The sequence below is a fragment of the Hibiscus syriacus genome, unplaced genomic scaffold (assembly GCF_006381635.1).
Source record: "Hibiscus syriacus cultivar Baekdansim isolate YM2019G1 unplaced genomic scaffold, ASM638163v2 tig00110318_pilon, whole genome shotgun sequence".
NCBI classification, from domain to species: Eukaryota; Viridiplantae; Streptophyta; class Magnoliopsida; order Malvales; family Malvaceae; genus Hibiscus; species Hibiscus syriacus.
Window position 1 is genome coordinate 75,556 of NW_024062677.1, and position 63,299 is coordinate 138,854.

The window sequence follows — 63,299 nt, forward strand, 5'->3', positions numbered from 1 at the left end:
CTTTTAAATTATGTTTTCTTAAAAACTCTTTTAAAAGATTGTTTTTAGGTATTTGGCATACCTAACCCAAAAAGGTCGATGGTGACCAAAACATTTTTAAAATAAAAACCATTTATTTATTCATTTTACTTCTCCCGCTAAGTAAAAATTCGTACCCGGACAAAAAGCGGTTACGACAGCTTGGCGACTCTGCTGGGGACCCTGGTCAAACCTAAGTCGATTATTTATTGTCTCTATAAGTTAGAAAATTGAGAATTCAATTTTATTTAATTTATGATTCTTTTGATTTTTTTTTTCAATTTATTTTATACCCTTGTATATTTATGTTTGTATTCAATTGCTTTTTATATATTAATATTTGTGTGAAAATTTATCCTCACACACAAAACTTGCATTACATAAACATAAGCTCTATATTCGACCTCTTTTTCCTTTTAAGTGGAAGTGAAAGAGACGTCTTCGTGAGAATTTATTCTCCGTGTCAGACCTAGCAAGTAGCTTTCAGGGTTCATATGTTTTATGTCTTCATGAGAATTTATTCTCCATGTCAGGCATAGAGAAATGTGTCCCCTCGAATTGAACTCAATCCGCTTAAGTCTGTAATGGACTAGGATTGAGGTTTTGACAGCCCAAGGGGGCATCAACAAGGACAATTCGAGTACCTTTACTCATAGAACTGAATCCATGCATATAATAAATCCTAGAAATTCTCCCGATCTAAGACAACGCTAAAACCCTGTCCGTAGGTGTACACAAAGGAGAAATAAGCTATAGCTTTTAATTTATTTGATTTTTTTTCTTCTGAATAAATGAATGCGAACTAGTAATCATGCGGTTAGGTTAATTTTTCCAAACAAAGCATGGAACTAGAAAGCATGATGTTAGGATTTATATGTAGATATCATGATAGATAGAATCTTTTCTTTCTATTAATTGGTACTAACCATTTTATTTTATTTTCTTATTTTTATCTATTTATAGATACATTTTATTTTGCTTTAACTGATACATTTTATTTTGCTTTAACTTGTTTATATTGATTTCTGTTGTTTTCATTGCATGATCATGACATAATTAGAAGGTATTGATTTGAGAGTGGACATCAAATTGAAAAGTTTTCATAAATGGACAAAAAATTTTATGATCAAGCAGACCATGACGCAACTAGGAATGGCATCCTGAGGTAACTACGAAGATAAAGGAGAGCTATGCACAAAGATCATGTTAGATTGATACCTATAGCATTCTACGGTAAGAGTATTAGTCGAGGCATTCAAAATAAAGGAGGTTTTTATGAAGCTCAAGCATGTTATTTGAAGGATCAAAACAAGAAATTGAGCACAGAAATAGAAACCATGCATGAAGATTTCCAAAAGATCAGTCAATTCTTTCAAAATGTTGGCGTAGGAAATACCCCAGAAGAGTGGATAACAGGGGTCACCAAACTGAAAAAGAGCTGCAATATTCATGAAGATCTTGTTCAAGAACTCTGTAACAATGAAGATTCCCTCATAAGGGAGAATGGGCAACATTGCCTACAACTCCGAGAATTGACACAGAAGATGAAGGAAAAAGACAATGACGTGGAAGAAGCTGTTGTCCAAGCAAACAATATGGCTCATAAGTTGATAGACTTAGTTAATTTTACAAGGAATTGAAGCAGATTGAGAACTTAACTTTTGAGCAGGAAGGGGAATTAAGTCGACTTTGGAAAAGTTAGGAGTGAAAACTATCCCTATATGTAAAGTTTTGTTTGATGTACCAAACCTTTTATGTTCAATGAAATCTGTTTTAAGATGATCACTTTTGATTAATACCTTCGTTGCATTTGCATTTTCACTTTGCATTCATACTTTTACGTTTTCGTTTCATTTTCATTTTCACTTGCATTTGTATTCACATCTTTGCATTTTTATGTTTGTATTTGCATTTTCATTTTTGCATTTGCATCTTTGCATAGTTACATTTATAGTTTCAATATTATATCATGCATTCGCATTTTGTTAGCTTTAAACTATATTACATGCATTAAATACTTGAAAATATGGGAATAATTCGTGGAGGATTCAATGACAGAATTTTCGAAATCAAAGTGGAGCTAACTTGGTCTTCCTAAAGAAGGATAAGAGCCATGAATGAGATTTTAGCAAGGGTTGGTAAAATCGAGAAACTACAAGAGCAACTTATCAAGACTCAACAAGAGATGATTGATCAAGTAAAAAAGGTCCAGGCTGATTCAAAAGAACATATAACCAAATTAATGGACATGATGAATGATATGATCCATGTAGAGAAATCCTTAGAAGATCATGTTGTAACAGGTTTAGATGGAAGGATGAATGATAATAGTATATCTGACGCAATGAAAACAAATGACCTGGTCCAGTAGAACCCCCTCTATCGCAAAAGAGCATTTAGTCATTCAGAACGATCAAGGAAAGTGAAAATCTCTCGATCAAGGAAAGTGAAAATCTCTCGATCAAGAAAAACTCTTAAGGTGTTTCAAGAATCTATATCAGATTTGTACCCTCATTTTGTTAAAGGTTAATACATTACACCAAGATTGGTGAAAGTGTCACCAAAGCCTTATGCCCATTGCTATGATCAAAATAGCTTCTGTAATTTTCACTTGGGGGTATTGGGGCATTTAACAGGGAATTGTTGGTCACTGTTAAAAGAAATAGAGACGCTCGTTGACAAGGGAGTCTTGACACAAGAAATGATCAAGAAATGGGGGTCAAATAAGGATGAAAATCCTGGGCCAAGTACACGGCCAACATTCGAGGAATGATAGAGCAAGCTAAATAAACAAGTGGAAGTTGTTATCTACCACTGTAGTACTTTCTATTTTCAGCATCTTGTTTGAATATTTTTTTGTTCATTTCTCCGTCTCTTTATGATAAATAAATTTGTGTTGCTTTTATGGTTATAAGCAAGGAATCAAATTTTAATCTTGAAGTTTTTAAGTATCAAATAAAATAAATATTCTTTTAATTTTTCAAGAGTCATAGATCTTTGGCAAGTGGTTAAATTATACTTTCCATATCCCATCCAACGCCAATTACTTGATCCTTACAAAAACCAAATCCTGACACTACAATTATCTGAGACTCTGAAGTAATGTCTCTACCTGTTTTTGAGACACCAAATCTAGATGTTTACCTTTTTGGGTAGTGTTGATTTGTTTATAACATTACCTTCCTACACGACTTCAAAAGTCACAGATTTTTCCTTCCAGATACAAAACCATCATACTAGTAAAACCAAAAGACCTCAAAAGAACCAAACTTTCAATTATCCGTGAATCTTCATGCAAGAAGAGACGAGACGAGGCATCATGGACCAACTTATCGAAGATAATTTCGAGTGATTGGGGCATACTCAAAGCAATAAGAAAAAAAAGAGAGAGATTGATTTAGATAAATATATCATGCATTAATTATATTATTTTCATATAAATGAAGTTAATCCTGAATATTCATCCCCTGGGGAAACCTCTTTTTACAAAGAATTTTATGTATGAAATGATGAACGTCATTATTTCATTTGTCCCTTCGCAAAAGGAGAAAAATATATACTTTGGTGTCCCCATTTGAGTCTGAATTATGTTTTTCTGATTCAACCCTAACCAAGGATCACCTTTCACATTAGGGGGCAAGAAGAAGGATATCTGCTCACAAGAATAAAGATTGTCAATCTAGTTTTATTACGAGGGCAAATCTTCATGAAATAAAGAGAGTTTTGAACTACAAGGTAGGTCAAATACAAAGTGCATGAAGATCAAATCCAGACAAGACGAAAGAATTTTTGAAATACAAGAGGAAAAGGAGGTTCTCAAAGCAATTGAAGTCCTATACTCATTCATCATAAAAAAAGAAAAAAAGAGAAAAGGAAAATATAAAAAAATGAAAAAAAAGAAAAAAAAAAGAAAAAAATTGAATCAAGATGGGTGACTCATTGAGCCTCAAGCTACAAGGTTGATCAAATGCAATTAGTTCAAAGATTCATATTCAACAAGAAGAGCAAAAAATGATGAAGATATGAGAAAATGGAAATGAACCCAAAAATTGACAGTCTAGAGGGATCTAAAAGAAGAATGACAAATAAAAAAGCAGATCCAAGTCAAACAGAGAAAGATTGAAGGCATCAAAATGAATTGATCCTTAGTTTAATTACCCTTAAACACTTGTTTGAGCCTTTTTATCCCTTTCTTTCATAACCATGATCCCTGGCCTACGTTACGTACCTGAAAAGTCTATTCTAATTATACATGGATTTCTAATTAAAAGAGACTATCTTTAGATTTCATTCAGTTTCTCAGGATTGATTTTTATTTGTAAAAATTGATTTTTAAAATCTTTAATGCATGATATGAAAAATGATAAAAGGGGGTTCAAGATGCAAAATTTCTAAATAAGATCTTGAAACCAAAGAAGGATTCGAGTTGAAAACCTGAAAAGGCAGCTCGAATATTAAATGGTGCAACAACAACATAAGAGACTATCTTAAGCTCTTGATGAAGTACCACAAATCCCAAATATATTCATGAGATTCTGGAATCAAGAAATATTTCTATGAGATGAGTTCAACAACCATTTCTTCAAGTTAGAGAAAGCTCAATGATACATATATGCTGGACTTACCCGAGAGACCCTACCTTACCAGAATCAACCTACACCTTAAATCAGTCAATAATTTTGACACTTGCCATAGGACTATGACTTTTTTTATTTAAAAGTGTAGTTGATTTATTTGATATTCATTAAACTCATTGTTTATGATTTGATTCTATTGTGAACCTGTAAGAAGCAATACTTTTAAAAAAATTTCATTCTTTAATAAAGAAAGGAGAAAAAATATTTTCAAACAAGACAGTCTCAAATGAGGAAGGTATTTGAAGCAAGTTTTTCCTATTCTACCTCTATTTTAGAAAAAGAATAAATGAGGCCAGAATGATGAAGCATTTCACATTCTTGAAAGCAAGTAATCCAAGAAGCCAAAAAGTTTGGAGAATTGAACTTGTAACGATCTCTTGTGACATTATTAGCGATTCATTAAGAAAGATTATCTTATTTTAAAGGGGTATGTTGAAGGCTTATTTCAAACATAAATGATCCATGTGGGGCATTTTGAAGGTCCACATCAGTATGAATATTTGGGAATTGTTGAAAGCTCATAGTAGTATGGAACATTCTGAAGGCCCATTTCAGACAGAAATGATCCATGTGGGGCATTTTGAAGGCTCGCATCAATATGAATATTTGAGCATTTTTTAAGGCTCGCATCTACAAGAAGAAAATGTTGGGGCATGCTGAAGGCCCATATCATCTTATGGAAAGATCATTGATTTGAGCAAATATTTCCAATAAAACAGAAAGGTATAAAGAAAGAAAATGGTGAAGCAGTGACAGTCGAGCTGACTATACATAATTACTTTGTTCATCATACAGTTGCATTGTCTTGGTGATTTGATGATGAAAAGCCAAAACATTTCATTTGTATTCCCACTGAGTTTTATCTTTTGGTGTCCTTGTGACGTTCTACAAAAGCTTTGGACACTATGAAAGAGCTTCCCTGACCAAAAACCTGACCATAGATGAAACATTTCTTCTGAGACTTTAATGAAAAAAAAGAAGACACAAAGATACAAGTTGATCAAATGGTTCTTCAGAAATATAGCATAAGTTGTTACACTGATATCCGAAGGTAACCCTGGAAATAAATGATCAAGTGAAGGAAGACTGAGTTCAACACTTTGAAGTCAAATGAAGATTGCATCAACATTCATGCATTCATAAGAACATCATTTGCACAATAGACAATGCATTACATTGATACATTTGATTGCATTCAAAAATGAAGTTTTACACGTTTTCAAATGAAAAAAGAAGATTTATGATGAAAAATACCTTACAAGTGTAAGGTAGAATTCAAGCCTCAAGTAAAGGAATCATGCAAACATCTGAATAATAGATGGATGCAATCCACAAATGAAGCATTATTTTGAAGTTGGGGCATGTTACCCAACTAAAAAGTTATTTCAAAAAATGAGAAAATAATTTCCAAAGTTTCTCATTTAATCTTTTATGAAAATGAAATTGTTGAATAGTAAGAAAATGATTTCCAAAGTTTCTTTCTTAGTAAACTATTTCCCAAATTTGTAAGTCCTACGGGCCATCCATAAGACCTTCAGTGCAGGATGTTTTCAAATAGCAATTTATCTCACTTGAGATTGTTTTTCTTAAAACAAAATGTTTCTCGCTGGAGAAAGTTTCACTTGAAATAGCAATTTATCTCACTTGAGATTGTTTTTCTTAAAAAAAAATTTCTCGTTGGAGAAAGTTTCACTTGAAATAGCAATTTATCTCACTTGAGATTGTTTTTCTTAAAACAAAATGTTTCTCGCTGGAGAAAGTTTCACTTGAAATAGCAATTTATCACACTTGAGATTGTTTTTCTTAAAACAAAATGTTTCTCGCTAGAGAAAGTTTCACTTGAAATAGCAATTTATCTCACTTGAGATTATTTTTCTTAAAAAAAATGTTTCTCGCTGGAGAAAGTTTCACTTGAAATAGCAATTTATCTCACTTGAGATTGTTTTTCTTAAAACAAATTGTTTCTCGCTGGAGAAAGTTTCACTTGAAATAGCAATTTATCTCACTTGAGATTGTTTTTCTTAAACAAATTGTTTCTCGCTAGAGAAAGTTTCACTTGAAATAGCAATTTATCTCACTTGAGATTGTTTTTCTTTAAACAAACTATTTCTCGTTGGAGAAAGTTTCACTCGAAATAGCAATTTATCTCACTTGGGATTATTTTTCTTAAAACATTTCCAGAAGGAGTTCATAGTCTGAAGAACTCGTCTGAAGAGGAAGGAGTTCATAATCTGAAGAACTCGTCTGAAGAGGAAGAATGAGTTCATAATCTGAAGAACTCGTTTGAAGATAAAGAAGGAGTTCATAGTCTGAAGAACTCGTCTGAAGAGGAAGGAGTTCATAGTCTGAAGAACTCGTCTGAAGAGGAAGGAGTTCATAATCTGAAGAACTCGCCTAAAGACAAAGAAGGAGTTCATAGTCTGAAGAACTCGTCTGAAGAGGAAGAAGAAGTTCATAGTCTGAAGAACTCATATGAAGAAGAAGAATGAGTTCATAATCTGAAGAACTCATCTGAAGAGGAAGAAAAAATTCATAGTCTGAAGAACTTATTTAACCTTTTGCTTGACTCTATTGCAGAAGGAGATAGAACAATATCAACATTTCCTGAAGAAGTTCGTAATAAGAAGAACTCGTCTGAAGAGGAAGAAAAAGTTCATAATCTGAAGAACTTATTCAACCTTTTGCTTGATTCTATCGCAGAAGGAGATAGAACATCATCTGTATTTCCAGAAGAGTTCATAATGAGAAGAACTAATCTGAAGAGGAAGAAGAAGTTCATAATGAGAAGAACTTGTTCAACCTTAGATTGATTCAACATCTACGAAAATGAATAAAATAAGAACCTCACTTGAGGATCAACATTTTCAAAGGAAGTTCATAATGAGATGAACTTATCTGGAGAGGAAGAAGAATTTCATAATGAGAAGAACTTGTCTGAAGAGGAAGAAAAAGTTCATAATGAGAAGAACTTGTTTAACCTTGTCTTAATTCATCACATATGAAGTTGAATCAACAACATCTCTTTCGAGGATCAACATTTCCAGATAGAGTTCGTAATAAGAAGAACTCATCTGAAGAGGAAGAAGAAGTTCATAATCTGAAGAACTTATTCAACATTTTACTCGATTATATTGTATATGGAAATAGATCAACATCAACATTTCTAGAAGAAGTTCATAATGAGAAGAACTCATCTAAAGAAGAACTCGTCCGAAGTGAGCGAAAAGTTCATAATAAGAAGAACGTATAGCTCAAAAGTTTGAACAATTCAAGCTAAAAATGGTGCTTTATGTATTTGCTCCATTCCTGTTCCACAACAACGAGCAAAGAGGGGCAGCTGTAATCACCATTTTTACTTTGATCGAGCTGGTTCCCTGCTCCAATTAGCACCTGCAGCAGCCCCTCCAGGTTGCAAATTCCAGCTTCACAATCTAGCATCTTCTACCCACAAAAGCAGCCCCTCCACGTTTCAACAAGCAAAAGCAGCCCCTCTACACGTACCAACAACAACCACACGTGCAAGGAGCAAGGAAAAATTGTCTTTGATTCTTCTTTTGTAAACTGGGGTTATAAAAACCCCATAACAATATGTAAAATGGACAGAAAAAAATAAAGAGAAATAGAGGAGGAATCAAGAGCAAATACACAACAAATTGAAAAGAAAAAAAAAACACTACAAAGGTTGTGTTTACATTTGGTTTTATTTTTTTAGCTTTATATTTTACTTTTATTTATTTTCGAAAAAAAATTAAATAAATAAATAAAAAACAAAAAAAAGAAGAGTTTGAAGCTTTGGGGGTGTTCAGCGTGTGAGGAAGAGAGGAAGAAGATGGGTTTTAAGTTTATAAAATTTTTGGGTAAATAAGGCATGAGGTCCTTGGTTTTTGGGAGTATTATTTTATTCACTTAAAATAGGGGAAATCATGAAATAATCCCTCTAATTTATGTGTATATTTACACTTTAATTCCTAATTTCTCTATTTTTATTATTATTTCGAAATTAGGTGCTATATTTTCATTTTTTTTTATTTTTTAATCTCTATGTTTTACTTTATTATATATAATCCCTTAATTATTTTTTATTCACATGAATATATATATATATATATATAATTCATTATGATATTCCGATTAATTAATTATGGTTAAACCACATTATTAATACTTGTATTTTATGATATTTTGAATTATATTATCATATTCTTATTAATATTTATTTATTTTTAAATATTAAGAAAATGGTTGTCTTAAAGCAACTTGATGTCCTTTTCTGATATTTTTAAATAAAAAAATAAATATCATACTTTTATAAATTATATATATTAATTTAATTTTATTATTTTTTTTGGGAAATACTTTATTAATATTTATTTTTTTAATATTAAGAAAGGGGTTGTCTTAAAGCAACTAGATGTCATTTTCTAATATTTTTAAGTAAATAAATTTCTTATTTATAAAAATCTAAAAAATTATATATTTATTAAAAATATAAAAATTAATATATTTTCTTGAAATTATACTAATAAGTTTGAAATAAGAGGATTATGAATTAAATATATTTTTGAATTCTCAAATTTCGAATAATAGAGACAATTTATAATTAATGGGTACCAATTTTGGGCGTTATAGGGGTGCTAATCATTCCCTAAACGTAATCGACCACGAATCCCTTTTTATTACTAAATATTTATTGGTTATACGCAGACTAGTTTATCTTTTAAATTATGTTTTCTTAAAAACTCTTTTAAAAGATTGTTTTTAGGTATTTGACCTACCTAACCCAAAAAGATCGTTAGCGACTCTCAAAACATTTTTAAAATAAGAATCATTTATTTATTCATTTTACTTCTTCCACTAAGTAAAAATTCGTACCCGGACGAAAAGCGGTTACGACAGAAGGAACCGAGGAGTTCTTTTGTAGATCTACGGCGTTGGAGTCCCATTCAGGCCAAATAAAGCCCATATCCATACTCAGGGCTAAAAAAATACTTTGGGTAACGTGTTTTTCTCTCTCCTCCAACGACGGCGAACGACGGTGACCGTCGGTCAGCGAAGGTCGATGTGGTTGAGGACCACCGGTTTCTGGGAACTCACCAGAATGCTCTCTCTCTCTATCCCCTCGGTTTAAGAAAAGAAGAAAATAAAGGCTGATAATATTTTTGGGCATGAATTTGGTCTTATATATGAGACATCAAATGACATTATTTTGAGGGGAACGAGTTTTGCATTTTCATGCATGGGATAATATCAAATCCAATCCTTATGATTCTGTAATATGCCCTTTTGGCCATTAATATAAGTATGATATTATTTTGTTTTGGGTGCATATCTTTCAATGTTTACATTTCGACCATTTTATATGTTATTCCATTTTTGTTAATGTTTGATTCTGGTTGCAATATTTGTAATTATTTTATTTTAGTCACTGATTTTGTGTTTTGTGTATTTTGTGAATGTTCAAATTTGGCCATGATATTTTTGTATCTTTTATTTTGGTCACTGCCTTGCATATGGTTTAATTATTGTTTAGTCCTCCATAGTTATTTTATTTTAGTCTTTAATATTGTTTAGGGGTTATTTTATTTCTATTACCTATATTATTTATTATTTTCGATTTTGGGAACCTGATTTTTTTTAGTCCCTTAAGTTTATGTTTTTTCTATTTTAGTCCCTTAAATTTATTTTTTTGTAATTTTAGTCCCTTAAATGTCTATTTTTACTATTTTAGTCCTTTAAATTTCTGTTTATGCTATTTTAATCCCTTAAGTTTTGGTTTTTTTTGCTATTTAGTTCTTTCAATTTTTGTTTTTACTATTTTAGTCTTTTAAGTTTCTTTTTTTTTCTATTTTGGTCCTTTTAAATAGAATATGATTATTTATTGTTTTCATTATTTGTAATTTGATATGTAATATTTCTTTTTTATGATAGATTCTTTTTACATATGTATTTGTTTTACATATTTTGTAATTATATGTAAATGAGAAATTTCAATGCGAGGAAAATCTACGAAGATATCTCCCAATTAAAGGGAATTATCTTTTCAAGGATTTTTCGAATAAATGTTTGTTTTATATTTGATAATTTTCTTTGGTTCACGTTAGTTATTTGGAGTATTTTTCATCGCTTTTTTACTTTTATTTTGTTTTATTTTTTTATTTTATCTTTGCGAAAATTGCGAAATAACGTTTTTGTGAGGGGAATCTATGAGAAAGTCTCCTAATTGTAAAGGAATTGCTTTCTCGAAAATTGTTTACACAAAAGGGTATAAATTATCCGAAAATTGACATTTTTTTAATAAATTCGAATAAATAAAAGAATCATAATTTAAATATATTTTCGAGTTTGTAATTCCCAATATTTAAACAACATATAATCGTTTAGGTACCGAAATTTGGGCATTGTGGAGGTGCTAACCCTTCACCACATGTAACCAACTTCCGAACTCTTAAAAACGAATCTTTAGTAAAACGTAAACAATTTTTTATGTTTAAGGTTTCCAACATACCTAACTTAATGGTTGGTGGCGACTCCAAAATCAAATTGTTTTCCAAAATCATATTTCATCGCCTTTCCCAGAAACTAATTTTTTTAAGTCTAACGGATCCCCGGGGAGACGTTATGACAATCGTAATAAAAGTGAATTAAAAATTTAATGATTATAATACATAATTCATCGGATGCTTTTCATAGTTAACATTGTACCAATCGTACTCCTTGTATCATGCATTATTGTATTATGTTGGCAGTCTGCCATGACTACATATCGAGTGTTTTCATTTTCCTGCGGCACGATGCGGCCCAGGGCATGAGAGCATCGTTTGCCTGTCAGCCGGTCACCCTAACCTACAACTTACTTATATGTATTGAAAGGAGATAGTTATCTATCTCCTTTGAAAGTTAAAGAACTTGATGCCATAGGCAAAGACAAAGAAAAAGAGCAGACACCAACCGATGTGTGCAACCGCAACCACCGGAAGGAAGTCATACTCGAACCCGAACATTTTCTTTAGGTATAATTTAATCGGAACGTTGGGAAATCCAGGCACCTCGAGATCAGAGTTTTTGTCTCCCAGTTGAGATGTAATAAGGCCATTGAGTGTCCAAGACACTGGAGTCACCCAATAGTACCACCTCCACCATATTGGGATTTGCGGTCTCGGAATGAGAAAGCCCGAGAAGATGTTCCAGAAACTTAGGAAGAATGACATGACAATGGCTGCAATTTGAGGGCCTGGAGTGAGAGCAATAATCATCATCCCATACAATGTGAAGTAGATAAAACTTGCAGTTATGAAGTAGTAGAACCATAGGAACTTGTCGGCCTTCCATTCATAGCCTATCATTGAGTATAGAAGTCCAGTATAGATCACTGTCTGGATTGCAGTATAGATTATCTCTATTGCCACCTGAAAAAACAGAGGGAGGGATGTAAATGATTCTCTGTCCACCATTCGTGATTATCGAATTAGGTACCCATGGACATAGTCGAGATATTTTCACCTGAGCAAAAGCATAAGGAAGTGCAGAATACATCCCGGCAGCTCTTTCGCGATAAAAGACTGTTCTCTCTATAGCAACAACCCCTTGCACCGTTGCAGTATTCACGGCTCCAAGGAAAAACACCGCGCAATACATTGCTCCGAAGAAGTTCAACACATCTTGTTGTTTTTCTCTGTCGATGGTTAATATATAAAAATGTTTTGGTTAGCTTTACATCGTATAATGAATGTCAACAGTCTCTGTTTAATAGATACAAAGCACATTACTTACATTTGTTGTCCTTTGTTCCAGAAGATAAGGCCGAACAAGATGCCGACAACGATTGTTATGAAGAACCTGATGCCATTATACGAAGGGTTCCTCATGTAAGAGCGGTGTTGCTTCAGGAAACAAACCTTGCATTGAGAAAGGAATGGTAGAGAATATTTGGTTGGGAAGTGGAGATCCTGGGAGCCTGGAGCTGGAGTACTTAGGTCTTTAATAAGTTCTTGATTCCTCCTGTGAGTTTTTCCAACATAAAGAGGAAGCGAAAATCAAACTATTAGTACTAGACCACTTCAGATAAAACTAATTTGGCCTGAATTATGGTGTTGTACTGGAACATACTGATAAAGTGGGGATTTAGCATAAGTTTCTGCAAAGTCTACATTCAGTTGATTCTCAACTGCTGGAGAGCTGATTTCAAGCATCCATGTTGCCGGATTATTTCCGTCCTTAATCTTGGGAACTCCAGGTATAGCCTGCAATGCAAGTGGAGCACGCGTTTTAACAGTTTAATACAGATTTTCTCTCGTTGTTGGTCGATAGAAAAACAAATTCTCACCTCAAAATACTCTACAAGATGGTGAGAATTGCAACCAAGAGGTCCAGCATAGATGATTTGGCCTCCTCTTTTCATCAGCAGTAACTGAACAAGTAAAATAGTAAGTTGAAAATGAGTAATATGCATCTAATAATTAAGGGGGAAACGTTGGCAGCAAATTGAAAGTCTGAATACCTCATCAAAAGACTCAAAAATGGCTATGCTAGGTTGGTGAATCGTGCACACAACGGTTCTCCCTGTATCGACCGTGTTTCTCACGGTCCGCATGACAATTGCAGCAGCCCTGGCATCAAGTCCGGAAGTTGGTTCATCCATAAAGATGATAGAAGGATTCGCAACCAGTTCAACCGCGATTGTCAACCTCTTCCTTTGTTCTGTTGAAAGACCATCTACTCCTGGAAGGCCAACTAAAGCATCCCTTAGTGCCGTGAGCTCAACCAACTCCATGACCTCTTCAATGAACATCTGTGCATAGTCCAGAATCAAATTTAAAATTTTTTGTTGGGGTAATTACAACCGAAAAAGACGGATAATTTTTATAGAAATAGAATAACCTTTCTTTTCTTGGTGTCAACTTCCGAAGAAAGGCGAAGCCAGGCTGAGTACAGCAGAGATTCATAGACCGTGACATGAGGCGAGTGGATATCGTTTTGTTCGCAATAGCCACTGACACGAGCAAATGTAGCTTGATTTTTTGGATATCCAGAGATGCTTATGCTTCCCTCGATGTATCCCCCGGTTTTCCTTCCTGCTAATACATCCATCAGGGTAGTCTTACCGGCACCAGTGACACCCACCAATGCTGTCAATATCCCAGGTCTAAAAGCACCGCTAACATCTCGTAGCAACAGAAGATGACTCTCTTGAACACCTTGAGTCTTCATTTCCTAGAAAATGAAAAACAACATTTTGCCTTAGGCGTTTGCCTCATGGAATCAATATCATACGTTAACATGACAAGTGTCGACGAAACAATAACTTACAGAAGGCATATCTACAGAGTAGCTAACATGGTTGAATGCAAGTGAAAGGGGTTTGAAAGGCAACACCATTCCTCTTCTACATGGCCGGTCTGCAATGTCGGCAGTATCCAAAGAATTTCTCACAGGCAGATCAATACCTGCAATCAGTCACAAAAGTTCGGGCAAAGCATCATCTAGGAAGAATTGTTTTGCTCATTGAGATTTGAAGTGACCTTCTTTGTTTTCTCCAGAGGACGACTCTTTCTTGTTCTTATTTTCATTTTCATCGACAGCAATAACTTTGGAATCGCGCAGAGCTGAAAATTGATTCACAGAGGAACAACTATTACTTCGGATTTTGATTCATATAGCAACTGTTCGAAGTACTGAGATTGCATTAAAAATGAAACTAATAATGTAGCTTACGGTTCAAGTAAGTCAATGCTACGATGAATAAAACGTTGAAGAGAATAGAAAATCCGAATAGTGCTGCAACACAAACCCAAAACCAATGATCTTCTGTAAAGAATCCTCTACTCTTTAGAAGAAGTTTTCCGACTGTAGTTGCATGAAATCTGGAGTCATTAATTTTCTGCATATACAACATTTTGTAATACAATAAGGTCAAGAAAAATGTAGGTGCCTTACAAGTGTTTATACATGGATATGCATCCATACTAATATGTATGTATGACGAGATCTTACTGTATTCCATCTTTCATCAAGAAATTCATTCATGACGATGGCATTTTGTCCATACATCATTGGAGACAAATAGTAGCCCCATATCATCCATGGACCAATGTCATCTGCAGTTAAAAAAAGGGTTACCATGGTTGAACTTAGGCAGATACTGACACATGAAAAGAAGTGAAATATTGAATATAAAGGTTATACTGAAACAATCATATGTCTTAGCTTTACTGCTTGGTTAACTGCAAATTTTTTACAGTAAATAGAGATGAAAATCAGGAATTGCTTACCTTTGGCAACAACGAAACCTCCAAGCACGAAAACCATTAGCAAGGTGAAGGTACCCAATGCGTTGGCGAAGACTTGTGTTCTTGCTATAGCAGCAATGAACCTAAACAGGGATAGAGCCATCTGATGAATGCCTATGAATGCCAGGAACTGTCTGAAGAACCTGAATATGTAAAGGACAAGTATTATTTGATAAAAGAAACCGGTGTCCATGATTCTCAAGAAACTACTAATTTTACAGTATATGAGAATGTTATACCTGCCAGAAGCTGGAGCAAATCCAATGGTGTAGTATGTGAGGCAGATCCATATTCCGGATTCCAGAATCGAAAAAGGGATCTTGATTATCCAAATTGGAAGGCCGAATGCCCATGGAGGGTAAAATAAGAAGTCCCTTTGTTTATAGAAAACAGGAAGCCTGAAACACGTCATTGCAAGTTCTGCCATACCATTAAACATCACATTGATTAGACTGTAAAACAAAGCTCCTAAAAATTTTGACCCGCCTAGCAAATTGCCTGCATGCATTTCTGTTTTGAAAAACACGGTCATGGCAATCATCGACATGATCGTAATTTGGACGGTCTTGAATATGTACACGAACGAGTTACGTTTCAGTAGCAGCCACTCTCTTGCAAAGCATGCCCTGAACAATTCCCAGTTTGAAATACCATACTTTTCTGTAACTAATGCAGGATGGTGTGCTACTGATCTGTCATAAGGGACCCTAAGATCCGATTCCAGCTGTTGGCCAATGTGGAATGAGTTGAAGCCCTGTACAAAGTCAGAAACCGTAACATAACTGTAAGGCTGGTCTTTCCGGAACCAATATTGCTCTTGGTCCTTCTTGGAAGTTACTTCTTGCAGAAAGTCTGCAACTGCTTTTCTTTCAGGGCATTTGAAACCCATGTATTCAAAGAACTCAAGGACACATTCAGTGGGACCTTGGTAGACTATTCGACCCTCTGAAAGTAGGATAATGTGGTCGAACAGATCGTATGTCTCCGGTGCTGGTTGTAGAAGAGAAATAACCATGGTTACGTCCATGATATGAACCATTTGCCTCATGAACTTGCAAATCTGATATGTAGTAGAACTGTCCAGCCCGGTCGATATTTCGTCCATAAAGAAGGCCTTTGCCGGACCAACCAACATCTCTCCTGCAATTCAGGTAAACAGAAACTATTAGAATGCCTAGGCAAGGAATATAAAGTTACAAGCATACTTGGTATTGAGTACATTTTTCACATGCTGGTAGAAGCATACCAGTTGTCAAACGCTTCTTTTCACCACCGGAAATACCTCTACGCATTTCGTCTCCTACCAGAGTATCCGAACATATTTCTAATCCAAGTATCTGTTTAAAAGGTTCATAAAAAGGGTTAACTTGCTTGGATTGGTGTTCAATGGACACATAAAAAAAACAATTATGTGGAAGGCAAACCTTAAGAACATAATCTGTAACCAAGCTGGTTTTTTGGCCTGCCATAGCTGTTGCTTTCATGAATGCATCAATTTCAGGATCCGGCTTGATCCCAGCCTCTTTTTCTCGCTTCGAGAGCTCCTTCAATATTTCATATCTAGTGCCAACGCCGAGACACCGTCCCGAGAAATCTAATGTTTCCCTCACCGTCATTTCACCATGGTGAACATCATGGGGACCGATGTAAGCACATGTTCTTTGAGGAACAAACTCACTCATTTCGTAACCACAATATGTGATTCTCCCACAAGACTGCAACCAATGCCAAGTTATTTGACCAAAATATTTCAGATAACCATTGGTAGACTCTATGAATACTCGAGGAAGAAAGTATTGTTGAAAGACTCACTCTTAGATCACGATCAAGTTTTCCCACAAGTACTTGTAATAGTGTTGTTTTTCCTGAGCCTGGAGGACCCAAAACTAGGGTCATCCTATAAATTCCATACAAATTAATCGATAAATAACCGGTTAATTATTTCTTCCTTCAAATTATCCTTCATTCACAAGTAAGTACAAATTAACATTTTTTTGCATGAAATTTTACGAATACTTTTCAATGTATAAATGTCCCACTTTTTCAATGGTTACACTACACTAGTATAAAATATAAGGACGTGAAAATATTGAGGGTTTTCCATATAATATTACCTTGATGGCTTGATAATTCCACTAACATCTTTAAGTATCTCAATCTTTCTCTTCTTTGATGGTAGAAGCCGAACCAATCCAAGAATACTCTATGATCCAACAAACATGGAAAGACATGCCATTTATTCAACAGAAAAAAAAGCGACATGCATGCCACCATTAAAATAATAGTTGGGTCTAAGAAAATGTGAAAATAAGATTTCGTCAAACCATCAAAACCCTAAACTTATTAAAAATATTATATTTTTACTAAAAAAAGAGAAGAGAGAGAAGCGATACCTCGATAATGTTCAAAGTAGTATTAAGCAGTGTAGGAAGAGCTCTGCTTCCTACATAAACGTCTCCTTCAACTGATAAATGCTCAAATCTAACTTCAATCTTTGGAATTTCAATCCCAACTCTTTCATTAATCAAAACCCAAAGCCATAAATCAGATCAAATATCCAATAAGAAATTGCTTTCTTTTGTTGACACTAACTTGAAGAAAAAAAAGGGATAGCATAAGCTTATATACCTATCAGTTCGGTCCCTTAATTTTCTGAGGAACTTTTCATTATCTTCATCGACAACCTTCAAAATACTGTCCATGAGTTGCTTCTTTTGGTGAGGTCCAAGCTTAGTTACATCAACTTCATGAAGATCAACTTTCCCGTTATCACCAACTCTCCTTATCATACTCTTCCTGAGCCTGTCATACATGGGAAGCCGCTCGATGGCAGCCCACATGAGGTCTTCCTCCGTATCATGGCGTTGGCTCCTCTCGAACACTTCGGACGGAGTCTGCCAAATATCCCGGAACCTCGCTGACCCCCAACCCTGCCCGCTGCTCATCGATCTTGCCGACAGATCATCTCCTGCTAAAGCTGATGCCATCTTTGTAATAACAATAAAAGCTGTGAACAAATTAGAATCTTTCTATTTCTGCTCATATAACAGGTTCCATATCAGCAGCTAAATACAAAATGGTACTCGAGAAGTGTTGCTTGCTTAAAATGATGTCTGGAATGGTAAGAAGCTATGATATTTTGTTATGTGAAGTTGAAAAAGATAGACAGCGTATGGATGTCTTGTGATATTAAAGGGAGAGGACATTTTCACTACACTCTATAGTTATCTTTTTATTTTTCATCTAATCAAGTGGTGTCATGTGTCATCAATTGAATGAATGGAAAATAAATTAAATCAATAAACATTATTGGTGGAGTTTAAACTTAGGACACATGTTAAAAAAACTGAGCACCTTAACCACTAAGCTAGACCATTAAATTTGTTCAGTATACAAAACATAATTTATATAATTTATAATATAATTAATTGTAATAAATGATCTTATAAAGACTCAAACATGAAATAACTAAATAGTATGAAAATATAAAATATATATAAACAAAATTTATAATTGATTAATAAATGAAAATGTTTTATTTATATTTTAAATCACATTTAATGCAAAAATAAAATAAAAGTAAATTTAATATGTTATAATTAAAATGTATCATTTTACATATTTTAAATTAATAAATTATCTTCATTATTCTAATTTTATTGAACTAAAATGTATCATATCTTATATTTTTATTATAACGTAGATTGGATTCTAATATTATTTATCCACTAAAATAGACTAATTCAATAAAATCAAATTTCCTTTAAATTTTTCTTCAAATATATAATGAATAAATAATAAAATATAAAATTCTTATTCTAACTGGGATATAAACAAGTCAACACATAAGTTAAAATGCTTACTACAATAAGCCTTCAATTATCAAGAAAATTCTAAGTTAACGAATCTCTTTGTTATATTTCAATTATAATATATTAAAATCTTTTTTATTTTTTCATTAAAATGATTTAAAACATAAATAAAATACACTCATATATTAATCAATTTTAATATTTGTGTGTGTGTATATATATATATATATATCATATTATCATATTATTCAATTATTTCATGTTGGAGTTCTTAATAGGTCATTTTCCCTTTTTTATTTCCATTAACTATATATATTATGTCATGATAGGTTTGTCATTTGAATGGTGCAACCCAGTGGTTTGTACATTTTTGCTTCCTCTCCTCAAGTATTGGGTTCAAACCCTACTAACAGTCGTTATTGATTCAATTTATTTTCTATTCATTCAATTGGTGACATATGACACCATTTGATTGGATAAAAAATTTATTAAATTAAATAAAAACATCAAGAAAAAACATCATATCACATAGTGATACATGTCACCATCTAATAAAGGATTAAATTTATTGAATTAATTAAAATTAGGACCAAATTACTAAAATGTGTAAGTAATGAGGACTAAATGTGTAATATACAAATTTTATTAACTGTCACATCATCTCCTCAGTTAATATTTAACAACATGTGGCTTGATTGACAAGATTTAAATAGTTAGGTGACCCGATTGATAAAATTGAAAATTGATGGTTAAAGTGAAAAGGGTAAATAGTTAGGTGGTAAATGGTATAGTTTACCCTAAAAATTATTGTTTTAATATTGTAATTAAATTACATTTAGATTTTTAACTAATTTATAATTATACATTTAATACTTTATGATTTAAAGTTTTTATAATTTAATTTAATGATACTTATCGTTTACCGTACTCTTCAACGCTCGTCGAGTATTGTAGAATTTTTCATTATTTTAAGCATATATTTTTTTATTATTATCAAGTTAAATTGATTATAAAGTAATATTTGTTCTAAATATTTTTAACTATTTGATAATGAACATTTAATCATTCTTGTAGTCGTTGGTGCTCGAATCTATGACCTCTAAAAATAACAACAATTCTTTTAACAATTCATTCAAACATTAAATATATAATTTATATATATACATACATATGTCTTTGTTGTTATCAAACTCATACTTATATCTGTACTAACATTTATCTTAAACACGTAATATGTATATTTTTAAATAAAATTTATAAAAAATTTCAATATTTTTGACATACTATTTTTTTATTTTTATTTCAACCTTTGCCGATATATTCTTGACAAACTTTAATGAAATTCTTGTCACGTAAATAAAACTCTAAACCTTACCATTAAATCAACATGAAAATAGTATACTTGTTAATTCTTCAATTTATAAACCGTAAGAAAATAGGGTGGAAACTGGAAAGTGACCTTTAATTATCACACATGAGTTAGAGTAATGGAAAGTTTATAACCTGACGGACTTTCTGAAAGAGAATAGATGAAATAGTTGAATTCAAATATTTCATATAAAAAAAAGGAACTGAATCTGGAATTATTATTATTTTTGTATTAATATATTAATTTTATTTATAGTTGTACAATTTAGAATTTAAAAATCGTGATTTAAATATGCTATTTTAAATAAATATCTAAATTGATATAATTTATCTCTTAAATCACATCAATTAAACAACACTTTGATGCCGAACACACTACCAATGCCAAAGCATATACTAGAAGCTGTGAAGTAAAACTAGTCAGCAGAGAAAATATTAATAATGAATTTTCTCGAATATTTAATTTAGCGTTAACACAGTTGCACTCAACAATAAATGATAAGAGATTAATGATTTTTGACATTTCAAAACTCCATAATTCAAAGGAGAGCTCAATCATCTTGAGTCGCCAATGGGCTCAAAATTCATTATAATAGTGAAATTATCAAATGGAAATTTTCAAACATTATTTTAAATATCATTAAAAACCAATCAATTATTGATTAGTATCTTGAAAATTTAATTAAAATATTTTTAATTAAGGCTAGATCAAAATCATAACGTAAAGGTAAACATTAAATAGACTAAAAAGAAATACTATTGTTTTAAACGATTAAAAACTGAAAATACGTGGAATTATTCCAAGGGTTATTAATGGCAACCACCAGCTAACAATGAATGTTAGTTAATTTTGATTTGCAATTTTTCAGTGGACATTGTGACTTTGTGGACGTATGAGATTGAATCTCTTCAATGCTACTCAGAGCTTAATCTGACAAATCTTTTAAGAAATTAAATTCAACGGGGACCACTTGGTTTCCCCCAACCATATCATTCATTGTCTACGTTAATTATCAAGTTTCTATCATATTTATTTATTGAATTTTAATTTGGTTAATAAAATTATTTTATAATATTTACAAAATAAAAATTCTAACATGATTAAACGCTTATTATCTCTTTAAACATGACGTGGTTTTAATAATTTAAGTATTATATTAAAATATATAAATTATTTTATATATAACTTATATAAAATTAAATTTATATAATATTATCTATCGATTTTAATATAGAAGTTAAAATCTTAACCACTAACCTTTAAACCCTACAACCTGGATAATTAAGATATTAATTATCAATGAAACTCCATAAATACACATGGGCCATTTGCCATAAACTCTACCTAACTTCGGCAAGTAATGAGCTTTCTAATTTTCCTTACAACTCTTTATTTATTAGGATAAAGTATTAGATATCATTAATTATTTTCCGTTAATTCGTTCATATAATTAAACTTTTAATTTTATTAATTATACCACTAAATTTTATTTTTACATCCAATTATGATACTTTGATGTTAGATCAATAACGAGATGATAACATGATTAATGGTTGCTGACGTGTCCTGTCACACCAAAACGATGTTTTGATACGACTATTTTGATACTTAAAATAATATCGTTTAAGACACTAAACTTTAGGGTTTCACTCATTTTTTTCTTCTAAAATTAGTTTTCACGAAATTCACTCAAAATCGATGAAATTAAATAAAAAAAATCAACCACTTTTAGATGTTTAGAGGCTTTTTATATTTATGATATTTGGAGTGTTGTTCGAAAATCCAAACGATTAGAAATTATTTTGAGAAGATGGACAACATACCTCAAAACCAACTTCATCAAACAATCATTGAAAGAGATTAGAGTATTAATACGTCGAACTTTTAAATGAATTTTTATCGATTTTGAGTGAGTTTCTTGAAAAATCAATCATATGAGAAGAAAGAGGAGCGAAATGTAATGTTTTGATACGAGTCTTGTCATGAAAAACAAACAGTGATGGGTGTTAATGGACTATCGACGACAATTGGAAAGTACAATACTAATTTTTTTTAAAAGTCCAGTAGTAAAATCGATACACCCTTAGGGTGTGTTTGGTTCATGGAATGTAAGATTACTAGTGGGAATAAAAGATTACCAGAGAATAAGATTACTGGGAATGTTGTATTTTGTGTTTGGTTAGTTTAGTAGGAATGTAAGCTTACCGTGTTTGGTTAAATGAATAAAAGATTATTGGAATGTATATTTTACCAAATTCTCCTTATTATATATTTGTTTTTTTAATAAGTTGAATTCTACTATAATATTACTATAATTAATTTATATATTTTCTTTAAAAAATTTAAATTCATAAAATTTATACAATTGTTTTTACAAAATGAAAAGATAAATATGTTTAATGAAAGGGTAAAATTTTATTTTAACTCATGAACTTCATATAAAATTATAATTATGGATATTTTTGTAAATCTAAAATAGTTTAAGGATAAATTTGTAATTTAACCTTCGTAGAATTTTTATTATTCAACGACAGAAGAAGGATAATTTTGAAGAAAACAATTTAAGGGCATTTTAGTTCAAAACGCCGGTAATCCAACAATACCTAAGGGAATGGGGTAATCACATTCCGATAATATACCAAAAAAAAACTTACTGTTGGTAATAAAAGATTACTAAGAATAAGATTACCGGTCAACCAAACGGGGGAATGAGGATTTCATTCCCCCGATAATGTTTTATGTCGTGAACCAAACGGCCCCTTAGAGTTTAGGTCTAAAACAATATCATTTTAGACTTTAATAGTTATTACTAAAACAATGTCATTTTGATGTGACATACCTCATCAGTAATTATTAATAATATCATTATTTTGTTATTAACTTAACATTGGAGTGACACAATTTAATTTAAAACTAAAGTTTAATTTTACATAGACAAAATTAAAAATTCAATTATATAAACGAGTTAACGGACAAAATTCAGTTATATCTTATATACTTTGATCATTTTTATTATATATTTTAATTTTTGATCCCTGTTGTTTGATGTAACATAATAGTTTGTAGATTCTGTTTTATTTAGTACAATAAATAAATTTTAATTTTAATATATTTAATTTATCAAATTAATTTTAGTTTTAAATAATTAATAAATTTTACTCTCCATGATTATAAAATCTATTAAATTTATTCTTAATTTAAAAACTATAATTATAAAAAGGTTACAAATATAAAATACTAAAATAAATATATACAAATCATAAAAGTTCATAAATAAATAAAAATACTAGAATCTTTTAAAAAAGAAAAAGAAAGAAAAAGAAATATCAACCTTATTCATCTATTAAAGTATTACTTAGAAAAAAGTATTACTTGAATGGTTATTAAGATAATATTTTAAATTTTGAATAATTATGATTGAATTAAATCGAGGGATAACCTTATACTTTTTTTTTATTGTTATTGCCAAATGTTGCTTTTCTGTTGAAAATATGTCACGATGCCATTAAGCAATGGAACGACCTTCTCCATATATCAATTTTTTTAAGATTATATCGATTTTTTTTTTAATTTTTTACTTATCCTTATTTTTAATATTGATTCATAATACAAGTTATCATCTCAACGCTCTATCTATACCAATAAATAGAAGTGGTCCCCAATACAATATAATTATTGAATAGATAGTTGATTTGTCGGCAGCTAAGTAATGGAAAAAATTGAGATTTAAGGGGAATAATTAGTATCGATTATTAGGCTTTCTAATTGGATTATGATGACTAAATTTAGCTTGTTGCAGTTCTAAAAATTTATGACAAACAATCTAATTTTTGTAAATTATGGCCTGTTATAATAGTTTGAAAGATACATTTTACAAGCTTCATCTTGCATTCAATTTTTTTTTTAAAGAACTGCTTTGCTTTTAGAACCAACAAATCTCTATAATCCCCTAGTTTTGTGTTTATTGAGTATAACTTTCAACAGGTTTGGCCAAAGGGTGACGGCAATGGAACACGATTTATGTACTCTGCAAGTGCCCACAGTGGGTAAATATTCTGTTGAATAATCGGGTAAAGAAAACGGAAAAAAAAACAAGAATTTTAACGAAGTTCAACAATGCGCTTACGTCCTCGGTGCTCTAGGCGGCGTTAGAATTTTTATTCAATTCAATGTCTCATAGGTTTAGGTTACATCTCCTTTTATAATAAATAAACCCTGGACCGTACCGCGTGGGCGCAACCCCCGTACCCCCAACTCACATAATCGTAACCCCCACTACGATACTTTCTTTGTACCAGTATATTTATGAGTCATACCTAACAAATCTCCACATTGGCGAATATCTTGCCCCTTAGGAAACATTTAATGTGGGTTGAGTTACTTTACTTCTTTAACAACTCGAAACATTCAACAAGTCCAAGCAATGCATGAACTTGTCTGTCGTAACTGGCTTGGTGAACATATCAGCGGCATTCTCATCAGTATGTACCTTCTGAAACAAAATATCTCCAGATGCAACCAACTCTTTGATCTTGTGAAACCTTACATCAATATGTTTAGTTCTAGCACGATATACCTGATTCTTAGCCAAGTGAATAATACTTTGATTGTCACAAAGCAACTGAACTCCACCTTGCTGAACACCCAACTCCTTCACTAAACCAGTAAACCATAAAGCTTCTTTTGCAGCTTCAGCCGCTGCCATGTATTCATCTTCATTTATAGATAATGCCACAACAGATTGAACAGTAGACTTCCAACAAATAGACCCTCCACCAAGAGTAAAGACATACCCTGTCGTAGATCTTCTATTATCCAAATCACCTGCATAGTCTGAATCCACATATCCTACAACCAAAAGATTATCCCACTGACTACCAAAAATAATTTCATATCCCACGGTACCTTTTAAGTACCTAAAGATCCACTTGACTGCTTCCCAATGTTGCTTACCAGGTTTAGACATGTACTTACAAACTTGACTAACAACATGAGCTAAATCAGGACGAGTACATACCATTGCATACATAAAGCAGCCAACAACATTAGAATACAGAACCTTTGCCATATCTTCACCTTCCTTATCTATATTAGGGCACTGTTCTGTTGAAAGCTTAAAATGATTCGCCAATGGAGTGCTCACTGATTTTGCGCTGCTCATCGCAAACCTTTCTAGCATTTTTTCAACATAACCCCGTTGAGATAGCCACAGTTTCCTTGAGTCTCTGTCCCTGCAAATTTCCATTTGAAGAATTTTCTTTGCAGCACCTAAATCTTTCATATCAAATTCCTGACTCAATAAAGTTTTCAAATCGATAACATCATCCATGTTTTTCGCAGCAATTAACATATCATCAACATACAATATCAGAAAAATAAAAGAACCATCATCAAGGCTCTTAACATAGACACAACAATCATACTCACATCGCTTGTAGCCAATCTTGATCTTATAGGAGTCAAACTATTTGTAGCATTGTCTCGGAGACTGTTTCAACCTGTACAAAGATTTCTTCAATCTGCAAACTAAATGCTTGTTTCCAGGTTAAGTGAAACCTTTAGGCTGCTGCATGTAGATATGCTCCTCTAAATCACCATACAAAAAAGCAGTTTTAACATCCATATGCTCTAAATGCAAATCCCAACTAGCCACTAATGCAAGTACTGCTCGGATTGTAGTGTGCCTGACCACAGGAGAAAAAAATTCATCATAATCAACTCCTTTCTACTGTGAAAAACCCTTTGCTACCAAACGAGCCTTGAACTTCTCCCTCTCTTTTTTTGTTACTGCTGGTTTCTTCTTATACATCCATTTTCAACCAATAGGCTTCTTACCCTCAGGAAGGCGAACTAACTCCCATGTGCGATTGTGATTCAAAGACTCCATGTCCTCAACCATGGCAGCCATCCACTTGTCGTTTTCTTGACTAGTAACAACATCATGAAAAGTAATCGGATCATCAGTGCTAACAGTAGGTGTAAAAGAGACAAAGTCTTCAAAACCCAATCTATTCGGAGGCTTTATATTAGCCCCTCTCACTCTGTCTCTGGCGAGACTATAATCCTGCAAATCATCCGTAGCGAAACCACTAGAAGTCGGTTGAGAAGTTTCTGTTTTCTCAACTGGAAACTGTTCGAAATCCACCACTGTTGTGTCTTTCTTTTGCTGCAACATGGGTTGTTCATCAAAAACAACATCTCTATTGATCACAATTTTCTTCGCAACTGGATCCCAGAACTTGAATCCTTTGACACCTTTCTTGTAACCCAGAAAAATGCACTCATTCGATTTTGCATCAAGTTTGGATCTCTCATCAGCAGGTACATGCACATAAGCAAAACAACCAAAAATCCGTAAGTGATCAAAAGTAACATCATGACCAGTCCATACCTCTTCTGCAACTTTCCCAACCAATGATGCCCTTGGCGATCTATTGATAAGATAACACGCCATGTTAACAGTCTCATCCCAGAAGTGTTTGGGAAGCTCCACATTCAACCGAAAAGATTTGGCTATTTCATTCAACGACATGTTCATCTGTTCCGCAACACCATTCTGTTGTGGTGTCTTGCGCACTGTAAAATACCTCTTAATCCCATGCTCCTTATAGAAATTTAGAATCTGTGAATCTGTGTACACCATACCATTGTTAGACCGCAAACACTTGATTTTTCGTCCTGTTTGGTTTTCTACCTCAACTTTCCACAACTTGAACTTCTCAAAAACGTCAGACTTCTGTTTTAAAAATTACACCCAAACTTTCTGTGAAAAATCATCAATGAAAGTAACATAAAACCAATATCCACCCAAAGATGATGTCGTGGAAGGCCCCCATACATCAGAATGCACATAATCAAGAATCCCTTCAGTTGTGTGCTTCCCAGTCTTGAAACGAACTTTAGTTTGTTTACCAAGAACACAATACTTGCAAAAATTGAGCTTACAAATTTTAACACCATGCAACAGATTTCTTTTATGTAATTCAGCCATACCACGTTCACTAAGATGAGAAAGACGCATATGCCACAGTTTGGTAGTATCATCACATGACTCAACAGAATGAACTCCACCTACAACGGTACTCCCCAACAATCTGTAAATATTCCCTGCAGTCATCTTTCATTTCATCACAATCAAAGCTCCTTTAACAATCTGAATGGTTTCCCTATCCTCATCAGCCTTAGGGATAAAACCATTCTTGTGCAAAGTGCCCAAAGAAATCAAATTATTCTTCAAATCTGGGATATGTCGAACACCACACAATGTCCGAATAGAATCATCATACATCTTAATTCTGACATCACCAATACCAACAATATTGCAATATCGATCATCACCCAAATAAACAGAACTAAAATTAACCGACCTGTATGTCGAAAACCATTCCCTATTTGGCATGATATGATAAGAACATCCAGAATCAAGAATCCAAACATCCGTCAATTGAGTCGTTGAAATAGAGAGCATATCACCCTCACAACAATCAGAATTGTCATCCTCGACCACATTCACATACTTGGATAAGTCATCACGCTTCTCATCAGTCTGTTTTTTCAACTTCGGACAGTCTCGCTTCATATGTCCCGCCTACTTGTACTTGTAACAGTGAATTGTCTTCTTAACACTAAATTTGGATCTGAAATTCCACTTCCCAGACCCTGCATTATCTGGCTTCCGTCCACGGTCTCGATTACCCTTGACATATAAGCTATCAGCTTGAGAGCTTTCCCCTGTATTCTGCTTCCGCTGATTGTGAGCCAACAAGGCTGCAATAATCTCCTCAACTTTGATAGTCTCTTTCCTATATGTAATAGTAGTCACCATGTGTTCGTAAGAGGGGAGGCAACGAACACAACAGAATCATCGCTTTGTCTTCATCCTTAATTTTCACATCAAGCCGAGCCAAATCAGAAACAATTTGATTGAAGGCATTCACGTGTTGTTCCAAATCATGATCGTCCTGCATCTTCAACCCATACAACCACTGCTTTAGATACAGTTTAGTCGTTAAGGATTTAGACATAAACTGACTTTTCAACTTCTTACAAATTTCATCTAGAGATGACAAATGCATGACGTGATACATGACCTCGTCCGCCAAACATAATCGTATGGTTCCTGCTGCTCGCTCCTGCAATTCTTCCCAATCTTCCTCCTTCATTGACGCCGGCTTTGTAGGTCGCAAAGCCTTCAGGATCCCTTGCTGCGCCAATAGATCCTTCACCCTTGTTTGCCATAATCCGAAGTTACCCTGACCATCGAATTTCACAACTTCGAATTTAGATCCTGACATCTGATACCAATTGTTGAATAATCGGGTAAAGAAAACGGAAAAAACACAAGAATTTTAACGAAGTTCAGTAATGTGCTTACGTCCTCGGTGCCCTAGGCGGTCCTAGAATTTTTGTTCAATTCAATGTCTCATAGGTTTAGGTTACATCTTCTTTTATAATAAATAAACCCTGGTACATATTTACAAAAATAACCATGTACCGTACCACGTGGGCGCAGCCCCCAACCCACATAATCATAACCCCAACTACGAGACTTTCTTTGTACATGTATATTTATGAGCTATACCTAACATGTTCTTATATGTTACATACTGTAACATGCAGTTTTTCATAAAGACTCCAGTAATTTCTTGTCCGTAATCCAATGGTCAGATTCAAAAGATTCCTATATATTGAAATATTCCAACCATGCAAGTGAAGTTATACGAGAAGAATTAGCTAGCACCTGTTAGGGAAAGTCACCATTTTCCAGCTGAGAATTGACTATCAGCTTTGTAGCACGGTGTAGAGGCTTCGGGTCTCTTTCCGCCTGTTCAACATGAATCAAACCCATCATAGCCCATGTTGTATGCACCAAGTTTGATCTGCCATCTTTCAGTGGCACATATCTCTGCCTGACCAACCAAATAAATATTGCTAAATAAAACAATGTCATATACCAAACATGGAACATGACACAAGGCCTAAGTGTTCCATGAAATTTAAGATTTACCTTCTTGGGACATCTTTTGTAGCTCTCACCCCACCCACCACTCTCTCTTTGGGTGTTAAGTAGGAACTTAACATCTTTGCACATCGCTGCACAATTGGTGTATGTATGCCCTGCCGCTGCAAGCCCTTCGAGTACAAACCATGTACCGAAATTTAAGTAGACTCCCCAGTTGCCATACCTATTGAATTGTTTAATCCGATTCAACTAGGGATGGCAAACGGGAGGGTCGGGTGAGGATACCCCCTCCCCATCCCCATACCCACCTAATATTTTCCAATCCACAACCCGCCCACCACCCATGATGAGTAAAAATTTTCAAATCCACTCTCGCCCACATGGGTACATTCTCAAATTCATCCCGACTCCCACTACCCAACTGGAGATGTACCCGCCTAGACCCGCCTGACAGTTAGGGGTGTGCAAAAAAATCCGATCCGACCGATCCGATCCGTTGACCCGTTGATCCGATCTGTTTTTCAATTTTTGGATAGTTCGGATCGGGTATCCGAATTTTTTTTCTGAATTATCGGATCAGATACGGATCGATAAAAAATCATGTTCAGATTATTCGAAAACTAGAAAAAAACTTGGGCTATATTCGAAGACCAGAGGAGATTTTCGCATAAGGCGTGGGCACAACTTATTCATCCTGAGCTATCGTAAAAAAAGTCTACAGTTAAGGCATGGGCATGCCTTTCCAGTCCGTACAACCCTAAATTAAGACTTGTTATATACAAAGCCACCGTCTATAAACTTCAAAACCTCCGTTGTTTTTGTGGATTTCATGTCTCCCACCTCTCCATTTATAGACCACCAACCACACTACCATATTAAGCTAAACTATCTACCAGTAGTCATTATATGTCCTAATCATCATCCTATATAAGACCAAAACTTCAACAAACCATCAACGATAAGAATTACAAATGTTGGATAGACACCTAAATAAATACATTCTTTGAGTTGTAAAAATATTATTGACACAACTTTCTTTGAGTTATTTAATAACTCTCTTTATTTGTTGATGTACATGTTTCTAATTATAATAAAGTTTCACCTACCCAAAATTAAAACATGATTTCATCTCTTTCCCCACACCAGCAACCAAACAAACTTATACAAATCTAAGCAAATGATCCAGGATGCATAAAATATAACCCGGTGTTTGGATCTTTACCTTTGCATTATCCCAATCCAGAAAAAGAAGATCAAATCTAAGTTGTATTGGTTTTGGGCTTTTTTTTTCAAGATGTTTTATGCATGATTATACAAATTATAATGCATAAATTATTCATAATTTTCAAAATCAGCAGAATGTGTGAATGCACTCAAATTCAGAAGAATACCAAAATCGATAATATAATATAATATACGTACATATAATGTGTTTCTTAAAAATCAAAATCAATATACGAATGCTCTTAGATTCAGCAGAATATCAAAATCAAAATAACGAAGTATTGACTATTAGCCTTGTATCTTGAACAGAACTAAGAGGATTAGATCTGAAAACCGTAGTATTCACCTTACAACAAATTAAAGTGGTCACAAACAACTTCGATGCGACAAACAAGATTGGGGAAGGTGGTTTTGGATCTATGTATAAGGTGACATAGAACTCTACTACCCGCAGAGGAGACCAGGGTAAAGAAGAGAAAGAAGGCGTACCTGAATGAGCTGGAGACCAGAGTTTGGAACTTAGAGAAGAACTACCAGAATATCGGCGTAGTAACCAACAAACAAAGCACGAGAGGTTTGAAAGAAAAAATGATTCATAAACTTATCCCTAATATTTGATTAAATTATAAGTTATATCTTATACAATATTAAGATTTATAAATTAGTCTCTAAAATTATACCTAAATTCATAATGATCCAAAATTTAATGAATATTTAGTGGGTGGGAGGATGTGGGGCGAGCGGATGCGGGGCGGGATGATGCGGAGCGGGTAAGGTCTCAAACCCATCACCCGCCCACTACCCGCGACATGTACCACTTTCAAAATCCACACCCGCCCACTACCCACTAAAGTTATACCCATCCCCGCCCCAATTGAAGCGGGTACGATACGGAATCCACGAAATTGTACCCGTTTGCCATACCTAGATTCAACTCTAATGCTTTTTGAAAAGCAATCATAAAGGCCTATTCGATTAAATCCAGAAAGCGCATACCATGAACCATCAGGCATTTGTATATCTTCAAGGTAGTGTACTGCATGCATTCATAATGAAATTCTTGATTTCTTTCTTCCTGTGCCTAGGGTACAACTTCTTAAACAGAACCAAGGCATGGATTGAAGATGCTGTGCACTCAATGTATTCATGCTCTGTGACTATATCGGCCAAAAATTCGGTGGGATTAAGCATCTGAAGAAGAAGAAGAACAAAGAAGGAACCATCACTAACATATGTCAACTAAGAGTACAGCAGAGTTTAACATATCAATGACTAAGCACTTACTTCCAACCACTCTTGAGCTCCAACAGGCTCCCAGGCAGCTAATCCTCCATTTTTGCTCTATATTTAACAATTGAAGCATTTTAAGCTTATCGAAACGACGAACAACTTGAACTAAGTGAACAACATTAGCTCTTACCTGAAGAGAGAGTATAACATTGACTGCATCATATAACTGTTGAGGTTCCATTTTCTCACCAACAATTTCTGGTGGCAACATGGACATGAGCAGACAACACTGCAAAACAGAGGAATATCTGTTAAGGTAACAAAATAATACTTTTTAGAATGCATTTGATTGAGACTAAAGAAATCAGTTGCCTTCAAGCCTTCTGAAGTGCAATCAGAAACCTTCCATCCATGATCTTGATCAGAGAAAGTCCAAGATCCCTTCGAAATATGATGGTTCATTTTCTTAAAGTCGCTGTAAGGATTGTCCTTGACCTATTCGTTATAAACAGAAGATAACAATTATATCCGTCGACATTCGATGAGCAACAGAAAAGATTGGAAATAACTTAATGTTGAATGGAAGTGATATTGAACCTGAGATTTCTTGATGATGTCATGTCCTCTCTTGAGCACAGGTCCAATTTGTTCAGTGAGGTTACTTGCAAGTAAAGCTTGAACAGCGAAACCAGTATCCCATTGTTGGCTTCCAAAGCTCTGCAGACCAAATATCATGAAGTTTTTTTTTAAATGACAACCAATATTTGCGATATCTTTGTTTGCTACTGATTTAACCAATAATTATTATTTTTAAGAGAATGGATGTGCACAAACCTGCATCTTCATTCCATGTTCAGCCACCCAAAGGTAATCCGGGATTCGAGCAAGGTGTTTCCTGAAATAATCACTATTTGGGTCATCAGCCCAACAAGCAAGCGTGCATAATACCTACTCCATTCAATAGCACCAGATGGTTGGTAATCAAATAGCCATACATGCATGGATCGATTTTTCGAAACCTCAGCTATGATTGCAATTCGTAAAATTACCTTCTCCACACAACCAATGGTGATGTATCTACTATTTTCATCTTCATAGTGAATGTGTTCCATTGTTACTAGGAGAGCCTTCTCTCTGATCAACTTGTTAAAAGGTTGACGAGAAAGCAACGGTTCGGTGCATATATATAGACTATCCCACTTCAGATCCGGAATCAAAGGGTGTGGATAATAGATATCCTCCTGTAACAACAAATTATTTATCAACATTTTATGAACTTAATTCTAGTGTAGTTTAATATCTTTGCAGTCTGTAATTTGAACTCAACAGAGATAAACTTACAGGTGCACATAAATGGCGTATTTCTTCCAGTTAATTTCATTGTAAGGCTGAAGGTAGAGTTCTTCTCTCAATTGTTTGATGAGAGGCGTGATCGGCCCAATGAACCTTTTCCCATATAGATATGACATTGGCATGTACACCATACGACAGTAACACCACATTTTAGCTACACATTTGAAAGGCCAGTGATGATTAACGTCCTTCATCCATATATATATATAATATGAGCTGATATCAGTGCAATGAAATTGATTCGTGCAAACCTGGATGCATAGGAAGGAAAGAAGGAAGGAACCAGAACTCTGGGGGCATTGGGTTAGCTCCAGACCAGTCAAAAACGCCAAGTATCTACCAAAAGAAAGGAACATTATAAAATTTCTTTGGTTTTCTCTGTCTGAATATGGGTAAATTTTAAAGGTCAATTTGTAAAACATGTGCATTCATTCATACAGAAAGCCAAGTCTTTCCCCAAGAGGGAATGTGAGTGACACTGCCATGGTCAAGAATCCACTTGCTGGCTCTCACACAAGCGTTGTCGAGTCAACCATCGGGTCCTTCCCCAAGAATACGCATGCAAATTTAGCTTAGTGCCGTGCAGAACATGGTGCTGTGACCTATATGCAATTCCCAACCTCCATCTCCATTCTGCATCACATTCATGCTTCAATAAACTTGGTATATATATACATACATACACACACTCCAATGATCATAATATATAATATGTACCTGATTATAGTATATATAACGAAGGATTTCTCTACGATGCTCTTGGGAGAATATCGTGTTAAGGTGTCCGGTGATATACATACTAAAAACCTGCAATTTTTGAGTAGATAACATTATAGACTAGTATTTGCATTTGATTCGGAGTTGATAGACAAGTCCCGGCCAAGAAATTTTACCAAGGGTGGAAGGAAAAACAATGGACCAGCATTTTCAGCAGGCCAATGACCGTCACTGGCTTGCAAAGCTGAGAAGAAATGTACAGCCTTCTTCAGTGCTGTTGTGGCCTTCTCATACGAGATTTGCTCGCCATCTTCAATTTTCACTGCTGCTATAGTTTGCTTGAAATTATTTTCTCTAAGAAACTACAATTTTACATACATCATACGATATGAATCACCAAATTAATTAATCAAATTAAGAGTAGAGAAAGAGATCCGAAATATATAAAAGAAGGGACTATATGATAAAATAGTTTATTTCATATGAGATTTCATTAATTAATTAAGAGTAGGGAAAAGTCCATGCTTATAAACTGATATACTTCAAAGATTTTATCCTTAATTTCATTCCCAAGTTAATTTGGTATATAGTATCCAATTTGTTTGGATAAAAATTTGGAAAAAAAAATGGTTTGTTTTAAATTATTTATTTAAGAAAACTGGTCAGTACACTGCAAATGTGAATAAAAATTCTTTTTATATTTTAAATAAAATAATAATAAATGCTCCAAAATGTTAATTCTTGAGTCAACTTAAACTTTTTTTTTGGAACAATTTCTATACGGTTAGAAGGGGAGAGAAATTTTACTCCTAATTAATATTGAACCTACAACTAAAAAGAAGAAGAAAAAGAGATGTTCACAAATAACTTTTAACCACGTAATCTATAAGTCGTTGGCTTAAACTCATTCTTGCCTTAAACAAACAGAATAAATGTAGCTTTAATAATTTGTAAAATACCAAACATTTATATTATTACAATTTAAACTAATAAATAAAATTTATTATTTTATTTAAAATTTATTTAAAATTAAAGAAATTTTATTTTTATTTAATTTTTTAAATTAATAAAAAAGTTTCTTTAAAATTAAAATTTCTTTGAGTTTAAAATGTTTCCTTCATTATTTAAAAAATTAACTCCGGCGTAAAGGGTGATTAATTCTAGTAAAATAATTTTTTTAAATAGTTTGAGATGATCGAAGTTTTTTTTGTGAATGGTATGTGATAAGTAGTTATAAGTTAGTATATGTTTAGAATTTCTTTTAATAATTAATACCGCATACACATCTTACACATATAGTTGTTCGAACTCAAGACCTTTAAAGAAAATAACATTTAATTTCAGTCTTTTACCATTGAAATTACTTAATAAACCTTAATATTTTATTTTTTAATTTAAATACTTTTTAAATCCTCAAACAATTTTAACGTTTAAAAATTAATCATATTCTTTGTCTTTAGATCCTATAATTACGGAAATATATAATACGTAGTTATATACAGTGACTCCTCTCTCTCTATATATATAAAGTTTTTATTTTTGTTGAAATATGTAAATCTATTAATAAAATGATAAAGAGAAATAAGAATAAGTGTAAGAAAATAGTATAAACAGAAAATCTACATGAAAAGTCGCATGGTTAGTGTTTCATCGTAGACAATGGTGGATTTTGACAAGTTTATGGGTTTATTTAATTTTTTAAAATGAATTTTAAAAAATTTAAATTAAAAATTTTATAGAGTTTGCTTTGAGGAAAAAGAAATAAAAAGTTAGGTATAATTAAAAGTTTCAAAATTTTAATAAGAAAATTTAAAAATTTTGGAATAAAATTTAATTATAAATATTTAGAATTTCATTTTTAAAATATTATAATTTTTTTAAAAGAATTATATTCAAACATTTTTAAAAAATTGTAAATTTTTGAAAGATCAAACTTTCGATTTATGATCTCTAAAACTTTCAAAGTCGTTTCTATTTCCACCCTTCTTTTGTAATTTTGTTATCGACAAAATCTAAGAAGCAAAAATTTAAATTAAGATTAAAAAGTGATAAAAATGAACATAATCGAAAATGTGATAAAAAATAATATAATGTAATCTAAAATATTATATATATTTTTAATATTTTCAGTTATTTTTTCATAATATTTTTTTTAATCGAAATTGTTTTCTTCTTCATAATATTTTAAGTTTAACAAAAAATATTAGAAAAATATAATATTTTAAGTTTCACTCACTTAAAATATTGTAATTTTATCACATTTTAGATTGTGTTCTTTTATATTATTTTTAATTTTAAATTAAATTATCGTATACCAGCTGCCGCCATCATCTTTTTCGTGACTACATTCATCTCACCCCCAAAGCACTTCACTTGCTTTTTCCTTACGATTATGATTTGATATTTATCTTTTATAAAATAAAAACTCCCCAAATATGTGTAAAAAATATTTGAATAAGAAAATAGATAGGAAAGGTTTACGTACAACACGTACTCCTCATACACGAAATTGAACCTGATGGATTTTAACACGAACGAATTTTATTGGGTCGTATTTTTTTTAAATATATTTGTTTCAGGTTGGACGGAATTGATTTCGGGTTTTAATTTAAAAATATAGATCATATTCGGATCGGGTGCAATCACCTTTTACCCTGATCGAATTTGATTTCAGATAGAAAATATATATTTTTCGAGTCGATTTGAGTTGATCGAAAACTCAACCCGACGCATGTCCATCCCTGTACTCACCCCTGTTTAACTTGTACTTCACTACAAATTATATTTAGTGTTAATAGAGTTAAAAAAATCAATTTAACTGAAAAATATTAAACTTAAAATATAATTGTGTATTTATTAAGAATAAAATCACTTCAGAAATATGTGCATTACTTATGTGTTTTTTTTAAATATGAATAATTTAATTATTCTCTGATTATAGTATCGGAGATGACATCATGTAGGCTATCTCTACGCAAGCATAATCTTGTGTAGGTGATGGTTTTATTTCCCTGATTTCGTGCCATATATATTATTGATTTGTCATTGAAATCAGTAACATATTTCGTGTCTGTTACTTTATGCCAAATGAGAAAATCATAATTCATAAACTATATGTTTCATTTTACGTTTAAACAATGACTTTTTAAAAGAAAATAGAGGGCTTGTTTTTTGTTTAGTAGATTGGAGGGGGGGGGATGAGAAAGAAGTCCTCATAATTTGCCTATTTTCACAAATTGGAGTTAATTGTTCCATATGAGGATCGAAAATGGGTATTGGGCATACAAAAGCAAAATATTTGTTTATTTACAATAGAGACAGAAGATACCTGCATGCGCCAAATGAGATCGACACTAGGCTTGACCTGGAAGCGGTTTTTGTAGAAATTTTGTCCAGCATCTTCAACCTGGGCTCGCTCTTCTGGGCTACCAGCGTCGGGGTCGAATTCCCAGGTTTGTCTCCCAACCTAGTTGTTGGAGCTGTACAAGTGTGGACCATCAACACCCTCTGCAATCTTTAGCTTCCACATTATTATCTTCTCTTCTGCTTCAAAAAATGCAGCAATTACTGTTTCATATGATGAATGTATGAATTCTTCAGTATAATAATACCAAAATCAGCGAAGTTCTTTTTTTTCAATGAAATTAACGCAGACAGTTTGAAGTAATAGAGTTTGAAAATTAACCTGATCAAGCACTTGTCCACAATGTAGATGCTCGTTTTGTCCGGGGTTGTCGTTCGAGTTTTTACTCCAGTTTATATATATATATATTACTAATTAATTATTATTATCAAGTTGTGCATGTGATTATCTATTTATATTATCATTAGTTAATTAGTTGTATGAGTGTGTTTAATTACCTAGTGAGTGTTTATTTAATTTATCTATGTAGCTATGCTTGTGATCATGTGTTATGATAATTTAATTCACTAAATGAAGATTGTTTACAGGCCCGAATTAAAAAAATAATAGCAATTACAACAGGCTTGGAACAAATGAAGCCCGGAATTCACCAACTCCCAACACCACAATCGAGCTGCCCAAACCTACAACAAATGCATAGTCAAATATCATCTCCAAAGTCAACAAAGAATCAATCATTTCACCTACCCAAACCTAAAAGAGAAAATAACTTCAGTGACCGAAAATGTCTTATAATATACGATTTTAATCAACTTTTTTTAGATTTGCGAAAATAACCAACAAATTCGCAACGTGATCGCAAATTCGCAACATGAACTCCAATTTCGCAACACAGTTTCCAAATTCGCAACACGGAATTTCGAATTCGCAACTCGATTTCTAAATTCGCAACGCGATTTTCAAATTCGCAACACGAACTCCAATTTCGCAACGCAGTTTCCAAATTCGCAACACGAAATTTCAAATTAGCAACGCGATTTTTAAATTCACAACACAAGTTTCCTTTTCACAACAAGATTTTCTAATTCACAACATAGATTTTGTTTTCGCAACTCGATTTCCGAATTTGCAACACGAATTTTAATTTCGCAACAGCATTTATTTTTGCAACACAAATGTTTTGGGTATATAAACTACGCAGCATCAACAACTCAACCTAAATCCCTAAATCGCAACTCATTCCATCTCCATCTCTCACTCTCTCCGACGACATCCGTTCCTATATTCAACGACATCCTTCCCTATCTCTATTTTTTTACATAATTTTATTTCTATATAATTTTCAATGATTTCTCTCCCAAATTATCAACTATCAACTTAATAAAGGTATGTTTTTCTCTAAGTTAGTGATGATATCTCTAGTTTATAGCTCGTTTGTTTAGCAAATTAATTTACAATTTGTAGAATGAAATCATCTAATGTTGATTATGTTTGGATAGATTTGTGTTATGGATGTTAATAGTGTTTTACAATATATGCCTTTACCCATGAATCTTCAACTAAAACTGTCATTAAAAAAGTTAACTTATGAAACTCTAATGTTACGTGTTTCAAAGAAATTGAATTTAGAGCCTCTAAGTGGATTTAGGCTATCTTATCAGAGAAAATGTAAAGTTTACGTGTTTCAAAGAAATTGAATTTAGAGCCTCTAAGTGGATTTAGGCTATCTTATCAGAGAAAATGTAAAGTTTTATTTGTTAACCGACAATGAAGATGTTGAAAGATTCATTGCTTACATTAGTGTTTCGCAAGATGATGTTACATTGTATGTTGTTGAACCTAGAAGTAGTGAAGCTGGGTCAGTAACGGGTAGTAATCAACTAAGTTCTTCAGCCCCAGTTTATGGTGCTCACACTGTACAACGTTGTTATTAACCTCAAAATTTCATGGTTCCACCACAATTTCATCACCAAGAAAATTTTGTTTCACCACATTTCCAATACCAAACACAATATCAAAACCCACAACCTTTCCCTAATCCAAATCCCAATCAAATTTCAGCACCAAATTCCGGTTTTCGTATTGTCCAATTAGACGATGATGAGCCAACAGAAAAAAAATGTGAGTACTAGTCAATATTCGAAATTTGATCTTGGTCAATACCCGGACTTTGATCTTGGTCAATACTCGAATTTTGATGATGTTTCAAAAGAAAAAACAGACCCTGCGTGTAATGATTTTGATATTGGTCAATACCTGAATTTTGATGATGAAACAACCATTGCTGAAGAAGATGTTGTTGATGATAATGAGGAGGAAGTTACGGCTGTGAATGAACATGTTGAACATCCATTCTGTAATTCATATAACCCTGAAGAAGAAAAAGAGAAAGAAGAAGTCCACGAAGAAAAGAAAAAGAAGAAAATGCCACGAGAGTATAACTAGAATATGCGAGAATTACTTTAGATACCGGAAGAAGAGTTGGTAAAGATAGCAGTTGATTGTTACACAAAAGTTATTCGTATCAAGAAAGATGATTGTTTTATACAAAGGAAGACTTGAAGATAGCTTTGTATACAAAATGTGTGGAAGATGGCTATCAACTAAAAGTTAACAAATCAAGCAAAGATTGTTTCGAAACAAAGTGTAGGATTGACAAAAAATTGTACGTGGCGTATGATTGCAAAGAGGATAAAAGATTGTGAAATGTTTCAAGTTAGGACTTTTATTGATAAACATACATGTTCAAGAACCCAAGTTTTTCCTCACCATAGACAGGCAAACAAAAAGATGTTGGGTGGTTTTCTGGCTGAGTTAATGTTTTTGAATGGCAGGGTATATCGAGGACATGAAATTATGACTGACATGAATGCTCGGTTCAAGATTAGTATCTCATATTCTCAATCTTGGAGAGCCAAATGTTATGCCTTGGAATTGTTGAGGGGGTCGCCAGAAGCATCGTTTGCCCAACTGCCGACTTATTGTCACAATTTAAAGCTGAAAAATCCTGGGTCAGTAACTCATGTCAAAACAGATAGAGATGGACGTTTTGAGTTGTTGTTTATCGCCATTGGTGTTGCGGTTAGTAAATCAATATAATTTTGTTGACTCATTTTTGTTAGTTACATGCATTTCACATTTAAATGATTATATTTCTTGTGTATATTATTTTGTAGATTCATTCGTTTATTACTTGCATGCGCCCAGTTATTATAGTTGACAGAGCACATTTGAAAGGTCGATACCTTGGAGTAAACTTATTAACAGTAGCCATGGATACTAATAATGGGATATTGCCATTAGCTTATGGGGTTGGCAAATCTGAAACCTCTGATTCATGGACATGGTTTATGGGGCATCTTAGGGATTGCATAGGTCCTATTAGCAATCTAAAAATCATATCCGATAGGGCAAACTCAATTGACAACGCTAGTAGAAGGTGTTTCCCAGATGCTTTTCATGGACTTTGTGGTGTTCATTTGTACATAAATCTAAAATCAAGGTCTGCTGGTATAAAAAATCACAAATGGACATACTGGAAGATTGTAAAAGCTTATCGGGAAGTGGATTTTAATAAGCATATAAATGTTTAAGACGTGTTTTGCCTCAATGTGCTCAAACACTAGAAGATGTCGGGTTTGAAAGATGGTCAAGAGTACATCAACTTGAAACAAGATGTGGTTTCATGACGTCTAATAGTGCAGAATCAATCAACGCTCTAAGTTTTCATTCCCGAAAATTACCCATTACTATGTTAATGGAGTTTTTTCGAGCCTCTATTCAACAATGGTACTACAAGAAAAGAAACCATGCATGTATTATTTCTTGAAATTCGTAACTTATCATATTTAATAGATTTTACTAAGTATTATTTATTTAAATTTACAGGAACATTAGAACATCGTGTTACACCATGGACTGAAAAAAAGATAACGAAACGTGTTGTGAAGTCAACGTTATGGAGAGTTGAACCATGTTCAAATACTTTGTTTAAAGTCTTGGATAATAACTTAAATGGGCTTGTCGATCTAAATGCAAAGACGTGTAGTTGTATGAAATGGCAAACATCTAGTTATCCGTGTAGCCATGTTATAAAAGTTGCTCTTCATCTAAACCAAGATGATTCAAGCGCATACGCTATGGATTGCTACACTACAAAAGTATATCGACAGACTTATGCTGAGATTGTCTACCCTATTCCACATCCTTCTGAATGGGACATACCAGATGACTTACAAACAATTTTGTCACCAGTCATGGACAGAAGGCTACCTGGCTGACCAAAAAATCACGACCGTATGCCGTCTAAGGGTGAAGAGAAGAATATATCGACATGTAGTCGGTGCAAGGAAAATGGTTATACAAGGTTGACCTATGGATCACCAGTGCCATCACAATCATCTTTTCCTCTACCAAAATATGGATCCTCATCAAAATCCAAAGCTCATATGCTGCCAAGAAAAAAGAAATCAAAATCGCAATCAAAATCGCAATCACAACCACCTTCACCTTTTGGGACTATTAACTTAGGTGATTTTTAAATGCAAACGTTGTATTTTGTGTATTTTATGTGTGAATGCATACATTTTCAGTTAGGCATGCATTAGTGACTTGAGTTTGAACATTGCTATGATCTGTTCAGTTGTTATCACTTATCAGATTGTTGTCTGTTATCTTTTTGAAGGTGTTTGCCTTGAATTGAAACTAGAAAAAAGATGGTTATTGTGAACTTCTCCGATTCGCAACTCAAATTCGCAACTCGATATTCAAATTCGCAACGCGAAAATAAAATTCGTAACACGAAAATAAAATTCACGACGCGAAAATCGCGTTGCGAATTCGATTTTATTAAAGGTAGTGTGTCTTCAACAAGTCTTTATTGCCTTCAACATAATGCATATTGAAATTAAACAACAAATTAATTAAACAAAAAAAATTTATTTACACTTTACAACACATTGATACATCAATTTACCCCATACAGTACATCCAAATGCTCCTAACAATAGGGAGCTTACAGACATTGGTCAGAAATTATAACATCTGGAAGGATTAACCTGCAGAAACGTTATGGCCATGATATTTTCTACACAACCAAAACCAACAAATATGAGCTGAAATTATTGAATTCTAGGTACTTAACCAAACATTTTCAAACTACTTTTGATCAATATTTCATCTAAAACAAAGAGTAAGGTTAACAACTCTTACTCAAACTTACCAATAACAAATGATTGTTTATGCACACTTTCAGCACCCGGATGCAGGTAGGCAACGTGTAACACCCTCAACCCGTATCCGACCTGAATACGAGTCTGAGGTGTCACATTGACTTTTCAAACTTTGACTCTTGACAAAATTCAAAGAGAATTTAAAACTTTCATTAAAATAAAAACTGTTTATTTACATAAATTGACCAAAATAACCAAAATCAATCAGAGCATATTCAACTCAATCAATTAGTACATGCCAACTATATTCAGATTAACCAAACACATTTAAATCATCTATTTTCTGATCTGAAACTTTGTAAGGAAAATGTTGACCTGTCTTGCTCCTCTTAGCTTCTCACTTTGCTTTCCAGAACCTACGTGTGAAACACTCACACGCTAAGTCTATGACTTAGTGAGGCATTAAACTTATAAGAGAAACTTTAACTTCTTAACCATGCTTGAACATATCATACTATGCTATCACACAAAACAATATAACATTACGTATAATCAAATATACACAGAAACATACACTCATCATTTACTTCATTAATCTTATTTCACTATCCATATTATTATCATTTATATGTGTTGATCATATCCTCTTGAACCTAACCTTTTTAACCAACATATACTTCATGTAACCAAACAATACACATATCATCATATGACTCGTGCAATACACATATCAACATATATCAAAAAAGCATATTCTTCACATGTAATATATTTATTGTTATATCTTTGTCTAGGCCATGTACATTTCTGAGAACTGTAGATATGTGAGTCTATGGAGGTTGTGCACTATGCTGTCACCACAGCTCGTATGGGGTCCCACTAGGGGCTATGAGATTTGTCCCGAATGCCTATGTACTGTATTTGTCCCGAAGGACCACTCCTTAAGAACCATATACATATTCCAGTGGATCAAATCTGTGTCAAAAGACCCTGTAAATGTTCCAAAGGATACATATATATCCCGAAGGACCACGTAGACCCTCAACTCTTGGCATGCCAACTATACATCTAGCTCTCTTTACACATAACATGGGCATTAACAATATATCATGTCACATATTCATATAATCACATAGTTCACTTTCACCTGTCTCTTATCTCTTGTGACCATATAATTACATCACTTTGTATCATATTTCACATATTCATATCACATAGTTTATATCACTTGCATGGTTTCTCATAAACATATATATCATATCTTATTCTGATATAATCCTGCATATCATCTATGTTCTTTCACTTAATCTCTTATATTCATATAATATATATGCATTCTATTCATTATATAAACATATATTCATACAAGTCATATCATACCTACAACAACATATAATTCATAACAAACACATGTTCATGAATTTATGCATAACACTATAGGAAATAGACTTGTCGCAAGTCTTATTTCCATTTTATATCATATACGATCTAATATGCACTCACCTGAGCCTCACTAAGTTCCAATCCACTTTTATGATTTCCTTTCTTTCGATCGAATCTTAACTTGATGATCGTTCCGGAACTTGTTCGTGTTCGATATCTACATAATCACATATTGATACATATAGTATCCAATTGATATACTCTAATCTATCATTTCTTAGACTAAAAGAAATGTCTATTTCAATTTCCTCTTGAAGTGCATGATACATTCTACAGTGCATCGATGCATTCTTTAACATGTGCATTGATGCACTACCCATGCATCAATACACTAATCACCTTCGATGTTTTCATTTTAAGGGGATGCATCGATGCACTCCTTATGTATCGATGCACCAATTGCATTCGATGTTTCCATTTTTAAGAGGTGCATCGATGCACTTCCTGTGCATCGATACACACTGAATAATTTCTAAAGATTTACCCTTGATGCATCGGTGCACATTGAATGTGCATCGATGCACATAGCCTAGAACTATCATTTTAGCACGAAAATCATCAACTCTTCCCTTAATTCTTATATTTTAATCCCCTATTATGTCATTAAACTCAACTATCATTACTTAAACTAACTTATATCCATGTAAATCATCTTTAACCTCAAAATCCTATATTCCTTATGAAATTCAAGAATCATACTCAATTTCTAACATGTTCCAAATTCCATTCTATTGCTTCTAAATTCTTAATTAGACCCTTGACAAGTCAAATATAGCTTTAGAACTTCAAAAACCTTTCTATAACAAAAGTCCATTTCTACACCCTTCATATAATTTCCTTTTTTAATTCTCTATTCTTGATGTTTAAAGTTTATATAAGCTTTCCTTAAGATTATATAATACTCAAATAATCAAAATCAACTTATAAATCCAAGAATTAAACAGTTGAAATTGAACTCACCTTTGAGCTTGGAGATACGGGAGAATGAAGAAGAAGAAGAAAGAAAACGCTGGAGAATTTCTCCTCTTCCACGTGGTTCCCTTATCTTATAAAGGGAAAATAAAAATCTTACTTGTCAATTGACCATTTTACCCTTTAATTTATTATATAATTACTAAATAACCTTCATCATATTTCCAATAAATCATTGAACTATTCATTTATCCTACTTTAATCACCAATTTCTGAAACTTTACAATGGTCATTAACCTGGTATTGAGGATGTTACACAACGTCTCGCATATATCTCTCTAGCCATTAAATGCCGAAACCATAACCCTACTGCACCTTTATCTCTATCTGTTAGATGTAGAAACTGTTTACCTCCTCTCGTCATATGTTCAAGCACATGCATACAAGAGGACCACAATCCCCTCTGGATCCGACGTTTGTTGTGGCGCTGTCTCATCTCTCATCATTGTAACTTTTAACTTTTTTGGCTTCTTGTTTCCTGAATTAGTCCAATAAGCAATCACTTCCAAGTATTTAGCCAAAAGATCGCTCCATCCCCTACAAATAATATCTTTCAAATCAGATAATGGTATGTAATTCAGCATGTTTTCATATACTATCGTTTTCAGGGATGGGAGCTGAAGCTCGACGAGAATCCAATGACGACATTCCATAACAGAGATAAACACCTACAATATAATAAATAATACTTCAACTATGCACATCAAATAAATTTTATGAACATCTTTAAATATGCAAAAATAAATATTAACCTTATCGACCTCCCACCACGCAGGATAAATGATAGCTTTGCCATTACCCAACGCATATGAAGCGTCTCTCTGATCTTGCAAGTGAGTTATGTGAAAAGACGAAGGCATAATAGTCCATCGCGTCTTTTTATTTTCTTCAATTTTCTTAGAATCAGAAGACGTGACACCCATGCATCAATATGTTGTTTTATAAAAAATACATATATTAGTGAATTTAATAAATTTTTTAAAAAATAATCAAAATCAATATAAAAAGGATATAATACTTACCCCCTATTTGAAATAACCATTCTCTTCAACCCCTAATAAAACACCCCACCAAGACCGCTCAAGAAACAAACGTGTATTGTCGATTTTGCATATGTCAGTGTAGCACCCCTGGCTCCGCTCATGTAGATAAAAATCAACTGCGGTCTTAGCCCAAACGGTATTATCCATAATGGAGTCCGGTAGTGTGCATATTTCGTGTTGAGGAATGGTACTAGCCGGTAACTGATACGAAAGCCAACTCTGATCCATCATACCGGGCACAAGAGGGGGTTTACCAATATATTGAATGCCATGTGGATCTTGAACGGTGGGAGGTGGATCCTGAACGATGGGAGATGCCTCTTGAACGATGAGATGAACCTCTTGAACGATGACATGTGAATCTTGAACAATGGAGGTGGATCCTGAACAATGGTAGGTGGATCGGGCTTTTTCTTACACAATCTTGGAACTATTGGGGTGAAAGGAGATGTAATGGCACGTCCACGACGTCTGATGCGTGAACCCCGTCGTACAAGAAAAACCAGACGTAAAGCACCTACCTTATCGGGCCGCTAAAAATAAATTAATACATAAATCAGTAAATAAATAATGCCGAAAAAGGTTATTTGTATTTTTAGTATAGTATTTCTTATAAAATTAAATAAACTTACCTCATTGCGTAGAGTATGAACCTCATTCTTCAACAAAGAAACAATCTCACGTAGAGCAGCTACCTCATCACGTAAAGCAGATACCTTACCACGTAAAACACCATTATCATCACGTAAAACAACTACCTCACCACGTAAAGACCTTACCTCATCATGCCATGCACCATTGTCGTCACGTAAAGCACCGACCTCATCACATAAAGCACCTCTCGGTGTCGAGGTGTAGAATCGGCTCGATCAGGTGATGGATCTCGGTGTCGAAGTGGAGAAGAGGCTCGATGAGGTGATGGATCTCGGTGTCAAAGTGGGGGGTGCTCATCATCTGTCCCATTAAAAAAATGCCAACTAGCTTGCCACTAATCACTGGCAAGCTCAGCCTCTGTGGGTGTCAATGTCTGTAATGGATAGTTTGCCTCCTAACAATATAAAAGTCCAAACAAAGTCAAACGACTACTAGTAATAACTTGTTTATATATGGTAGTATTTGTGTTAACTTACATCATTCATCGTCTTATATGGTAGTAAATCTTCCCAATCCAACATACGGATCCTCCTCCAAGTAATAGCCCTAGGAATATCATTTGAATTCTTGATGGCATAAGTACGCATGCTGGGAAATGCCTCAAATATCCAAATCTACAAACAATATAATACACAAACATTAATTTTAGTAATTGTTAAGTAATTAATTTTGGAAACATTATATAGAAATTCTTACCTTAAAGGCCCAAATAAAGCCTGCCAAAGTGTATTTGGAACCATGCCCACGCAAATTACGACAGTCCTCAAAGACAGACGATAATTTTTCCAAGTAGCTTTCCATTGATATGAACCCAAAAGAAAACGCGTTCCATGCATCTAGGTCCTCTACCAATAATATTAAATCCTGAGAAATAGGTTTTCTGCCCTCTTTGGCTAAAAATCTGGCATACAAAAGTAACAAAAGGCATACTCGGACAACATCAAGGTCATACATCCGAGTAAAACCATCTTTAAGAAGTAATCTTCTCAAATCGTCGACGTGTAAAGTGGGCTTCACCTTTGCCAGCTCAGGAAAAACCCAAAATAACCATGATGGGCGGGCGATATGACTAGTGTACGGACCTAATTCATCGTGTTGTCCGAAACGTAGACCAGTGACTAAGTAAAACTCCTCCCGCCCTAAACGAGTATACGCCGATGAAAAATGAAACCATATCTCCTCATTACCACGTTGTATCCCCTTAGGTAGTTCGTTAGTCATGGTCTGAAGAAACAAATGAGTCAACATAGCATCTCCACCTGGATGTTATACTTTCAGCCATGGCCCAAAACAAGTATTCTCAAAAAAATTTCTTTGGACAGGTGTAAGTGTCGACGCAATTGTAGTGGCTAGGCTTAATTTATTCCTTAAAGTCAATGCAACCGAAAAAATTCTTAACAAAAACAATAAACATACCAAGTTAGATATACTAATAATATACCAAAAACTACAAATTATACACAATAAACAGACATGATATTAAACATAGAAAATATAGCCAAATATGTTTCAAACTAGCCCGACATTCACCCAAGTCATTATTCTATCATAGTTCACAAAATGCATCAGATAACATTCCAGAAGTAAGTATAAACATTTAAAAGGACAACATATAGGTTTAGTGCAGGTTCAAGGACAACATTCTAGAATAGTAGTAGTTTATTCTTGAAACTTAAATTCGCAACACTGTGAAGTTAGTATTTGTCTTTGTTTTTTGGTTGAAGTAATGCAATTCATTCAAGCTTCAATTTGCAAAAGAAGAGTAGCTTATTCTTATAACTTAAATTCGCAACATGAAAATTGCAACTCAAAAATGAAATTCGCAACACGAAATTCGCAACGCGAAAAACTAAAATCATGTTACGAATTTCATTTTCGCGTTGTCATTTTCGTGTTGTGAATTTAAGTTTCAAGAATAAACTACTCTTCTTATGCAAATTGAAACTTGAATGAATTGCATTACTTCAACCAAAAGACAAATACTAACTTCACAGGGTTAAAGACTAAACAGTTTAGCAGTATTGGCAGTAACCGAATGAATTTACTAAGCAATCTAAGTGAAATGGTTAATCTATATATTGAAATTACGAGTAAATTTATCATCAATTTAAATATGAAAAATCTAATAATAATACAAAAATTTCAAAATAAAAATAATTAAAAAAAACTAACCTTCGGTGGTTGATTTTCCATTTGTGGCTGTGAATGGTTATGAGAGGGTTGCTATGAGAGATGGAGATGGAGGGGAGTCACCGGATATGGGGACAGATGTCACCGGAGATGAGGACGGATGTCGTCGTAGAGAGTGAGAGATGGAGATGAGACTGAGTTGTGATTTAGGGTTTTAGTTATGAGTTGAGATTTACGGGATATATTGTTTACATTTGTGTTGCGAAATTAATATTTGTATTTCGAATTCGAAAATAAAATTCACGTTGCGAAAATAAATGCGCTTTGCGAATTTGAATTTTGTATTGCGAATTCCAAATTCACATTGCTAAAAATAAATTCGAGTTGCGAATTTCAAAACTGAGTTGCGAATTTGGAAACTGTGTTGCGAAATTAGAGTTCATGTTGCAAATTTGATATCGCATTGCGAATTTGTTAGTTATTTTCGCAAATCCAAAAAAAGTTGGTTAAAATCGTATATTATAAGGCATTTTCGGTCACTGAAGTTATTTTCTCAACTTAAAAACATCAGCATCTGAAAATCAAACAAGAGGACAAGAGGGATTCGGTGAAATGAAAGAAATAAAGGAGAAGGGAATTAATATTAACCGAGGGGAATTTTGAGCTTCAAGAGGAGGAGGGAAAAAACATTAGTGGAGGAGAACTGAAACCATCACCAGAGGATAATTCGAAGGGGGATCTTTGGAAAGCAGTGATACAAAAGGGGGATAAAAAATCGAGTGAAGACAGTTTTGTAAGGAAGGGGGATTCTTCAACAGACAAGGGGGATTCGTTGAAACAAAAAAATAAGTGTGTAATCGCATAATTCAAAATCAGAAAAGGCAATATAACTACAGTTTCGTCAATTTCTTTTGTTTTCGAATTTGGCTTTATTTTGCGTATGCTGTCATTATTGTAAAACTAAAAAAGACATTTGGGAAGGGGCTACTTGGGTTGTGAGCACGTTTATGGAGTCTCGTTAACTCCATTTTATCTCCGTTCGGTTTTCTTTGTCAATGAAACCGAGTGAAGTTAGTAAACAAAAATACTCTTGGAACCAGAACAGTAAAGAGTAGAGTTAGTGTTTTACCTGGTGATTGGTCCCTTCGTAGGTGTATAATGGTCCACCGGAGGCCCTTTTGGCCGTGCATGTTGGGGTAGAGGGTTATTCATGATTTAGGGGTTGGTTTAGTGAGCTTTAGCCTTGGGATTGTGGTCTAGAGGGAGAACCGATGAGCTTGGGTTTTATTTAAGGCCTTACCAGGAGTTTGAACGATGGTCGTGGGAATGAGTTACCACCGTGATTCGATGGTTGAGCGAGCGTTGGGGCTGTTTGGGGAGAGGTCTCTCTTTTCCCTTTTGTTTTGTGAGCGTGAGGGAGAAAGTAGAGGTAGAAGGGAGTTTGATGCGGCTGAGGGTTTAGTTTACAATTAGGTTAGATTTATTTTTAGTTTAGGTTTTATATTAAAGCATTTGGGTAAATTAGCTTTTAGCAACCGAGCCTTTAGGGTAGAATTGTTATTTAGTCCCTTTTTTAAAGCTTATTTGCGTTCTGGTCCCTTCTAAAGTTATTTTCACATTTACTTCAATTATGATGTACTGATTTTGTAATTTTTCACTTTGTAGGTGTTAATAAATGAACAATTGTAATATAGTCCTTATAATTTAGGCGTGTTATCACATTCTGGTCCTTGTCATATTTCCAATTTATTTACACATAATTTTGATTTATACTATTTTGATCACCATGTTGCATTTCTTCATTGTATTAAGATTAAGTCCTCGAATTATTCAGTTAATTTTTTAATTTAGTCCCCAGATTTAATTACTTTAATTTCTTACTTATCTATACGTTTGAAGTATCATGTTAGATCTTATTTTTATTTAAATCCTTTGTATGGGTTTATTTGAACATTAATATCTGGAATATAGTTATTATTATGTTTTTACGATGTAAGGTGGGCATAGTTTATAATTTTAACCCTAAATTTGTTCCCTTTGTTTTAATATTATACCTTAATTTTAACGCTATGGTTACTCATGCTTAAACTTCTCGTATTTAATTTAGATGAGGTAGTATAATGCTTAATTTAAGTTCCATTTTATTCATCTGCGTGCATATAGGACTAGTCATTTATCTTGATCGAATGTTGCATGATATTTTTAATCATAATATTTGTTCAATTAATTTTTGCATGACATCCTTTTTGCATAATATTTATGCTATCCTCACGTGCATAACTCGACATTATTACAAAATAGGATTAAGGGTAATACCCTTTTAATTTAAAATTATTTTAAGTGGGTTGTCTTAACTTATTAAATATCTACTTTTGACGATTTTAAATTAGAAGTGTATCCCATTAGTGACACCTAAAAAATTGATTAATCATTTTAAAATTTGGGAATGGAAGAAAATAAATATTCGGCTATTTAAATTTATCTAGAAAAGGTTATTATAACTCATTTAAGATCTGGTCTCGATATTTTTTAAATAATTGAATATTCTTTATCTTTCTAAAGGCTGGGTAATTTTAATTTAATCTATTTTGGTGCTTTCGAATATTGTAAAATTCATATGTTGTTGTTTTATAGGGATCATAAATCAAATTAAAATCGAACTTGTAAATTTCATTGCAAAGACGTTAATTAATCGACTAGGTACCGATTTAGGGCGCTGTGGGGGTGCTAATCCTACCCCACACGTAACTGACTCCCGAACTCATTTTTTGGTAACATAAACCACAAATTGTCATTTTAATTAAAATTATTTTATTTTAAAATGGCAAAACGTTTTTGGGTGTCCAATCACACCCTAATCAAAGATTGGTGGCGACTCCTCGAACCGTACGTTTTATTTTAAAAAAAGAAATCCCAAATTTTTCGAAACAAGACGTTTTTTAAATCACATTACTTTTTAATTAAAAATTAATCACAAGAAGAAATTAAAAATGGTGCGGATTTCCAAATCTCGCTTCTCACTTAGAAAAAAATCGTTTCGATAGCTTGGCGATTCCGTTGGGGACTTTTTTTAGAGAGTAAGACTTATAATCGATTAATAGATTGTCTTTGCAATTGAAAGTTATAACTTCGTTTTAATCTGGTTTTTGATCCCTTGTTTGGTTTTAGTATCGTTTGTTTATAATTAACCAATAAATAGTTGTATTGATATGTTTGTTGATGGGTTCAGATTAATTATGTGTTTAAGGAGGATTTTTTGAGTGTTTTGTGATTAGATGTTGTTTTATTTTAACTTTTTCCCACACACTGCACAATTGCATTTGCATAACATGAGCTAAAACCCTACTCTGTCCTGTTTAAGTAGGAGTGAGAGACTATGCCCTCGTGTGGTTTTCACCTCCGAATAGGATAGTGGATCGCTCATGGAGATCACGCCTTATGGTCCTCGTGATGGTATTCACCTCCACACGAATATAAGGATGTGTGTTCCCTCGAATTGAACTCGATCCTCTAAAGTCTGTGATGGATCAGGATTGAGGGTTTGGTAGCCCAAGGGGGCACCGACAAAGATAATTCGAGAACCTATTGCTTTATAACCTAACCCATCATATGGTGAACATAGAGCCCAAACTTAGGTCGAGCCTGACCCGAACCTTAGGAGTCCCATGAGGAGGGTACACAAGGAAAAGCTTTTTGAGTCGTTTAATTTCATTTTCTAAGTAAATGTAAGCGAACAAGAAATCATGCGGTTAGGTTTATTTTTCAAATCATCATGCGAATTAGATATCATGCAGATAGGATTTTTTGTGAATGACAAAGCATGGGGGTTGATATCATGTTGGGTAGGATCTACTAAAACATGATTGGGTAGTCAACATGTGAGGGTAGGTTTTATTTATTTCGATACTTATTATTTTGTTTATATTATGTGCACTAATCCATTTTGGTTTTATGTCTATTTTATTCTACATTTATTGCATTTGCATCTTCGTGTCATCCAAAGGTGTTAATTTGCAAGTGATTGACTAATAAGAAGGTTGGTCATAATGAGACAAGAAATTCTTGACCATGTAGTCAGAATTGGGAGATCCAAAGATGTTCATAGGATTCATGAAGAAATACATCCGATGAATGAAGAAATTTGAAATTGATTGAAGACTGATCCATCAAGAAAGACATCTGATGAATAAAGAAATTTGAAACTGATTAAAGACTGATCCATGAAGAAAGACATCCAATGAATGAAGAAGTTTGAAGTTGATCGAAGACTTCTTTCAAAGGAGTGAAGGACAAAGATGTTCCCTCAAGTGATAGATGCAGTAATACCAAGGACGAGAAGACCCTTCACAAAGACATGAAGACCACTTTGAATTGAAAGTTAAGATGAAGATCCCAAGATTCAATTTAAGGACGTCCGACGTCATCAAAGGTGATAAAATATGCCGATAACTGAGGAGTGCAATATTAGATTCCATGAAAAGTACGATTCAAGGAAATGAAGAAATGAAGAATCACAATTGTATTTTGACTACATGGTGTAATGAATCTTGTTGTCTAAATGAAGGTTGTTCTATGGTGGTCACTTTTGGAATTAACACCTTTTGCATTTGCATTTGACATCCAAATTTGTATTCGTATTGCTTTAATTTAAGTATTTTTACATGCATCAATCATGAAAACATGAGAGTAACTCGTGAAGGATACTGTGACAGAAGCTTTGAAAGAAAATTAAAGTTACCCGGGGTGTGTTTCTGGAAAGATAGAAATCAATGAATGAGATATTAGCGCGTGTTGGTAGGATCGAGAGAATTCAAGAGTAAAAGTTGGAAAAGGGTTAGGAAGTCAATTCCATGGATCGGTGAATCTAATATACCCTATTACTAAAAGATATTAGTTTGGTTTGGGGTATCAACTAACTTTGAGGGAAAAGCTGAGGGGAATTAAAAAGGGTCAGAAAATGCGAAAAGCCAGATTGACTGGTGAAGACCTTAGCTGGAAGCCCCTGATCTTCGTATCATTGAACAACACTTTCATATCAGGAGAGCATATGTTTCAAGGGAATTCGAGGAATAATGAGGTGATGGTTGAGAATGCCTTGCGAGATTTTGGCATTAATGTTATAACTGATGATGAGTTTGGAGAAATGAGAGCTATGTGCATTTACCCTGCACCGCCGGGCTTCGTGTTGAACAATTGGACCGTAGAAGAACTACCTGTAGCTTACAAGTCTTTTACAGAGTAATGCACTAGAACTTTCCCCTGTTGTCCATACCTTGGGGCAATGGGTGATTTTCTATAAAGGGTTAAGCTATTTGTTTTTACTTGCTTTCAATAAATGATGCATTCCATCAGTTCAAAATGAAACACATTCTCTCATGCATTTTTTCATTATTTGTTGTATATATGTATGTATTATTTCTTTCTATTTATTTATATGGGAAAAGATTCTCTCATATGTATATATGTATATATATCTTCTCTTTAGTTATTCTTTCAGGAACTCAGATATCAATAATATGAATGCTAATGACCCTGACCCAGAGATTGATTTCGAAAAGCCTATACGTCAAGAAGAAATTAAAGATTGTGATGATGATGAGGGATGTGAACTACCTTTTAAATTGTCGAAAATGGTGAAAAATGAAGATAAACATATTCTGCCTCATGAAGAGCTTATTGAGATTTTGAATTTGGGGACGAATGAGGATAAGAAAGAAGTAAAGATAAGTACCACTCTGTCTGTTGAAGGACGACATGATTTGATAGAATTGCTTTAAGAATGCATGGATGTGTTTGCTTGGTCATACGAAGATATGCCAAGTTTAGATACAAAATTGGTTATCCACAAACTACCGATAAAGCCTGAGTATAAGCCTGTACAACAAAAACTGAGAAGAATGAGACATGAGATGCTGCTCAAAATTAAAGACGAAGTGACAAAAAAAATTGATGACGGGTTTCTTAAGGTGGATAAATATCCTGAGTGGGTGGCGAATATTGTCCCAGTGCCAGAAAAGGATGAGAAAGTTCGAATGTGTGTCGACTACAAAGATCTCAACAGAGCTAGTCCAAAGGATAATTTTCCTTTGCCACATATAGACACTTTAGTGGATAATACTGCTGGAAATTCTTTGTTCTCATTTACAGATGGTTTCTCTGGTTATAATCAAATTAAGATAAACCCTGAAGATATGAAAAAAATGATGTTTGTTACCATGTGGGGAATATTTTATTATAAAGTAATGTCGTTTGGATTGAAGAACGCAAGGGAAACATATCAAAGGTCCATGGTGATGTTATTTTATGACATGATGTATAAAGAAATAAAAGTCTATGTTGATGATATGATTGTCACAGCCAAGACAGAGGAAGAACATATTGGGAATTTAAGAAAGCTCTTTAAAATACTAAGAAGATGCCAGTTAAAACTCAACCCAAATAAATGTACTTTTGGAGTGACATCTGGGAAGCTTTTGGGATTCATAGTGAGCCGAAAGGGAATTGAAATAAATCCAGATAAATTAAAAGTCATTTAATATTTGCCACCTCCAAGAACACAGAAAGAGGTTAGAGGAGTTTTTGGGAGATTGAATTATGTAGCTCGGTTTATTTCACAGTTGACTGAAAAATGTGATCCCATGTTTCGTCTTCTTCGCAATAATAACTCAGGGGAATGGAGTGAGGATTGTCAAAAATCTTTTGAAGCAGTGAGGAAATATCTGTCGAATACTTAAATCTTTGCGCCACCCATTTCAGGCAAACCCTTGATCCTTTATTTGTCAGTTTATGAAAATTCCATGGGGTGTGTACTGGGGTAACGTGACCAAACTGAGAAAAAAGAGAGGTCTATTTATTATCTGAGTAAGAAGTTCACTGAATGTGAGACTAGATACTCACCAATTGAAAAGTTGTGTTGCGCTTTAGTATGGGCCGAAGGCTTAGGCAATATATGTTGTATCATACTACTCGGCTTATATCCAAGCCTGATCCTTTGAAGTATCTAATGGTGTGCCTACATTATCTGGAAGATTAGCTCATTGGAAGATCCTATTATCTGAGTTTGATATCCAGTATGTAAAGACAACAGTTAAAGGAAGTGCTATAGCGGAATTCATTGCAAGTAGGGTTTCGGAAGAATATGAGCCATTGAGCTTTGATTTCCCATATGAGGATTTAATGGCCATTTCAGTGTAAAAAGAAGTTACATCCACTAGTAACTATTTGAAGTTGAACTTCGATGGTGCTTCAAATGCCATGAGACATGGAATCGGGGTAATTTTGGTTTCACCTGACTGAGAGCATTATCCTTTTACCAGTCGACTTAATTTTGATTGTACAAACAATATAGCCGAGTATGAAGCTTGTGTTTTGGGTCTTAGAGTTGTTGTTGAATGCAAAGTAAAAATGCTCAAGGTATATGAGGATTCAGCTTTGGTAATCTACCAACTCAAGGGAGAATGGGAGACAAAAGATCCCAAGCTTGTAGAATATCGTAAGTTAGTTATGAAACTTGCTGAAGAATTTGAAGAAGTAACTTTTAATTACCTCCCCAGAGAATAGAATCAAATGGAAGATACCTTGGCCACACTGGCGTCATTTAAGATGAATGAGCATTCAAATATGTCACTCATTGAAATGAAGGCTTATGGATATCCATTCCATTGTTTTAATATTGAAGAAGATGATGATGAAAACCCCTGGTATTATGATATCTTGCAATAAATAAGATATCAGAGTTATCCAGAACATGCTACTAAGAATGATACGAGAACCATTGATAAGAGAACCATTAGAAGAATTTCATCAGGGTATGTGCTTGATGATGAGACACTATACAAGAAAAGTATGGATCAGATCTTGTTAAGGTGTGTGGAAACGAAAGAAGCCAAGTTGATTCTTGAAAAAGTGCATGAAGGAATATGTATTACTCATGCTAATGGGCATGTTATGGCTAGACAGATTATGAGATTTGGGTATTATTGGTCAACTATGGAAAGTGATTGTATTAGCTATGCCTGAAAATGTCAGATTTATGGAGATAAGATACATACTCCTCATCATCCGTTGCATGTAATGACAACTCTGTGGTCATTCTCAATGTGGGGGCATGGATGTTATTGGCCAAATTTCACCCAAAGCTTCAAATGGTCATCATTTCATTCTGGTAGCCATAGATTACTTCACTAGGTGAGTAGAAGCAGCTTCTTATGCAAATGATACCCAGTTGATAGTATGTAAATTCTTAAAGAAAGAGATCATTTGTAGATATGGCTTACCAGGGAAGATTATCTCCGATAATGCATTGAATTTAAACAATAAGATGATGGACTCGGTCTGTAAGTAATTTAAAATAAAGTATCATAATTTCACCACTTATCGCCCGAAGATGAATGGGGAAGTAGAGGCGGCTAATAAGAACATCAAAAGTTTCAAAGAGAATATGACCGAGACTTATAAGGATTGGCACGATAAGTTGTCATTTACTCTTTTTGCTTATCAAACTTCAGTACGGATGTTGACTGAGGCAACTCCGTTTTCTCTGGTATATGGGATGGAAGTTGTCCTACTTATTGAGGTGGAAATTCCCTCACTTCGGATTTTGTCAGAGGTGAAGCTAAATGAGGCAGAATTGGTACAAGCTAGGTATGACCAATTGAATTTAATAGAAGAAAAGAGATTAAAAGGTATTTGTCATGGTTAGATGTAACAGAAATGTATGATATGAGCACATGGTAAGAAAGTTCGCCTTCGAGAATTATATGAATGAGATTTGGTGCTTAGAAGGATTTTACCTATTCATATGATTTCTGAGGAAAATGGATGCCCAATTGGGAATGACCTTATGTTATCAAGAAAGCTTTTCTAGGGGAGCTCTAGTCTTAACTGAAATGGACGGATCGGAATTACTCTCCAGTTAATTCCTATGCAGTTAAGAGGTATTTTGCTTGAAGAAGAAAAGAGAAAAAATGAAAAGAGAGAAAAAAAAGAGAAGAAAAGGAAAAAGAGAAAAATAAAAAAAATGAAAAAATGAAAAAAAAGGAAAAAAAAGGAAAAAAGGAAAAAAGGAAAAAGAAAAGAAAAAAGAGAAAGAAAAAAGAAAAAAAATAGAGAAAATAAAAGCAGGTCTAAAGTTGAAAACCCGTAAAGGGAGACTTGAGTTTAGTTTTAAATTCAGAATTTGTGCATGGTGAAGGTTCTGAATTGATTTTGGAAGTGAAAATAGCTCCTGATATGGGTAACAACAATGGCAGTTGATGATCAGGGTTGAGACTAAATATTAACGAGTCTCGATGGAAACAACCAGGGGAGAAATTGAATGCACATGAGATTCAATACTAGTTTAAGGCATCCAATAATGGGATATTTGGGAGTTCAAAAATAGCTTCACACTCTTAAGCATCATTACAATTTTGGAGATCCTTTTTACAGAAGCTACACTCGAGTCATTCTAACGGCGTGCCAGTTCAAAAGCATTTACATTATTGATATTTGAAGATGCCTACTCTTTTGTTCTTTTACTGTTTCCAGTTAAAAGTTTGTCATGTAGTTACCTTAAAATTCTCTATATTTATATAAATAAATAGATGTTTATCTTGTTAATTTCCCTTTTTCAAGCATCTTATTTTGAAAGGTTAAAATATATAGCTTAACTTGAAGTACATGAGATCATTTTGTATTATTATGCAAAAGGTTATGGAAAATGTAGGTATTCTGAAGCTGACAATGGTTTTAACATGTAAGTTTGTATGGTTATGGGAAGCTAAAACCTTGGAATTCATAGAAAATCTCAGCCATTAAAAGATGACCCTAAGAGATTGTCATTTATCAAGAAGTTGGTCATGGGTACTAGCGAGTTTCAAGAAAGAAAGAAGTCAAAGTCCTGTTAAGCCGAAAGATATGGTATTGACATTGTTAACTAGGGTGAACTGGTTAAATGTTATGTGCCCAAGATGAAACCAAGTTCTATTGAGACTAAAAGGAGAGAGTGTTTATTCGAAGAAGAAAACACATTAAATTGTATCATTGCATACATTTTAGGCATGAGTAGGATCATGGCATTCGTAATTACATGATGGCTTGAATATTTACAGTTTTCTCAAGGATAGCCGAGGATGGAAGATGTGAAACATCAAGATGGGGATAACTAGTTTGGAAACCTTGAAAAGAGGGGTTCATACGACAATTAAGCCAAATTTTGACTTTCGAAGCAAATCATCTTAAGCCTTCATGGAAGAATAGTGAAGCATAATCATTTTAAGAAGATTGTTCGAGTTCCATACTCCTTGAAGCAATAGGGAGTGAACCCATTGGCAGAATATTGTTCGAGTTTTATACTCCCTGAAGTAATAGGAAGCGAACCTGTTTGAAGAAGATTGTTCGATTTCTATACTTCCTGAAAATAATAGGGAGCGAACCCATTTGCAGAAGATGATTCGAATTCTATACTCCCTGAAGCAATAGGGAGCAAACCCATTTTCATAAGATTGTTCAAGTTTTATACTCCCTGAAGCAATAGGGAGAGAACTTATTTTCAGAAGATTGTTCGAGTTCTATACTCCATGAAACAATAGGGAGCGAACCTGTTTTCAGAAGATTGTTCGAGTTCTATACTCCCTGAAATGAATAGGGAGTGAACCCGTTTGCAGAAGATTATTTGAGTTCTATACTCCCTGAAGCAAGAGGGAGCAAAACCGTTTTCAGAAGATTGTTCGAGTTCTAAACTCCCTGAAAGGAATAGGGAGCGAACCCGTTTGTCGAAGATTGTTCGAGTTCTATACTCCTTGAAGCAATAGGGAGCGAACCCGTTAGCAGAAGATTGTTCTAGTTCTATACTCCTTGAAAAGAATAGGGAGCGAACTCGTTTGTAGAATATTGTTTGAGTTCCATACTCCCTGAAGTAATAGGGACCGAACATGTAGGCAGTAGATTGTTCGAGTTCTATACTCCCTGGAGCAATAGGGAGCAAACTCATTTTCAGAAGATTGTTTGAGTTCCATACTCCCTGAAAGAATATGGAGCAGACCTATTTGTCGAATATTTTTCGAGTTCTATACTCCCTGAAAGAATAGGGAGAAAACATGTTTTCCGAAGATTTTTCAAGTCTCACTTATCATGGAGCTATAATGGAGCGGTTTAATCTCTTGAAGTCCTCATGGCCGGAAAAACTCGAGCATCCTTAGGTCTTTGTTCTATTCTCGTTGCACGATAAAGAGAAAAGAGGGGTAGTTGTAGATGCTCGTTTTGTCCAGGGTTCTCGTTCAAGTTTTTACTCCAGTTTATATATATATATATATATATATATATATATATATATATATATATATATATACTAATTAGTTATTATTACCAAGTTGCGCATGTGATTATCTATTTATATTATCATTAGTTTATTAGTTGTATGAGTGTGTTTAATTACATAGTGAGTGTTTATTTAATTATCTATGTAGTTATGCTTGTGATCATGTGTTATGATAATTTAATTCACTAAATGAAGATTTTATATTTACAGGCCCAAATTAAAAAAATAGCAAAAACAATAGGCTTGGAACAAATGAAGCCCGGAATTCACCAACTCTTAACACCACAATTGAGCTGCCCACGTGAAATCGACAACAAAGGACAAAGCACAACAAATCCATAGTCAAATATCATCTCCAATGTCAACAAAGAATCAATTATTTCACCTACCCAAACCTAAACACATCAGCATCTGAAAATCAAACAAGAGGACAAGGGGGATTCGGTGAAATGAAAGAAATAAAGGAAAATGGAATTATTATTTACTGAGGGGAATTTCGCGCTACAAGAGGATGACGGAAAAAACGTTAGCGGAGGAGAACCAAAACCATCACCAGAGGACGATTCGAAGGGGGATCTTTGGAAGGCAGTGATACAAAAGGGGATAAAAACCGAGTGAAAATAGTTTTGTAAGGAAGGGGGTTCTCCAACAAACAAGGGGGATTCGTTGTAACAAAAAAACAAGTGTGTAATCACATAATTCAAAATCAGAAAAGGCAATATAACTACAGTTTCGTTAATTTCTTTTGTTTTCAGATTTGGCTTTATTTAGCGTATGCTGTCATTATTTTGAAACTAAAAAAGACATTTGGGAAGGGGCTACCTGGGTTATGAGCACGTTGATGGAGTCTCGTTAACTCCATTTTATCGCCGTTCGGTTTCCTTTTTCAAGGAAACCGAGTGAAGTTAGTAAACAAAAAATACTCTTGGAACCAGAACAGTAAAGAGTAGAGTTAGTGTTTTACCTGGCGATCGGTCTCTTCGTAGGTGTAGAATGGTTCACCGGAGGCCCTTTTGGCCATGCATGTTGAGGTCGAGGGTCGTTCACGATTTAGGGGTCGATTTAATGAGCTTTAGCCTCAGGTTTGTGGTCTAGAGGGAGAATCGACGAATTTGGGTTTTATTTAAGTCCTTACCCAGAGTTTGAACGGCGGTCGTAGGAACGAGTTACCACTGGGATTCGATGGTTGAGTGAGCGTTGGGGCTGTTTGGGGAGAGGTCTCTCTTTTCCCTTTTGTTTTGTGAGCGTGAGGGATAGAGTAGAGGGAGAAGGGAGTTTGATGCAACTGAGGGTTTAGTTTACAATTAGGTTAGGTGTATTTTTAGTTTAGGTTTTATATTAAAGCATTTGGGTAAATTAGCTTTTAGCCACTGAGTCTTTAGGGTAGAACTGTTATTTAGTCCCTTTTTAACGCTTATTTGCATTCTGGTCCCCTCTAAAGTTATTTTCACATTTACTTCAATTATGATTTATTGATTTTGTAATTTTTCACTTTGTAGGTGTTAATAAATTTTAGGTATATAAAAAAATGAACAATTATAATATAGTCCTTATAATTTAGGTGTGTTATCACATTATGGTCCCTGTCATATTTCCAATTTATTTACGCATACTTTTGATTTATACTATTTTGATCACCATGTTGCATTTCTTCATTGTATTAAGATTAAGTCCTCAAATTATTCAGTTAATTTTTTAATTTAGTCCCATAGTTAATTACTTTAATTTCTTACTTATCTATACGTTTGAAGTATCATGTTAGATCTTATTTTATTTTTATTTAAATCCTATGTATGGCTTTATTTGAACATTAATGTCTGGAATATAGTTATTATTATGTTTTACGATGTAAGGTGGGCATAGTTTATAATTTTAACCCTAAATTTGTTCCCTTTGTTTTAATATTATACCCTTCCTCTTGTGTAAATATATGTTTGTTAGTTTTGCACGTCTTCACGTTTTATACATACATTTCATCTAGAATAGGTTGCATTTGTGTCCGTGTAAATATATACATATATTTTATAATTAGGTTTAAGTTTGACTTTAATATACTTGAGTGAATATCAATTGTAACATGTCGAAAATTTCTTTTTAATAATTATGTGAATTTATATTGGGGATATTTATTACATGTTATATTTAGATGTTATGGTTACGCATGCTTAAACTTCTCGTATTTAATTTAGATGAGGTAGTATAATGTTTAATTTAAGTTCCATTTTATTCATTAATCATCGTTATTTCAAATAAAAACCTAAAAATATTTTTTCCATTTTCTCTCCAAGAAGATGAACATTGATAACGTCCAAGAAGATCAAAGACCACAAAGAAAGTTAAGAATCGGAAAAAATCTACTGAAGATAATGTAACAATCCAGCCAACGGAGGATATGCAAACTGAAGATGATCCTCAAGATGAAACTGCTATAACCAAAGAACGCCCCAAGAGTCTGGAGAAAATCTCATATGCGGCCATGGCTGCCAGTGGATCACTATGTTCAAGAACCCTCCTGTTAAGATGCCCGAAGAATAAATAATCTTCCGAGATGGAGATGTCATCATGGAAAATTCTGGAGACTTCCCAAGAATAAGCTTCTCTAGCCGAATCCATGAGCTGATTGATCGAAACATGAACCAAGTTGTTATCACGAGACTGCTGGGAAAGAAGATTGGATATAAAGCTCTGATGAACAGAATACATGCACTATGGAAGCCGATGGGCAATTTCAACTTAATAGATCTTGATAACGACTATTACTTAGAGAAATTCGAAAATCTTGAAGACTACACAAGAGTTCTTACCGATGGTCCTTGTATGATATATGGAAGCTATCTAACAGTCCAACCATGGTCGAGGAATTTTACTACGACTGAGAAGCACCCTTCACAAGTCATTGCTTGGTTGCGACTACCTGGTTTGCCATACAAATATTACAATACTGTGCTAATCAGAACTATTGCGAATACGATATGAAGAGTCATAAAAATTGACTACAATACCAAAGTTGGAGAGAGGGGAAAATTTGCTAGAATTGTAGTTGTAATTGACCTTAATAATCCCCTTATTCTATGCGTGGGAATAGACGATTTCATACAGAAAATTGAATACGAGGGACTGCAACAGATCTGTTTCAATTGTGGTACCTATGGGCATGCAAAAGAAGCATGTCAAACAATTCAAGAAGGAAAACAGATAGATATTCCCAACACTAGTCATACTGTTGAAAAACAAGCAAATGAGGAAAATATCAAAGATAACCCCTTTGGACCTTAGATGGTTGTTCAACCCAGAGGAAGAAACAGCAGATACCAAAGAACCCAAAGTAGAAATAAAGAAGTTGAAGGTGCATCAAAACAAGGCTCCAGATTTGTGCCTCTATATGATGAACAGATAGAGGAAGAACCCAGGGAAAGAAATATAGATCATCAAACACTAAGTATGGAACCTGAATTACAAGCCCCTGTTACAAAATCTAACATACCAAAGAACCAACTGGAAAACAAAATGGGAGATAGAAGAAGAACGAAAAACAAAGCCACTTTAACTAAAGCGGATAAAAATATGAACCAAAATCAGGAAAGAAATGTTCCCATCAATCTTGAAGTTGATAAC

At 33.8% G+C, this 63,299-nt stretch overlaps 1 protein-coding gene and 1 pseudogene across 2 annotated transcripts; both read right to left on the reverse strand.

Moving 5' to 3' along the window:
* Positions 1–11,374: 11,374 nt before the first annotated feature.
* On the reverse strand, positions 11,375–35,570 carry LOC120117045 (ABC transporter G family member 39-like). Of its 2 annotated transcripts, XM_039137381.1 has the most exons (21): positions 29,502–29,512; positions 17,570–18,006; positions 17,335–17,455; positions 17,056–17,144; positions 16,754–16,838; positions 16,366–16,656; positions 16,188–16,278; positions 15,181–16,081; positions 14,924–15,084; positions 14,646–14,749; positions 14,367–14,532; positions 14,174–14,257; positions 13,962–14,098; positions 13,533–13,865; positions 13,153–13,443; positions 12,979–13,062; positions 12,762–12,895; positions 12,426–12,653; positions 12,156–12,327; positions 11,514–12,061; positions 11,375–11,417 (listed from the first exon to the last, which is right to left on the reverse strand). In XM_039137381.1, the coding sequence occupies exons 2-20, from the start codon at positions 17,926–17,928 to the stop codon at positions 11,537–11,539; spliced, it is 4,356 nt and encodes a 1,451-aa protein (XP_038993312.1). In that variant the 5' UTR covers positions 17,929–18,006; positions 29,502–29,512; the 3' UTR covers positions 11,375–11,417; positions 11,514–11,536. The 2 variants fall into 2 exon arrangements, with proteins under 2 accessions (XP_038993312.1, XP_038993313.1); XM_039137382.1 differs by lacking the exons at positions 17,335–17,455; positions 17,570–18,006; positions 29,502–29,512 and adding an exon at positions 35,557–35,570 and having other exon boundaries at positions 14,367–14,534; positions 14,648–14,749.
* Positions 31,332–37,137, reverse strand: LOC120117002 (annotated as a pseudogene).
* Between the last annotated feature and the right edge of the window lie 26,162 nt (positions 37,138–63,299).

Excerpts from the sequence above, each read along its gene's own strand:
- LOC120117045 (XM_039137381.1), bottom strand. The coding sequence starts at position 17,928 with ATGGCATCAGCTTTAGCAGGAGATGATCTGTCGGCAAGATCGATGAGC. Across the intron at positions 16,839-17,055 it reads GGAATTATCAAGCCATCAAG|GATGACCCTAGTTTTGGGTC; the intron begins GTAATATTATAT and ends TGGAATTTATAG. Across the intron at positions 16,082-16,187 it reads AAAGAAGCGTTTGACAACTG|GAGAGATGTTGGTTGGTCCG; the intron begins GTATGCTTCTAC and ends CCTGAATTGCAG.